Source organism: Papio anubis, chromosome 20 (genome assembly GCF_008728515.1).
Source record: "Papio anubis isolate 15944 chromosome 20, Panubis1.0, whole genome shotgun sequence".
Taxonomy (NCBI): Eukaryota; Metazoa; Chordata; class Mammalia; order Primates; family Cercopithecidae; genus Papio; species Papio anubis.
Window position 1 is genome coordinate 5,833,824 of NC_044995.1, and position 67,901 is coordinate 5,901,724.

At 50.0% G+C, this 67,901-nt stretch overlaps 6 protein-coding genes across 8 annotated transcripts in view; all 6 read right to left on the bottom strand.

The window, feature by feature from the left end:
* Window positions 1-1,094, bottom strand: part of KLK7 (kallikrein related peptidase 7) — a 6,393-nt gene extending 5,299 nt beyond the window's left edge. Inside the window, exons 1-2 of the mRNA XM_031659216.1 lie at window positions 602-1,094; window positions 1-49 (exon numbers count right to left, since the gene is read on the bottom strand). The exon at window positions 1-49 is cut by the window's left edge and continues 82 nt beyond it. The gene's annotated coding sequence lies outside the window, so the exon portion shown is untranslated. The remainder of the gene's footprint in view (window positions 50-601) is intronic.
* A 12,084-nt stretch (window positions 1,095-13,178) lies between these two features.
* KLK8 (kallikrein related peptidase 8) lies at window positions 13,179-19,036 on the bottom strand. Its single transcript, XM_009195075.4, has 6 exons — window positions 18,689-19,036; window positions 18,249-18,326; window positions 17,572-17,731; window positions 17,142-17,404; window positions 14,909-15,042; window positions 13,179-13,384 (listed from the first exon to the last, which is right to left on the bottom strand). Exons 2-6 carry the CDS (start codon window positions 18,316-18,318, stop codon window positions 13,229-13,231), a joined length of 783 nt encoding a protein of 260 aa, XP_009193339.1. The 5' UTR covers window positions 18,319-18,326; window positions 18,689-19,036; the 3' UTR covers window positions 13,179-13,228.
* Window positions 19,037-19,559: 523 nt separating this feature from the next.
* On the bottom strand, window positions 19,560-27,121 carry KLK9 (kallikrein related peptidase 9). Its single transcript, XM_031659217.1, has 5 exons — window positions 27,079-27,121; window positions 26,758-26,914; window positions 23,454-23,719; window positions 20,903-21,039; window positions 19,560-20,468 (listed from the first exon to the last, which is right to left on the bottom strand). Exons 1-5 carry the CDS (start codon window positions 27,119-27,121, stop codon window positions 20,319-20,321), a joined length of 753 nt encoding a protein of 250 aa, XP_031515077.1. The 3' UTR covers window positions 19,560-20,318.
* A 4,762-nt stretch (window positions 27,122-31,883) lies between these two features.
* Window positions 31,884-37,018, bottom strand: KLK10 (kallikrein related peptidase 10). The gene is made up of 5 exons (XM_021931359.2): window positions 36,326-37,018; window positions 34,761-34,941; window positions 33,561-33,835; window positions 33,096-33,229; window positions 31,884-32,515 (listed from the first exon to the last, which is right to left on the bottom strand). Exons 1-5 carry the CDS (start codon window positions 36,411-36,413, stop codon window positions 32,363-32,365), a joined length of 831 nt encoding a protein of 276 aa, XP_021787051.1. The 5' UTR covers window positions 36,414-37,018; the 3' UTR covers window positions 31,884-32,362.
* A 2,709-nt stretch (window positions 37,019-39,727) lies between these two features.
* Window positions 39,728-45,880, bottom strand: KLK11 (kallikrein related peptidase 11). Of its 2 annotated transcripts, XM_003915982.3 has the most exons (6): window positions 44,935-45,880; window positions 43,091-43,165; window positions 42,138-42,294; window positions 41,547-41,812; window positions 40,589-40,725; window positions 39,728-40,194 (listed from the first exon to the last, which is right to left on the bottom strand). In XM_003915982.3, the coding sequence occupies exons 1-6, from the start codon at window positions 44,993-44,995 to the stop codon at window positions 40,042-40,044; spliced, it is 849 nt and encodes a 282-aa protein (XP_003916031.1). In that variant the 5' UTR covers window positions 44,996-45,880; the 3' UTR covers window positions 39,728-40,041. The 2 variants fall into 2 exon arrangements, with proteins under 2 accessions (XP_003916031.1, XP_017807515.1); XM_017952026.2 differs by lacking the exon at window positions 43,091-43,165.
* Window positions 45,881-46,578: 698 nt separating this feature from the next.
* KLK12 (kallikrein related peptidase 12) lies at window positions 46,579-52,306 on the bottom strand. Of its 2 annotated transcripts, XM_031659218.1 has the most exons (4): window positions 51,893-52,306; window positions 49,551-49,810; window positions 48,452-48,585; window positions 46,579-47,119 (listed from the first exon to the last, which is right to left on the bottom strand). In XM_031659218.1, exons 1-4 carry the CDS (start codon window positions 52,225-52,227, stop codon window positions 46,964-46,966), a joined length of 885 nt encoding a protein of 294 aa, XP_031515078.1. In that variant the 5' UTR covers window positions 52,228-52,306; the 3' UTR covers window positions 46,579-46,963. The 2 variants fall into 2 exon arrangements, with proteins under 2 accessions (XP_031515078.1, XP_031515079.1); XM_031659219.1 differs by lacking the exon at window positions 49,551-49,810.
* Window positions 52,307-67,901: the final 15,595 nt, after the last annotated feature.

A 67,901-nucleotide genomic window follows, 5' to 3' on the forward strand; every position in this document is an offset into this window, starting at 1 on the left:
CTGAGCCGTTCAGGGGCTGCAAGGCGAGGAAGGGCCTCTCCTGCTGGAGCTGAGAAGGAGAAGGCAATTCAGGCCCAGCCCCTCCTCCCTCAGACCCAGGGGTCCAGGCCCTAGCCCCTCCTCCCTCAGACCCAGAAATTTCTCTGGCCTCTCCTTCCTCACACTCAGAACTCCGGACCCCTAACCTCCTCCTCCCTCAGACCCAGGGGTCCAGACCCTCATCGCCCTCCTCCCTCAGACCTAGGAGTCCAGGTCCCAGTCCCTCCTCTCAGAACCAGGAGTCCAGACTCTCAGCCTCTCTTCCCTCAGACCCTGGAGTCCAGGCCCCCAGCCCCTCCTCCCTCAGACCCAAAAGTCCTGTTCTTCAGACCCCTAGAGAGCCAGGAATCTAGACTCCGATCTTGCCCCTCCCTATGGAACCCAAACTTCTGGGTCCGTAGTTCCTTTTTCCCTAAAAGGCCCCAAACTGCAGACTTCCAGGCCCTCACTGCTCAGGACCGGGAGTCCAGGCTGCAGGCCCTGCCTCTCGGGAGCAGAGTCAGGCTCGGAGCCAGCATCGCCCCCTCCCCTCAGGTACACCCTTGATGAAGCCTCTTCTCACCTCGAGAGGATCTGATGTGATCCAAGTTCGGACTTGGGCTGGCACACAGCTGGGCTCCAAGATCCCCAGCCGTCTGCTGGGCGGTCCTCTTATACCACCCCCCGCCCCACGCCCGGCCCCAGTGCCCTGGGGTGCAGGCAGAGCTGACTCTGGGACACCCCCGCCTGCTTTTGCGGTTCTGGCTATCTGGAACCCCTGACGCAGCGAGAGCAATTGGCACCACTGCACTCTCTCTCCACCCTCCCTCCGAAGGACGGGCGGTGCCCAGCTCCTGCGCCCCCGCACGTTCCGGTCCCACAGTCCCTCCTGGCGGCTCTCAGGGGAGGCACCCGGTGCGCTGGGTCTGAGGGGCAGGAGCGGGATTCAAGGACCGGCTGAGCTCAGGGAATAGGCTCTGGCTGAGTCCTTCTTTGGGGCCTCTCCTGTCTCAGCGTCCGGAGTGATTGGATTCTTTCTTTCTTTCTCTCTCTTTCTTTCTTTCTTTCTTTCTTTCTTTCTTTCTTTCTTTCTTTCTTTCTTTCTTTCTTTCTTTCTTTCTTTTCTTTCTCTCTCTCTTTCTTTTCCTTCCTTCCTTCCTTCCTTCCTTCCTTCCTTCCTTCCTTCCTTCCTTCCTTCCTTCCTTCTCTTTCTTTTTTTTTGGACGGAGCCTCTATCGCCAGGCTGGAGTGCTGTGGTATGATTTAGGCAACCTCTGTCTCCTGGGTTCAAGCGATTCTTCTGCCTCAGCCTCCCGAGTAGCTGGGATTACAGGCATGCACCACTACTCCCAGATTTTTTGTATTTTTAGTAGAGACAGGGTTTCACCATGTTGGCCAGGATGGTCTCGATCTCCCGACCTCATGATCCGCCCACCTCGGCCCCCCAAAGGGCTGGGATTACAGGCATGAGCCACCGCGCCCAGCTTCTGGGGTTGTTTTCTTGCCCTCACCCCCTCTCAGGGGTGGCCTAGACCCTGCATCCTAATTCTGGCCTGCCTGTGGGAACTTGTCCAAGCTGATCCCAGTCGTGCCTGTAAGCCTGAACCCATTCCCAACTCTAATAGAAAGGTGTAAGTTAAAAACAACGCTTTCCCTAACTCTACCCCACTAATATTTGCCCTATTTAGGATCTATGTTCTCATGGTCATTTTAATCATGTTATACATAGATTTCTTTGTATATTATTTATTTATAACAAAAATGTCTGTACTAAACATTATCTAATAGAACCTTTTCTTAGGGCTTCATTTATGAATTTATTAAGCAAATATTTATTTTTCTTTTTTTTAACTTTTAAGTTCGGGGGTACATGGGCAGGATGTGCCGGTTTGTTGCCTAGGTAAACATGCATCATGGGGGTTTGTTATACAGATTATTTAATCACCTAGGTATTAAGCCTAGTACCCATTAGTTATTTTTTTCTGATCCTCTCCTTCCTCCCACCCTCCACCCTCTCATAGGCCCCAATGTGTATACCCAAAGGAGTATAAATCATCCTGTTTAAAAACACATGCACATGTATGTTCATTGTAGCACTATTCACAATAGCAAAGACATGGAATCAACCTAAATGTTCATCAGTAATAAACTGGATTAAGAAAATGTGGTACATATACACCATGGAATACTATGTAGCCATAAAAAAGAACAAGATCATGTCCTTTGCAGGGACATGGATGGAGCTGGAGGCCATTACCCTTACAATCCAATGCAGGAACAGAAAACCAAATATGGCAACTTGCTACTTACAAGTGGGAGCTAAATGATGAGACTACATGGACACATGGAGGAGAAGAACCTTTCTTCTTTTTATTTATTTATTTATTTTTATTTTTTATTTTTTATTTTTTTTTGAGACGGAGTCTCGCTCTGTCGCCCAGGCTGGAGTGCAGTGGTGCAATCTCGGCTCACTGCAAGCTCTGCCTCCTGGGTTCACGCCATTCTCCTGCCTCAGCCTCCTGAGTAGCTGGGACTACAGGCGCCCGCCACCGCGCCCAGCTAATTTTTTTGTATTTTTAGTAGAAACGGGGTTTCACCGTGGCCTCGATCTCCTGACCTTGTGATCTACCCGCCTCGGCCTCCCAAAGTGCTGGGATTACAGGCGTGAGCCACCGCGCCCGACTCTTTTTTTTTTTTTAAGATGGAATATGGCTCTGTCACCCAGGCTGGAGTGCAATGGCATGATCTTGGCTCACTGCAACCTCCGCTTCCTGGGTTCAAGTGATTCTCCTGCCTCAGTGTCCTGAGTAGCTGGGATTACAGGTGTGCACCACTATGCCCAACTAATTTTTGTATTTTTAGTAGAGATGGGATTTCACCATGTTGGTCAGGCTGCTCTCCAACTCCTAACCTCGGGTGATCCACCGGCCTCGGCCTCCCAAAGTGCTGGGATTACAGGCCTGAGCCACCGCGCCCAGCCGAGGATTTTTGCTAAATGAGTAGATTATAGCTGCTCTTGCCACAGGGGAGGAAAATGGGTAACTATGTGAGATGATGGATATGTTAATTTGTTCATCTATAGTAATCATTGTACTATGTATATACATCACATTCAATCATATTGTACACTTTAAATATACACAATAACATTTATTTTTTAAAAAGAGGAAAACTTTTCCCTCTTAGTATATTTAGATTGCTTTTTCTTCCTTTATAATGGTTATGTAATATTCCATACTATGCTTGTATCATGGTGCATGTCATCTGCCTCAAATTGAAATACACTTGGATAGTTTTAATTATAATAATGCCGAGATGAACTTCTTTGTACATTCATCTTCGTTCATTGTATTCATTCAAACAACATCCATTGAGCATCTACTCTGTGCCAGAAACTATTCAGGCTCTCAGAGACACAGCAGTGATAAAACAGATAAAAAATATTCCTGTCTTCATAGAGGTTCTTGTTTTGTACTGTCAGGTCAGTACAAAAATAAGCATATAAAATGTAGAGTTTGTTAGGTGGTTGTAAGTGCTATGAGGGAAAATCTAAGCAAGGAAGAGGGTTGGGGAGTTACTGACTCCCTCTACCCTCAAGGATTCCTGAGGTTATGATATCAGGAAGGCTGGTTGGAAAGACCCCATGGGAAGGTGATATTTGAGCAAAATTTTGAAGGAGATGGTGGAGGGATCCAGGTGGCTGCTTGAAGGTAGTGAGTTCCAGGCAAAGCGAGCAGGCCAGTGTGTTAGCCAGGGAGCATGTCTGAAGTGCCCCAGCAGACAAACCACTGCGACCAGAACAGAGTGACCAAAGGAGATGGGGGCAGGTGATGAGGCCAGAAATATAACAGGACTCTGATGACATGGGGTCTGAAAGGTCTTTGGCTTTTATTTTGAGTAAGACAGGAACCATTGTTGGACACACTCCTAAAGTTAGAATTGACCTCAACCTCTAAATTAGATCCCCAAAATGGGATTTATTCCTCTACCCCGGACCTAAACCTTATCTCAATCCTGACCCCTAACTCAAATCTTTTTTTTTTTTTTTTTTTTTTTTGTCTTTTGAGATGGAGTTTTGGTCTTATTGCCCAGGCTGGAGTGCAATGGCGCGATCTCGGCTTACTGCAACCTCCGCCTCCCAGGTTCAAGCAATTCTCCTGACTCAGCCTCCCGAGTAGCTAGGATTACAGGCATGTACCACCACACTCGGCTAATTTTTTTTTCTTTTCTTTTAGTAGAGATGGAGTTTCTCCATGTTGGTCAGGCTGGTCTGGAACTCCCGACCTCAGGCGATCCGCCCACCTCGGCCTCCCAAAGTGCTGGGATTATAGGTGTGAGCCACCGCGCCTGGCACCCCAACTCAATTCTACATTTGACCCATAATAGTAGACATTTTTGTTGTGTACCCAAGCATTCACTCCTTCTGTCTTTCTATCAGAGGCTCCATTTTGTTTGGATAATACTTTATCCTCATCAGGACTATAAGCCTCAATGAACCAAGCATCAAAGCCATATTTTGTTTGCTTGATTAGTTTGCAAATGGACATGTGCTGCTCTTCTGGCCAATGAGGAGGAGGGGAAGACCACTGGGGCACTTCTGGGAAAGACTTTCTCATTTTCAAAAAGAGGCACTGAAAGGGGTCTTTTTTCTTCTGCTAGATGGTGTCTTTTCTGGATGCAAATTCTGGACTGTGCCAGCACTCCAGGGACCACAGAGGGAAGTGACCAGAGGACCAAGTCAAAACACTGCAGGTAGCCCACCAGAGAGGTGAGGATCAGCTGGGTCTTTGATGAAGTCACTGAGCTGGTGAATTAACCAACGATGGAGCCTCTTCATGTCAAAACTTTTTCAGATTCCCTTTCTTGGTTAGAGTTGCTTGGTCCTTGTAGCCAAAATCATCTTTATAAGACCTCAATGTTGAATCAGAATCTTGACTCAGATCCCAAATCTGATTCCAAGCCATAAATCCACATCCAATTCTAACTAACTTGATTCCATATCTTGAAGTCACATAAATCAACAAACTCAACCATGCCTCCAGTCTTAGCTCTCTTCCCAGCCCTCATCCCCGTGTCCCATTTCAGCCCATATCCCATCTTGGCCATTGTTAATGTGAAGATGGCCAATTTAATTTTTAGATTAATAGTCTTTTTAAAAAAAATTAGTAATTTTGATCATATACCTGACTACCTCTTATCTAAATTTATTTTTTTCTTAGTTTTTCTTCTATACTGTGCATTTCTTTTTTTTTTTAATGAAAAGTTGTTGATTGTTTGTGCAATATTTTAACACCAATCCTTTATATATTTAACAAATATGTATTGGGTGATAGCTATCTACCAATGAGGATACAATGGCGTACAAATCTAGATAGGGTCTCTTCCCTCAAGGAGTTGATAGTCTCATATAAAAGACAGTCAAATAATTCATAAACAAGTGTAAAATTACAACAACAAGGCATGCTCTGAAAGAAAGGTGCAAGGTATTACGAAGGCACTTCCAGAGAGTTTTGACCCAGGAATTGACTATGAGCTGAGATTTGAAAGAATAGTAAACTAGAAGAAATCTTCTAGTAACTAGAAGTAGACTAGAATAAATTTTCTAGTAACTAGAAATAGTAAACTAGAAGAAAATTTCTCCTGGCAACCAGAAGAAAATGGGAGGAGAATGGGGAGTGTGTTGTGTAGAGAAAACGACATGTGCAAAGGCCCAAGATAGAAGGCATTATGGCTGGAGCTCAGAGGCCAGAGCTTAACTGGGACCACATAATGACAAGCTCTGTATGTCATTGTGAGTCTTGCTTTATCCTATGGATAATGAAGAACCATTTGAACCTTAGTCAGGGAAATAACATAACAAGATTTGTATTTTCAAAACATCAACCTGGCAGCTGTGTGAAATCTGGCTTTAGGTGGGATGTGAAGATACTGGGCAACCATAGGGGGAAGTCATTGTTGTTGTCTAGACGAGGGAAGATGGTGACTTGGATACAGGTGGTTGAAAGGTGGAGACGATGTTAAGTACATGGATTCAAAATGCACTTAGGAGACAGAACCAACAGGCCTTGGTGATAGACAGAACGAGGGTTGTGTTGAGGTAATGGGAGATGTTAAGATTTCAAAGTCTCTTGCTGGATGGACAGTGACGCCATTCATTGAGGAGACATGGGAGATATGGTCAAATGGTTCTGAAATGGTAAGAATAGACCTCAGACCCTGACTTCAAGCAGAACTCTAACTCCAACCTTTACTTTGACACAACTCCGAACACGTATTTTGACATAAGCCCCAGTCTGTTTGTTTGTTTCAATAGCTTTTGGGGTATGAGTGGCTTTTGGTTACATAGATGTATAGCGGTGAAGTCTGAGATTTTAGTGCACCCATCACCCAAGTAGTGTACATTGTACCCAATGTTTATAGTGTTTTATCCCTTATTCTCTTCATACCCTCCCCCTTCTGAGTCTCCAATGTCCATTATATACCACCTGGTATGCCTTTGTGTACCCACTGCTTAGCTCCCACTTATACGTGAGAACGTAAGGCATTTGGTTTTCCATTCCTGAGTTGCTTCACTTAGAATAATGGCCTCCAACTCCATCCAAGTTGCTTCAAAAGACATTATTTGATTCTTTTTATGGTTGAGTAGTATTCCATGGTGCATACACATCACATTTTCTTTATCCACTCATCAGCTGATGGGCACTTAGTTTAGTTCCATATCTTTGCAATTGTGAATTGTGCTGTGATAAACATATATGTGTATGTGTCTTTGATATAGTGAGTTCTTTTCCTTTGGGTAGGTACCCAGTAGTGGGATTTCTGGATTGAATTGTAGATCTACTTTTAGTTCTTTGAGAAATAGCCATACTGTTTTCCATAGAGGTTGTACTACTTTACATTCCCGCCAGCAGTGTAGAAGCGTTCCCTTTTCATCACATCCATGCCAACATCTATTGTTTTTTTGACTTTTTAGTAAGCTCCAGTCTTAACCCAAACCTTAATCTGTACCCAATCCTGAACCTCAAATTCTGCCTTATCCTTGATCAACCCCAATTGGTATCTCAACCAATAACCTAAACCTTGACTGAGTTCTTGACTGCAAATATCAACTCAGGCTAGGATCCAGACCTCAACCAACCTTAACCCTCCTGACCCGAATCCCGAAACTTTAGCCACAAGCCAAATTCAACCTTGACCTGAGCAGTGAATGTCACCATAGCCTGAGTATCAAACCTGCCCCAGGATAATCCAGACACTAGTCTCCATTCCCATCATATTCTAGGAAGCCCACATTCATATCCTCCCCCATGAACCCATCCCCTCACATCCAACACCAGTTCTAACACTCTCACCCCGGTCCCACCCCTCTTCTCATCCTCAACCCAATTGCTACCTAACATCCCATTCTCATTTCCATCCCCAATTCTTTTCCCAATTCTGTTTTTATTTCTCCAGCTCCCCACACAACTTTGACCCTTCATTTTGCAAACACTCTAAAATAAAGTCTGCCAACCTTGCTAACATTGATGCTATAATACCCAACTCAAGCCGAGTCCCAAAATCTTCTGACACATTTACTCTCATCAAATCCAAAATTAGATCCTAGAACTTGGACATCTAGCCCTGCCCATTCCACAGCAGGACTCTGATTGTGAAGGGTGTCAACATTCCTGACCTGGGCTCCCAAATCAAGGAGAAGCAGACTCCAGCCCAGTTGACCTCACAGCTCCATGACTCAGCAATCTGTATCTTTCCTTCCCGACTTCTCAAAGAGAGAAATGGTAGCAAGACTTCTCGTGTATTATCTACGGCCTGCATCTTCATCCTTAGATTCTCTACTGCCTCAGTCCTCTGCCTCCTCAGCACCTGTTAGAAAGAGGAAGGAGCCGGGCTACTCTAGAGCCCTGCTATTCACTCCTAAGTCACCAAAATGTCTATCCTCTGCTTTTCATCATCTATCATTCTGTAAATTATATTCCTAATTATTTAACCTGATTTTGTTGCCAAACACTGGTCATCACAAGCAGAGGAAATGTGTGTGGGGTTCTTTTTTTTTTTTTTTTTTTCCCAGCACCCCGCCCTGACCGGAGAACATAGGAGGTACTTAAATAAATACTAGTCTGCAAACCTCTGGCATCTACAGGTCCACAGACCTTAGATTCAGTCCCGTCTTGATCCCTGAGCCATTCCACCATGCGGTGTGACAGAAAGAACTAGAAAGAACTTGGACCTTCAACCCAAATTTGAATCCTGGTTGCCCACCCTGTGACTTCGGGTAAGTGACTTCATTTTTCTGAGTCTGGCTTTGCCCCTCTCCAAAGTGGAAGAGAGCAAAACCTATTTATCGAGGCAAATGGGAGGATTAAATAAAATTATGAATGGGAGATTGATGGGCACGCAACAGGTACTGAATTGACAAGAGTTCCCTCAGCCCATCACCCACGGAATGAAGAAGCAGCTCCCATTTTTATTTTCCCCCTATATTTAGTGTGGTGTGTCAGGTGCTTCGTAGACCTCATCTGTTTTCCTCACATCGGTCCAGGTGAGGATTGTTATCTCCATTTCACTTTTATTTTTTGCCCCTTGCCCCATCATCCCTATGTTATAGATGAGAAAATGGAGATTTTAAAAAAGGCTAGATCACTTGAGCAAAGTCACAGAGCTAAGGAGTCAGAAGTGTCAGAATTCAGCCAGGCGCGGTGGCTCAAGCCTGTAATCCCAACACTTTGGAAGGCCGAGGTGGGTGGATCACTTGAGATCAGGAGTTCGAGACCAGCCTGGCCAACATGGTGAAATCCTGTCTCTACTAAAAATACAAAAAATTAGCCAGATGTGGTGGCACGTGCCTATACTCCCAGCTACTCAGGAGGCTGAGACAGGAGAATCACTTGAGCCCAGGAAGCAGAGGTTGCAGTAAGCCGAGATTGCACCACTGCACTCCAGCCTGGGTGACAGGGCAAGACTCCATCTCAGGAAAAAAAAAAAAAAAAAGGAAAGTCAGAATTTGAACATTGGGATTCAAAGGCCCGTGGTATCACTACGGCACAAATCCATACTCTGAGAAGGAAATTTCCCTGTTACATCCACATGTACCCTCTGAGTCTCATTTGGTTCAAAACAGACTTGGATCACCCTTGGTCTATTAATGATGCATACCCCCATGTCAGAGAGAGGCCCAAATCCAGGCCCCCTGTGCCCTTTGCATTTAGTCCCAGCACCTGTTGCTAAGTCTCACCCAGACACCCAGCCCTATATCTCTGTCGCCCTCAGACCTATGTCCTGAGCCTTTGTTAAATGACTCATCTTCCAGCTCATGATCACACGTGAGAACTGGCATCTGACAATCTTGCCAGCTGTGCCCTTCCCTGAGGGATTCTGAACACTGTGACCCTCGTACCTCCTGACTCAGCCCATGGGTTCTGATGGCCCATTGTTTCATACTTCGCGGATTCTCTTCCTCCTTTTGTCTTTTCTTTCTTTCTTTCTTTTTTTTTTTTTTGAGACAGAGTCTCACCCTGTCACCCAGGCTGGAGTGCAGGGGTGCGACCTCGGCTCACTGCAACCTCCGCCTCCCGGCAGAACCCCATTTCTTTTGGGGGAGATGCCGCCTTATTTCTTATAGTCGCGGTGAAACTGTCAATTATAGTTCTCCAACTCCACCCACCCACTGAGGTGGAGAAATGACCCAGGCCAAGCCAACAAGATTAGTGTTTCCTCTCTGGCAACAATGACAGATTCAAGGGGTTGGCCCAGTTCAAATTGGACCAATTAGAGTTCCTCCCTGGGATTAATATCAAGATGCCAAGAGAAAGGAGATTTTTGTTTCTGTTAGTAGCTGCTATGTTCCCTCCATGCCCCTCCTTAGTACCTAAGATTGAATAAATCAATCACCAAGTCTTTTCAGGCTTATATTCCATTGGAGACATTAAAGTTCTCCTTGACCAGCCTTGGCAACATGGTAGAGTCCTAGCTCTACCGAAAAAAAAAAAAAAACAACAACAACAATAGCTGGGCGTGGTGGCACATGCCTGTGGTCCCAGCTACTCAGGAGGCTGAGGTGGGAGGATGGCTGAAACCCAGGAGGTAGAAACTGCCTTAAGCATTGTTTGTGCAATGCTCACTGTACTCTAACCTGGGCAACAGAGTAAGACCTTGTCTCAAAATAGAAAAAAATCTCCTGGGCATTGGATGATACTAAGAAAGTATCAACTGTGTAAGGTGTGATAATGTAAGTTGGTTATGTTTAAAACGAGTCTCTTTTGGAACAAGGATTCGCAAATTTTTAAAATAAAGGGCCAGACAGTAAATACTTTAGCCTATGTGGACTAAGAGAGAAAAATGGAAGCTACTATGTAGATATTTAATAGCAAGAGAGAAAAAAATTCACAATTTTTAATTGATGAAATTCAAAATGTAGTAATGATAATTTAGTACAAATTTTTTTGTTACTATTCCTTATCAAGCTCATGCCTGTAATCCCAGCACTTTGGGAGGCCAAGGTGGATGGATCATCTGAGGTCGGGAGTTCAAGATCAGCCTGACCAACTAGAGAAACCCTGTCTCTACTAAAAATACAAAAAATTTTAGCTGGGCGTGATGGTGCATGCTTGTAATCCCAGCTACTCAGGAGGTTGAGGCAGGAGAATCGCTTGAGTCCAGGAGGCAGAGGTTGAGGTGAGCTGAGATCACGCCATTGCACTCTAGCCTGGGCAACAAGAGCAAAACTCCGTCTCAAAAAATAAAAAAAAAGTATTTTTAGAGCAGGGAAATTGGTCCAACAGCTGTAATTTGCCATCCCCTGTGTTAAAAATGCATACTAAAATATTTAAGAATGAGATGATGTGATGACTGAGATTTGCTTCAAAATATTCTGGCATTAGGGAAGTGTGTGGTGGGAGTATAGGTGAAACAAGAATTGGTTTTGCATTAACTTTTTTTTTTCTTTTTTCTTTTTTTTTTTTTTTTTTGTTGAGACAGGGTCTCACTCCATTACCCAAGCTGGAGTGCAGTGGTACAATCATAGCTCATTGCAGTCTCAACCTCTCAGGCTCAAGTGATCCTCCCACCTCAGCCTCCTGAGTAGCTGGGACCACAGATGCATGCCACCATGCACGGCTAATTTTTTAATCTTTTGTGGAGACCAGAGCCTCCCTATGTTGCCCAGGCTGGTCTTGAACTCCTGGGCTCAAGCAATCCTCGTGCCTCGGCCTTTCAAAGTGCTGGGGTTGCAGGAGCCACTGCACCAGACCTTGCATTCATTATCAAAGCTGGATGGTGGTATATGAAGATACATTATGTTATTCTATTTTACATATGTTTGAAATTTTCCACAATAAAAATTATAAAACAATTCTTTGAGTGGAGATGTCCACCCAGAAATGCATCCCTGGCATCAGAAGTTTAATGCCATGCTTGAAAGACTTCCTCAGAATTTCTGGTACGGGGGAACTGTCATAAAGCATCAGGGAGATTGATGAATGCAAGGTATCTCACACACCCAGGCCCCTTGTGGGGCACTGCCTTCTCATAGCACTAAGTGGCCATGTTTCATAGCACATGACTCCAAGTAGCCACTGATTGGCTAAGATTTGGTCACCTGACTGGGATGCGCTCAAATGATTGGCCATTCAGTGACCAATGATATGGCTGAAGAAGAAAAGGTGAGCGAGACGGATCATATTCTCTTTCCTGAGACTATTATCTGAGAGATCCTAGTGAAAGAGGAGGCGGGGTTTGACTCTGGACTAGATTGAAGACTGCTGGAACAGGGAAAAGGCACCAAAAGCACCTCTCCATAAGATGTGCCCACCAGCACCATGACAGTTTACCATTGCCATGACAACACTCAGAATTTACCAGCCCTTTTCTAGAAATTTCTGAATAACCCAACCCTTAAATTGCATGTAATTGAAAATGGGACTAAATATGACTACAGAACTGGCCCTGAGCTGCTACTTTGTGCTCAATGCCTATGGGGTAGCCCTGCTCTGCAAGGAGCAGTGCCTCTGCTACTTTTGGGCGGTGCTCCAGTTTTGGGCTCACCTGACCTGCACCACTAGGAGAGTGACTATTTATATCCTTGTAATAACTACCTCCTTCACACTCATCTTTCCCTAAAACAAGTTATGTTAAGCCTTTGCTTTAATGAAAACTTCCCAAAATGCCCTTTCAATTTGCACACACCACTCATTTCCTTCTACCACAGCAGACACCACCAGATGGCTCTAGGCTGTGAGAAAGAGTTCTATCTGGACTTTTGGGAGCTCTCAAGATTTTTGACCCGAGTGGTGGTTTCATGGTTGTTCATTTGTGAATATTTAAGCTCTTCATATATTTTCTGCACTCTTTTCTATGCATATCTAACAATTTTTTCTCTTTCCTTTTTTGTTATTATTTTTTAAATAAAATAGGGGTGAGGTCTTACATTGTTGCCCAGGCTGGTCTTGAACTCCTGGGCTCAAGTGATCCTCCCACCTCAGCCTGTGAAAGTACTGGGATTACAAGCATGAGCCACCATACCTGGCACTATTATTATTATTATTATTATTATTATTTTGAGACCGAGTCTCGCTCTTGTCACCCAGTCTGGGGTACAATGGCACAATCCCCGGCCCACTGCAACCTCTGCCTCCTGGGTTCAAGCGATTCTTCTGCCTCAGCCTCCTGAGTTAGCTGGGTTTACAGACGCCCACCACCAAACCTGGCTCATTTTTGTATTTTTAGTAGAGACGGGGTTTCGCCATGTTGGCCAGGCTGGTCTCGATCTCCTAACCTCAGGTGATCCACCTGCCTTGGCCTCCCAAAGTGTTGGAATTACAGACTTGAGCCACCGTGCCTGGCCAATTATTTTTTTAAACGTGGAAAATTTTACCTCCAAAGCTTTCGAACACTTTGCTCAGGAAAACTAAACACAAACTCTTTCAAAACTGTCTTTCACATACCAACCCACTGAATGTTTGAAAACCTGTGTGTTTTCTCCCGTGAAATAAAGCTCTTACCCAAGTTCTTCCAGGAAAATGAGGGATCACTTTAGGCAGTGGTGATGGCCAAAGTGACCATGAGAACTTGGTCTCTGCAGATCCCCACCTAGCCTGCCAGCAGGAACAACTCCGGATCCCCATCCAGCCCTCCCCGCAGGGCCAAAACACAGACAGGCGAGGAACCAGAGATGGCTGGTTTTATTAAGGGAGATCTAGTGCTTATCCCAGAATCAGCCCTTGCTGCCTATGGTCTTCTTGATCCAGTCCAGGTAGCGGCAGATGTTGGTATAGACACCAGGTCTGTCGGACCTCCCACAGGGGTCTGAGCCCCAGGATGTGATGCCCTGGAGTGCACCATTACACACCAGGGGACCTCCAGAATCGCCCTAGACAGGGAGAATGAGAACAGGGTTGCATCTGAGATGTCCACAACATCCCTTTTCCTGCTGTGCCAGCATTTTACCAATTCTTTAACATGACTGGTCCCCTGTAGCCAATGGGGGTAAAAGCATTGTCCCCTGAGACCAGTCAGGACAGGGCTTGGGGCTTCCACGTACAGACAGACGTGGTGTCTAAGGGTAGTGGTCAAAACACCGACAGAAGAGGGGAAAGAATGAAATCCCAACCAGGCTTGGTGGCTCACCCCGGCAATGCCAGCATTTTGGGAGGCCGAGGCAGGCGGATCACTTGAAATCAAGAGTTCCAGACCAGCCTGGCCAACACGGTGAAACCCTGTCTCTACTAAAAATACAAAAATCAGCTGGGCGTGGTGGTGCACGCCTGTAATCACAGCTACTCGGGAGGCTGAGGTGGGAGAATTGCTTGAACCCGGGAGGCAGAGGCTGCAGTGAGCCAAGATTGTGCCACTGCACTCCAGCTTGGGGGGACAGAGCGAGACCCTGTTTCAAAAAAAAAAAAAAAAAAAAAAATTCTCGAGGGTCCAATCCAGGGAGAAGACAGTAGGGATTACATGTAGAGGACTGAGCTTAAGTTTCCTCCATTCCTGGTCAATAGTGAAGGCATCATTGATTGCAGTTGCCAAACACAGGAGAAAGGATCAAGATTCTTGTGAACACATACACACACACCCACACACCCCCCCCCCCATATCCCCAAGGGACAATGGCTGAGATCTTTGTGGAAGAGACCACTGTCTCTATAGAACAATCCAGAGAGACTGGCTTTCATGGCAGTATCGCTGATGGAAATGACTCCATTCTTGGCCCATGGGGAAGAAAGCATTGTCTTTAGGGACCAATCATTGGCAAAGGCGGTGGGGCTTCCAGGAAGGGGACAAAGCCAGGGGTAAGTGCTAGGAACAGCGAAGTTGCGGTTAGAAGAGAGAGTTATATCTATAATCAGTCCCAAGAGAAAGGGATGGGAGCTCATTGAGGAGGCACTGAAGTCAATGGCACCATTTCCCCCAGCCAACTGGGAAGACACCATTGTCTCGCAAGGAACCAATCACAGAAGGGAACCAGCCTTGGGATTCTAGCCCGGTCGCAAAGAAAAGTGGCTGATCACCTGGCCAGTGGTAAAGTCGGCATAAATTCTATGATGTAATGCTGGGAACGAGAGCAGGGAACTCGCCTAACATCTAGCCTCAGACTCTCTCCTTCCTGGACATCTACCCCACCCTCTATAGCCCCCAGCTCTGCACCCTGTCCTGTAGGTAAAGGTTCGAAAGAAAACAGAAGCAATTAAATGCTCCTAACCCCTATGCAGTGTGACTTTCAGAGAAAGTTTGGCCTTCTCTGAACCTGGCTCCCACTCCATAGAGATAGGGGCAACCACTCCGGGTGCTAAGTCTTTGGGGTCACTCCCCTTACCACCCCCACCCCCATCCAAGCCTTGAACCTCTAGAGGGCAATGAGGGATGAGTGAGGAGGAAGATCTCCGAAATCGCTCACCTGGCACGTGTCAGCCCCTTTGCTGCTGCCTGCACAGACCATGCCATCTGTAATCTGCCCTGGGTAGGCATCCTCACACTTCTTCTGGGGAAAGATTTTTACTTCTGCACAGTTGAGAGTGTCAGGAAAATTCTCTGAGGGGGAAGAGGTTGTAAGATTCCCTGAGAGAGCAGCCATTTGCCTTCATCCCTGTCTGGATCGAACCCCCTTTCTTTCCAGGATGTAATGGGGGAGTTTTCCAGCTGCCTGGGGGAATTTTCTGACACTCTGCACAGGGGACCTCACTTCTCACCACATGAAACAAAGCTGTACTCGCTGCTATTGGGCTTTCTCCATCTAGAGAGGAGCCCTCGGATCTCACATGTTTTTTCTTGCCCTGAGCCAATTTCAAATCAAGGGGCAGGGGGGTTACTTGGAGGTGCCCCTTTATGACACCTCTGAGCCTCTCTTTCCAGTCTTCCTGCCGTCAGACAGCCAGGTCCTCAATCTGTGCTAAATTCTGCTCCTTCCAAATGTCACCTCCTCCTGGAAGCCTTCCCTGATCACTCGAATTAAAAAATACCATCCCTGCATTACTCCCTATCTTTTTACGCTCCACAATATTTCCTTACAGCACTTAACTCTACCTAATATTTTATTTTATGTGTATTTGCTTATTGTCTGTTTCTCCTACCTAGCTTGCAACTCCATAACGACAAGAACTTTGTAGTTTGCTCATGGCTGTGTATCCAGTGCTTGCAACAGCACCTGGGGCATAATAGGTGCTCAATAAACAAGAGTTGAATTAATGATTGAAAGTGGAATTGATCTTTTTTATTAACCTCTTTTGAGGGATAGACTTCTTCAAAGCCTCTCTGAGGGGGAAAAACTTCCATCTGGCATCTCTACGTGCCAAAAGCAATATGCTCATAATCTCATTTAATCCTCCCAACAGCGCTTTGAAGGAGGGATGCATTCATTCATTTCATTATTTATTGATCCAGCCATCCATTCCACAAATATTTATTGAGCATCTACCATGTAGCAGGCACCATTCTGAGCACTAGAACACAATGAAGAAAACTGATGGAACCTGAACCCTCATGTAGCTAAAAAAAATCTATTGGTTAGTGATTCCCATTTTGCAGATGAGGAAAGTGAGGCTCAGAGATGGAAAGGAATTTGCCCAGGGAGAAGGCGCAGAGCGATAGTTTGAACTGATCTACTTGATTTGCGAGCATGTGTGTTTCTACAGCAGCAAACTGTCTCATCCAAAGCATTCAGAGCAGGAGCGAGGCAGGCAGGGATCTGAATGCCAATTTTGCCACTTTCTGAAGAAGCTCCTTGACTCTCTGAGCTGAGTCCCAATGTTTTCACTGTGAAGGAAGATGAGGGGCTGTCTGGATTCTGGAGTCCCAAAGGGACAGCTTCATTGGAGGTCCAGACTCTGGGGTCCAGAGTCAAGAGGGAGCTAGGACTGCTGGAGCCTGGGAGAAGAAGGGCCTAGACTCCTGGTTCTGAGGGAAGAGGGGACTAGGGCCCAGGTTTCCTGGGTTTAAGAAGGAGAAAAAGGCCGGGGGCAGTGGCTCATGCTTGTAATCCCAGCACTTTGGGAGGCCGAGGCAGACGGATCACTTGAGGTCAGGAGTTTGAGACCAACCTGGTCAACATGGCGAAACCCTATCTCTATAGCAAATACAAAAATTAGCTGGGCTTGGTGGCGGGTGCCTGTAATCCCAGCTACTCAGGAGGCTGAGGCATGAGAATCACTTGAACCTGGGAGGCGGAGATTGTAGTGAGCTGAGATCATGCCACTGCACTCCAGCCTGGGCAATTGAGTGAAACTGTCTCCCCCAGCAAAAAAAAAAAAAAAAAAAAAAAAAGGAGGAGGGTGGGGGGGAAGGTGCTTAGGAGCCTGTTTTCCTGGGCCTCTGAGAAGTCCAAATATCCCAAGTGTGTTAAGATTATATAAAATCCTATACAACCAAAGGTCTCATAGGATAGCGCTCTCTGCCATAAAGGAGACTTTTCTGGCCCTGCTTAACAATCTGCTAGTTGGTTCTCTTTCTCTCACCACTCTTGTTAGCAGTCTGGTCTTCGAGGCTTCTAATATGACTCCTGCTTGTGAATCTCAACATCATGATCACTTTCCCTTCCTTGTCTCCCTCTGGGGGACCAAGCTTTGCCAATAGCTTGGGGTCCACTGAGCAAACCAGATCCTCCTCTCCCTCCCATTAGTGGACAAGCCCACTACCTCGGGGACTGGTGACAGTGCCCCAGCCCGAGATGATGCACGTCTGGCCAGGCTGGGTGCAATGATCTGCCAGGCTGATGGGCTTCACTTTAGGCCCCAGGGATGCCTGGTCACGCAGCTGAAGAAGCATCAGGTCGTGGTTGTGGTCCTCCACATCGCTGCTGTTGTAGCAGGGGTGTGGGATGGACTGAACCACAGGTATTTCTTGCTCTGGGCCATCTTTTTTCTGTAGGCTGTGGTCTCCCAGGCGCACTGTATATTTCCTGTAATGGCGGGAATAGTTTGGGACCCAGGCAGTGGTATTGAACCCGGCCCCCTCCTCCTTCAGACCCAGGAGTCCAGTCCTCAGCTCTCTTCTTCCTGAGTCGAAACCCCAGCCCCCTCTTTCCTTTTAGCCCCAGCCGACCTCAGGCCCCCGTCATCCACTCACGGTTTTTTACAGTGGGCAGCCGTAAGGATCCAGTTGCCACCTATAAGGACACCGCCACAGAGTAGTTGCTTGCCCTGGAACAAGGCTGCCTGCCAAGGCTGCGAATGGGGTCGGCACTCCTGACCCCCCAGCACCTTGTCCTCCTGTGCCCTGGAGTGTCCTGCAGCAGGAGGGAGAGGGTTGGATCGCCACCCTCTGGGGGCAGTGCCAGGGCTGGGAAGGCCACTGTGGGTTCAAATGGACACACAGCAAGTTCTCCGCGTACAACTTAGTGAGGGAGGTCCAGGCATCCACACGCTGCCACACGGGCACACTCATTTCAGTCCGTGTGTCATCATACAAGAGTCACACACCCCAGAATGCCCCCACATGCTTCCACTTGAGTCTACATGCCCCGTGTACTCCCATGTGAATCTATGCCCCCAAGCAAGCAGCCCCCTACAGGCTGTAGGTATTCAGACAATTTACAGCATCACCGAACCTCCTCCTACCTGCTGCTACCTGTTTCTTGCCTCTGTCCACCCTGAGGAAAGCCCACAGAGGCTCCTGCATCATATCATACTCTTCACATTCGTGCACACGCACCCACATAACCACCGCGGCATTCCCTCAGACTCCCCAGCACCACAGCTACCTTCAGACCCCTGTCCTCCGGAGGCCTCCGCAACCCTCCTCACCTGCCCAGGCTTCCCCCAGCAAGAGCAGGAACATCCACGTCTTGGCTGCACGAGGTCGGGGGCGTCCCATGGTGAGGTCTGGTAAATGGAGAGGGCGGGGCCGGTAGACAGGAAGGAGGAGCCTGAAATCCCAGTTCTGGATTTGGGGACGGGGAAGGGAGCCGAGAATATCTGGAGCGGTTCTGGGCTTCTCTGGAGGAAGGGGGAGGCTGGGGGACTGGATTCCCACATTCCAAGGGAGGAGGGAGTCCTGGATGTCTGGGTCTGAGGGAACAGGGAGCTGGGAGCTGGGAGACTCCTAAATTCGGGAGAGGAGGAAGCCGGGGTCCAGACTGCTGGGTCTCGAGAGAGAAGGGCATCTGAGGCTGGGGTCCTGGAATCTGGAGAAGGAGGGTCCGGGGCCTGATGTCGGTGTCTGAGTACCTCTCTCTGCACCTCACCTTCCAGAATCCAGGGGCGGGGTCACCTACTGATTCGGACCCAGTGGAGGAGGCCCCAGTACTTCAGTTCTCGCTGCCTGGTACACGATTCTGGAGGCTTTTAGCTCGATTTTGGAGACTTTTAACTGGGAATCTCCGCCTCCTGCTCCTCCTCCTCCTGCACTAGAGCCTGGGGAGCTTCTGGGAACTGGAACACTGGGTGTGAGTGAGAAGGGGCGGAGGGGGCTGAATGTGAAATCTTGAGGGAGGAGGGGCTGGAATCTCAGACTTCTGAGGCTAGGGAGAGGAAGGACTCGGTGCTGAGACTCTAGGATCTGACACGTAAAGGGCTGGGGGCCAAGACTTTAGTTCTGAGAGGGGAGGAGGCTGGGGACCTGGATTCCTGGGTCTGAGGGAGAGGCTGGGGACTTGGACTCCTAAATCTAAGGGAGGAGGGGCTGGGACCTGGGCTTTTAGGTCTGAGCGAGGAGGGGCTGGAGGCCCAGACTCCTGGGTCTGAGGGAGGAGGGGGCTGCTAGGGGCTGAGACTCCTGGGTCTGAGGGAGGAGGGGGCTGCTAGGGGCCAGGACTCCTGGGTCTGAGGGAGGAGGGGCTGGGGGCCTGGATTCCTGGGTGTGAGGGAGGAGGGAGCTGGGGGCTAAATTCTAAGTACTTTTAAAAGGAGCAGCTTGGAACCTTATCTTTTGTGGGAGGAGGGGCTGCTGCCAGTAACCCGGAACCGAAGAAAGGCAGGTCTTCCTGGGTCGGAAACCAGAGGGTGGATCAGGCCCCGCCCGCTGCCCCCTGAGAGGTCCGGGATCTGGGAAGGCAGGTTTGGGAGGCACTGTGACCTGGTTTCCCCTTCCCCTGGAGGCGGCAAGACCAACCCAAGCAGAACCCAGGAGTCTTGCTGCAATAGGGCTGATGGAGAGAGACTTTAGGCAGGACTTACTAGGGGTTTAAGGGGGAGTTGCAAGGCGGTACCGGTGCCCTCATCTGCCCTTCATCGCCCACCCGTTTGCCCTCCACTCGTCTCACAGCTCAGGCAGAAAGAAGGTGCGGTTTCCCGCGTTTACTGTAAAATCATCCATTGGCTGTAAAGGTATCCAGACCCTCCCTCAATTTCCCCCCAAGTCCCCGCCAGGATTCAAACCCAGGACACGCCCAGGACGGGGCCACAAGGGGCTGAGCTTGACACTGCCCGAGCTCCACGTGGGCGGAGCTACTGCGCCCCTGACGTCACGAAGGAGTGAGCTCTGGTGAAGGAGGCGGGGCCACAAGGGGTGGAGTCCCGAGGGGAAGTCCCATTGGGCAAAGTTCCGAAGGGCGGAGCTATTCTGTGTAAGTGGTTCCTTGGGGCGGAGCCACAGGCTGTGCTGTTCCAAGAGGGAGGCGATGGCTGTCGGTGACGTCATAGAGACGGGCTCTGAAGGGCGTGTCCCTGCTCGGTTCCGAGGGGGCGCGACTGTGTGTTGCTGGACCTCGTGAGGGGGCGGAGCCTCAGGGGCGGAGTCTCAGTGTCCAGAGGGGAGTCTCAGGGCAGATGGCAGTCAAGGGCAGGAACCATTGAGCCTGGAACCCTGCGGGAACCCCCTACCCCGTGCCCTTCGGCCTCTCTTGGTTTTCCAAGGTGCCCCTGTGGCTCGCAGGCTCAGCTCTCCATGATTTCTTGGATCCAGTCAAGGTAGTGGCATACGCTGGTGTAGACAGCTGGGCGCCGGGGTCTGGAGCAGGGCTCAGCACCCCCAGACACCACACCTGCCAAGGTTCCATTGCAAACCAGGGGGCCCCCAGAGTCACCCTGTACGTGAGAGAAGGGCAGAGGAACTGTTAGGCCACTCTGCTCATGACAATTACACAGGCCACTTCCTCCTTCCCAGAAAGGCCCCAGCCCCTTCTTCCTGCAACATCTGAGAGTCCCCCATCTCCAGCCTCTCCTCCCTCAGACCCAGGAGTAAAAGCTCAGAGCCCCCACCTGCCCGCAGGACCTAACCTCCTCCTCCGCCAGGACTCAGACTCTGGACGCCCAGCCAACTCCTGCAGATCCAGAAGTCTGGAGCTCCAGACCTCTTCTCTTTTACACTAAGGAGTCCAGGCCCTGGTCCCGTCCTCTCCACCAGGTATCCCAGTCTCCTTCTCATTTTGACCGAGGAAGGCTGGGGGCCGACCCCTCTGCTCCCCTAAATCCTAGAAAGCTTGGCAGGACAGCCTCATTTCCCCAGAATAAGGTCTCACCTGGCAGGAGCCTCGGCCCCCCTCCCACAGGCCCGCACAGAGCATGCTGTCCGAGATGTGGCCGGGGTATGCCCAGTGGCAGAGTTTGTTCTCCAGGATGCTGATGTTGGCACACTGCAATGTGACCGGAAACAGCGCTGTCAGGGAAGAGAGCTGTCAAGGATCCGCAACTGTCTCCAACACACTGAGCACCCCACCGCCCTGAGTCCTCCCTGCAGCTTTTCCAAAGGACCCATGGAGCCACATTTAGGACTCTCAAAGACAGAGACAACAGACGGTGACAAAGAGACAGTCATAGCATGCAAGAGAAACAAATGGAGACAAGGAGGAAGAGGGCCAAGAAGAGAGAGAGGCTGGCCGGGCACAGTGGCTCACACCTGTAATCCCAACATTTTGGAGGCCGAGGCCAGCGGATCGCTTGAGGTCAGGAGTTTGGGACCAGCCCAGCCAACATAGTGAAACCCTGTCTCTACTAAATATACAAAAATTAGCCTGGCATGATGGCAGGCGCCTGTGATCCCAGCTACTCGGGAGGCTGAGGCACGAGAATCACTTGAACCTGGGAGGTGGAGGTTGCAGTGAGCCGAGACTGGTCACTGCACTCCAGCCTGGGAGACAGAAAGAGACTCCATCTCAAAAAAAAAAAAAAAAAAAAAGAAAGAAAGAAAAAGAAGAAGAAAGGAAGAGAAACAGAAAGATACATGGAGAGAGCCAAGAGACAAGAGGAGATGCATATATAACTCCCCAGCACTTTGGGAGGCTGAGGCGGGCGGATCGCACGGTCAAGAGATTGAGACCATCCTGGCCAACATGGTGAAACCCCATCTCTACTAAAAATACAAAAAATTAGCTGGGTGTGCTGTTGCGCACCTTTAGTCCCAGCTACCCTGGAGGCTGAGGTAGGAGGATTGCTTAAAACCCAGGAGGTGGAGGTTGCAGTGAGCCAAGATCACACCACTGCACTCCAGCCTGGGCAACAAGAGTGAGACTCTGTCTCTTAAAAAAAAAAAAAAAAAAAAAAGAGGAAGAAATAGAGAAAGACCCAGAGACCTCAAGGGGTGGAAGGAAGGCAGTGAGATAAAGGGAAAAAGATTCACAGGAAGATGGTCACTGATGGAGACAGAGACATAGAAATACCAGATACAGTGTAGTCAGTATAGATGTGGATATGGATATATAATACATATGTGCATCTATATAAGACATGAGTGCAGACTCAGATGCATCAAGGGACATGATAAACCGAATTGGTAAACGGAAGTTGGGGATGGCGGCTGTGCAGGGAGACAGGAGCCATTAGGGTCCATTAGAGTGGATCAGAGAACTTGTCTTGGCTGAAGGGGGCAGCCTCCATTGACTCAGCCCAGTGCTTGCTATTTTGGGAATGTGAGTTCTTCAAACTTTTTCAAGTGAATCCAGAAAGTGGCTTTTGTATAAAACCTTCCAAGTTTTAGATATTGGCAGCAACAAATTCAGCAACAAATTTAGATATTGGCAGCAACTGTTTTTGCAATCCACTGACCCAATTTGGCTAACGGGTCAGTGATCCGTGACTCTGAGAGACATGGCTTTATTCCCATTCTAAGATGAATGTATTTTCACATTTAAACATCTCTGGGCCAGGCGCAGTGGCTCACACCTGTAATCCCAGCACTTTGGGAGGCCAGGAGTTTGAGACCAGCCTGGACAACATAGCAAGACCTCATCTTTGCTAAAAATAAAAAAATGACCCGGGTGTGGGGTGTGGTGGCGTATGTCTGTAATCCCAACTACTTGGGAGGTTGAAGAGAGAGGATCACTTGAGCCCAGGAGTTCAAAGCTGCAGTGAGCCGTGATCACACCACTGCACTCCAGCCTGAGCAACAAAGCGAGACCCTGTCTCAAAAACAAACAAACAAGTGAACAAACAAACAAAAACTCTGAAATTAGAATGTGTCTTCCAGAAAATGATGTTATATAATCAATAGGATCTTTCCTCCTCCTCCTCCTTCTCCTCCTCCTCTTCTTCTCCTCCTCCTCCTTCTCCCCTTTCTCTTTCTTCGCAGTTCATAAAATGATGGCACATCTTAAAAATTCTAGCATCGGCGAGGCGTGGTGGCTCATGCCTGTAATCCCAGCACTTTGGGAGGCAGAGGGGGGTGGATCATGAGGTCAGGAGATCGAGACCGTCCTGGCTAACACGGTGAAACCCCATCTCTACTAAAGATACAAAAAATTAGTGGGCGTGGTGGCAGGTGCTTGTAATCCCAGCTACTCAGGAGGCTGAGGCAGGAGAATGGCGTGAACCTGGGCAGCGGAGCTTGCAGTGAGCTGAGATCGCACCACTGCACTCCAGCCTAGGCGACAGAGCGAGACTCCATCTCAAAAAAAAAAAAAAAAAAAAAATTATAGCATCTTAGATTTGATTAAATATATCGATTGGCAGATAGATAGACTGACAGAGAGAGGAGAGAGAAAGGAAGAAGATAGAGATGAAAAGGCAGAGACAGAGAGGTGAGGGAGCCAGATCCCAGGCAAGAGGTTTCAGAGAGAGGTTTGGGCCAGGTCATACCCTTGGGACTGGACACGGCCCCCCAGCCTGATATGAGACATTGCGTGCCTGGGGAGACACAGGTCTGGCTGAGGTTGAGGGGCTGCACAGCAGGACTCAGACGTGCCTGCCTGGGCAGGCGGATCAGCATGATGTCATCATTGTGGTCATTGGCACTGAGGTCCTTGTTGAAGCCAGGGTGGGGGAAGAAGTCTGTGGCCCGGAACAGCTGCTCTGGACCCTCCCATTTCCAGAGGTGGTGCTCTCCAAGGCGGACCCACAGATACCTGCTGGGACAGGCCTCAGAGGTCAAGCCGGGTGAAGGTAAAGGTCCTTTCAGTCCCAGCCCTCTTTTCCTGTCCATCAGGGTGCTGTGTGACCCTACGGAAGCCACACACCCTCTCTGGGTCCTCGTCATCTATGTCTAGCCCAGGGTACTGTTATTTTAAGCAAGGCACACACCTCCTCTGTGTCCCTGGTCCTCACTCTGATGTTTTGTGTGCCCCCACCTTTGTAGCTGTCCCCACAGAGCACCCCCTCCTAGTTCCAGGCTGAGTGAGCCACCTTCCTCCCTCCTCACCTGGAGCCTTGGTGGTGACTTGGGTCCCCAGGAACGGTGTGGGCACAGGGGGCCCCACCTACCACATAACAACAGCCCCACCCCTGCCCCCACAGGTCTGGTGGCTTCTGTGGGAGTGGCTCTGTATGTCTGAGTGGTGTGTGTGTATATGTGTGCATATGTGTGAAAGGGGATGGGATATGGAAAATCCCCGACTTGGGGGTCATCTCTGGCCTTAGCTTTTCCTGTCTATCATATCCTTCACCCTTCAATGCATGTCTTCCTGGTGTCTAACCTTAAGCCCTTACCACAGTTCCAGCCCACTTGTTCCCCTTGTGGCCCATGCCCTAGACAGCTGGGATCCTTTTGGGGTCGACAAGTCTATTCCCCAGCCTCTAACCTCTGACATTAGGCAGCAGGCTAATGACTGCAAATTCATGGTTGGGGAACCAGAGATATGTGTCTCTGTCTCTCTCTGTCATTCTTGCTGTCTTGGTTCTGGATCTGGGAAAATAGTCCTCAACCCTATATCCCCTCATCCCCCTACCCTTCCCCTGCCTCTGACTCTCTTCCACCTTCATATCTCTGCATGTCTCCTGTTTGGAGACAATGGAACAATGTTCGGCTGAAACCTGAACATTGTTGTCCCAGCCTGATGTACGGGCCTAAGTTAAAAGAGGGCCCATCATGGAGCAATGCATGATGGGAAATTCCCACACAGCATCTCTTACCAGCATCAGTGCTTTATTCCCAGAGGGAAGAAAATGGGAACCGTATGGATGGTCACTTTTTAGAGGCAATGGAGAGAGGATTCCTGCGTCAGGTAGCTTCCAGGATTCTATTAGAATGCCTAGAATCTAAGATTCTCGAATTCTCAGATTCTGACACCCTATTATCCATGATTCTACAATCTTGAGGCTCAAGGTTTAGAGTTTTATGAATCCAAGATCCTAATATTCCAGATTCCCCTGGATCAAAAAACTCCAGGATTCTAACATTATCTGAATTAAATCTAAGACTTGAACCTAGAATTTTAATATTCTGGGACAAAAAGACTAGAATTTTGGCCAGGCGTGGTGGCTCATGCCTGTAATCCCAGCACTTTGGGAGGCCAAGGCGGGCAGATCACAAGGTCAGGAGTTCGAGACCAGCCTGACCAATAGGGTGAAACCCCCGTCTCTACTAAAAATACAAAAAAAAAAAAAAAAAAAAAAAAATTAGCCTGGTGTGGTGGTGCATGCCTGTAATCCCAGCTACTCAGGAGGCTGAGGCAGGAGAATTGCTCGAACCCAGGAGGCGGAGGTTGCGGTGAGCTGAGATCGTGCCACTGCACTGCAGCCTGGGCAACAGAGGAAGACTCCGTCTCAAAAAAAGATGACTAGAATTTCATAATTCTGTAAATCTATAACCTTAGAAATTTAAGAGTCTGGGATTCAAATAGTTTAAGACTCCAGAATTCTCTGAAAGTCAATATTCTAGGATACTGTGTATCAAAGATTCTAGTACTGTGAGTTTCAATATTCAGTGAATCTAGAAAGCTCTAAATTTAAGATTGTAGGCCGGGCGCGGTGGCTCAAGCCTGTAATCCCAGCACTTTGGGAGGCCGAGACGGGCGGATCCGAGGTCAGGAGATGAGACCATGCTGGCGTGGCTCTGGTGAAACCCGTTTCTACTAAAAAATACAAAAAATTAGCCCGAGGCTGAGGTGGGGCGCCCTGTAGTCCCAGTTACTCCCGGGAGGCTGAGGCAGGAGAATGGCGTGAACCCAGGGCTGAGCTGCGTGAGCTGAGATCCGGCCACTGCACTCCAGCCACAGGCACAGAGTGAGACTCCATCTCAAAATAAAAATAAAAATAAATAAATAAGGCCGAGGCGGTGGCTCAAGCCTGTAATCCCAGCACTGGGAGGCAGAGGCAGGCCCGGATCTGGAATCAGGAGAATCGAGACCATCCTGTAGCTAACATGGTGAGACCCGTCTCTCTACTAAAAATAAAAAACTAGCGGTGAGGGTGGTGAGCCTGTAGTGCTTCCGGGGAGGCTGGTGGGCAGCTTAGGCTGAGACTCCGTCTCAGAAAAAAAAACAAAAAAAAACAAAAAATAAATAAATAAATAAATAAATTTAAGATTGTAGGATCACACTAGCCATTATGGCTATTGAACACTTGAAATGTGGCTAGTCTGTTTTGTAACAGGCTATATGTGTAAAATACAGAACAGAGTTCAAAGGCTTAGTACCAAAACAAAAGTAAACTGTATCATTCATACTTATTTAAACATTGATTACATGTCAAAATAAGTTTTTGAGTGTGTCAAGTTAAATCTATCAGAATTAATTTTACTCATTCCTTATTTTTTAAATGTGTCCACCAGAAATTTAAACTTACACACGTGACTGGCATCATAATTCCTTGGGGCAGTGCTGACCCAGACTGCTAAGATTCTAATAGTCTGCGAATCTATGATTCTAGAATTTGTGGAGGCTATTGCAGAATTTCATAAATTCAAGATTTTAGGATTCTACGATTCTGGATTTCTCTGGGTCAGTCTAGGATTCAAAGAGCCTAAGTTTTGAATCTTACACTCCTCAAACGAGATATTGTCGGACTCTAGAATTTTAGGATTTGGGAGGCTACCCTTCCTAATTCTAAGAGTTGAACTTTTGGTATCAGAAGTGGAGGCTCTACAGTTCCGGCCTATAGCACCCCTCACTATCTCCTGACCCCCAGCCCCCGCCCCTCCCCAGCGTGGCCAACCCGGGTCACTCACGGCTTGCGGCAGTGGGCAGCTGTGAGCAGCCAGCGGTCACTGATGAGGGTCGCCCCACAGAAGAGCCGGGTGAGGTGGAAGAGGCCAGCCTGCCAAGGCTGGGAGTTGGGGCGACATTCCTCAGCCCCGATGGCGCGGGTGTCTGCCCAGCCATGCCCTGGGGTGGGGACGACGGACAAAGGGGTCAGCGAGGAGCAGACTGGGAGGGCAGGGAGAGGATGCTGAGAAGCCTAGGGGGCAGGAGGCAGAAGCCTGGGACGGGAGGGAAGAGCAAGATGACTTTAGTACAGCCGTGAAGGGGCAGCCAGCCCGAAGCCTCACCTGCCAGCAGAGAGAGCAGAGCACACAGGAGTCCCAGCTTCATGACCCCTGGGCACCTGGATCCTAGAACGTGCACCCGGCGCCCAGTGCTGCTTTATGGTAAGCCATGCCATCTCCTTCCTCCTTCATGGGGCCGCCCCTGTGATTAATCGGGATTGGGAAATGTCCCTGGGGGAGGGGGAAGCCCTGGGGCTGTGACAGGGGCCTTGGGAGAGGAGGTAAGTGCAGGGGGACCCCCTTTTGGGATGAACTGGTGGCTTGCTGGGCCAGAGCTTGACTGAATGGAGGAGGAGTGCTGGGGGTGTGGAGAGGTTGTGGGCACCTCCTCTGGGGTCTTCAGAGTGGGAACCCTCATTCCTCATCACCTTAGGCTACAAGATACAGAATCTTTTGTGTCCTGGAAAAGTAGGAAGATCCTTGAGGCCTAAGGTCCTGGGGTGCAGCAGGTTTATTTTGGACAAAGCAGTGGTGTGCAGAGACCAACCTCCCAGAGCGGGCTGGAGGGATGTGCAGGAGGACCACCAGAAAGCAGGCTAGGGGTGGGAGACAGAGTCAGGACTCAGACACAAGAGCAGAAGATACAAAGAGAGGGAGGTACAGGCACAGAAGGACCCCAGGTGAGAGGAGGAGCGGGAGGAGGAGAGAGAACACGAGAAAGATTGAGGGAAACCCAGGTGGAGAGAGGCAGAGACCACAGGCAGCTGCACAGGTTTACACACCTCGTAGAACCTTCCCTGCCCTGGGGATTTGGGCCTCTTCCCACAAGGACAAGGCCCTCTCCTAGAATGTTGAGAAATCTGGTTCCATCTGGATTAACCCACTCTTGTCATAACCTGCCCCCTTCCCCACAGCTCCACCACCCAAGGACCCAGCTGCCCAACCCTCCAGGAAGCAAGTGCCTTGTGCTCTCTCTTAGTACATCCTGATCTTTGCCAAATCCTGAGAACATTTGCTATGCATCTTTTTCATCCATCTCCCTGTCCCCCACCCCATTGTCCTTTCCATCACCTCATCCTCCCTGCCTCTCTCCTCATCATTCCTTCTCACCAGGCGGACAACTTCTGGAGGGCTGGGCTCAGGTCTGAGTCATCTCTGTGTCCCAGCATCACCCAGTTCCAGGCGGAACAGGACTTACAGAAGTCCTCAGGAGATGTTCATTGAATGAGTGAATGTCTTTCTCCATATCCTTCTTTTCCTAGTGAACTCCTACTCACCCTTCAACACCCAACCTCAATGCTCCCTCCTCCAGGAAATCTCTGGTTTCCTCAGGCAGAGTCCATCTTTGCCTCCCCTGGGCACTTACAATCCCTTCCACTTTCTCCTGCCCACAGGCCTGGTTACGAAGCTGGGTCTGGGCTCCCCTTGAATGTTCTCTCACTATGTTGTCATGGTTTGGAGCACGGACTCTGGAACTGAACCACATGTGTCCACATCTCAATGATTAGGTGTGATTAGTGATGAGGTGTGTGACTTTGGGCAAGTCACCAGACCTCTCTGTTTGCTCCATTTGTTTTTTTTGTTTTGTTTTGTTTTGTTTTTGTTTTTTTGTTTTTTGTTTTCCAAAATAGGGTATTGCTCTGTCACCCAGGCTGGAGTACAGTGGCACGATCTCAGCTCATTGCAACCTCTGCCTCCTTGGTTCAAGCAATTCTCCTGCCTCAACCTTCCAAGCAGCTGGGACTACAGGCGTGTGCCACGATGCCCAGCTAATTTCTGTATTTTTAGTAGAGCTAGGGTTTCACCATGTTGGCCAGGCTGGTCTCGAACTCTTGACTTTGTGATCCGCCCACCTCAGCCTCCCAAAGTGCTGGGATTACAGGAGTGAGCCACCGCGCCCGGCCTGCTCCATCTGTTAAGTAGCAGTAATAATGAGGGTGGTTGTGGGGATTAAGCACATTTACACACATGGAGCACAACGGTGTCTGACACATGGTAAGCCTTCAATGTCTATCCATCCCCTGCAGAAACCTGTGGTGCCTTTATCATAGCGCATTTCACCCTTGTCTGCAGTTGTCCCACTCCCTTTCCAGACAGGGAAGCCCTTGAGATTGGGGACTGGGTATCCAGTATGTGCTAAGTGCCACCTTAACTGCTATTAAGAGCATTTTAGACCAGGTGCGGTGGCTCATGCCGGGCGCAGTGGCTCACACCCGTAATCTCAGCACTTTGGTGGGGCCGAGGCGGGTGGATCACTTGAAGTCGGGAGTTCAAGACCAGCCTGGCCAGTATGGTGAAACCCCGTCTCCATTAAAAACACAAAAATTAGCCAGGTATGGTGGCAGGTGCCTGTTATCCCAGCTACTCAGGAGGCTGAGGCAGGAGAATTGCTTGAACTTGGGAGGCGGAGGTTGCAGTGAGCCTAGATTGTGCCATTGCACTCCAGCCTGGGCAACAGAGCGAGACTCTCAAAAAAATAAAAATAAAAATAAAAATAAAAAATAAAAAAAGAAAAGAAAAGAAAGAAAGAAAGAAAGGAACATTTTAATAGCTACCTTTACCAACTGTGTTATCAGTGCCTGGTGTTAGGTAAACTTTGCATGTATATTACCTCATTTAATTATTATTATTATTATTATTATTATTTTTGACACAGGGTCTCTGTTGCCAAGGCTGGAGTGCAGTGGCATGATCATAGTTCACTGCAGCCTCAATCTCCTGGACTCAAGTAATCCTCCTGCCTCAGCCTCCTGAGTAGCTAGGACTACAAGGTGTGCACCACCATGCAGGGCTAATTTTTTTTTTTTTTTTTTTTTAGTAGAGACGAGGTTTCACTATGTTGCTCAGGCTGATCTTAAACTCATGAGCTCAAGCATTCCACCTGCCTCAGCCTCCTAAAGTTCTGGGATTACAGGTGTGAGCCACTGCACCCAGCCTATCTCATTTAACTCTCATGAGAGTCTAATTAAGCAGGTGTCTCCATTTCACAGAGTGAAAACTGAGGAAGACAGAGCATTCAAGTAATTTGCTCAAAGTCATACAGCAAAGTGATTGAAATGCATTTCCTTCTCTACCTGGTGAACTCCTACTTATCCTTTAAACCCCTACACAAATGTCCCCTCATTGAGAAGCCTTTCCTGACTCCTTCAGGCACAGCCTGTGGACTTGATGTGGTGCACCCCATACCCCCTTCTGTTACAGCACTGATCTATTTGTGTTGTGTTCACATAGCAATGGGGGTGACTTCTGTGCGCCGGGCACAATGCAGGTGCTTAGAAAATCACAGTGAACAAATATCTGAATCACTGCCCTCACAGAATTTGTGGGGAAGGGTGACATAGACCATTATCAAGTAAACATAAATGAGATAATTTCAGGTATAATAGGTGCTATAAAAAAATAAACGGAGCATCAGGACTGGGTGAGCAAAAGTGGACTCCTCTAGCCTGGGCAATTCAGGAAGGCCTCCTGGAGGAGGTGACTTTTGAGTGACACCCGAATGACAGGAATGTAAGGCTGGCCTGTCTCCCCGAGCTAACTAGCAACTCCTTGAGGGTAGTGCCTGGTCTGATTCATCTTTGAGGCCTGGCATAAGACGTGGCTCGATAAACATTGTGGAGTGACTAAAGGGATGGGTGAGTTGCCTTTAAAAATGAATCGAGTTTTCAAGTTTGCACTGACCTCGCTTCTGATCCTTGGATGACAAACCCAGCTGATATGACTGACTGACATTTCCTGGGTGTGCTAATGGGGGCAGAATGGGAAAGAGGCCACGGAAGGGAGCTATGTACCAGACTCTGTGCTCAGACTTTGTACATCAACCTCCTGTGGGCTTTGCAGCGGGAGGGACCTTGTGATCACCCCTACGTATGTCCGCAGCACCCAGCACTGGGCCTGGCACATACTAGATGCTCCATAAATTGGTGACTGAAAGGACAAACAAACCAGTGCTTAATGGGAAATTTCTATTGTGCCTATATTCAGCTAGCTTATGTTACTGCTTCAAAGTTCAGGATAAGCTGAGACACTCAAACTTCTTTTTTTGAGAAAAAAAGAGTTTCGCTCTTTCATCCAGGCTGGAGTGCAATGGTGCAATCTCGGCCCCCTGCAACCTCCGCCCCCCAGGTTCAAGTGATTCTCCTGCCTCAGCCTCTCAAATAGATGGGATTATATGCCTGGCTAATTTTTATATTTTCTGTACAGATGGGATTTTGCTATTTTGGCCAGGCTGGTCTTGAACTCCTGACCTCAGACGATCCACTTTTCTAGGCCTCCCAAAGTGCTAGAATTACAGGCGTGAGCCACCGCACCCGGTAGACACTCAAACTTCTATTAGCTTTACCTGGACTCTGTGTATTAACTCCCCTCCCCGCCCCCAGTTTCAGAGACAGTCAAAAAATTCCTCCTCCCAAGTTTTCAGGACGAAAATCTCACAGCCAATTAATAACAGACAAACCAAAGATTTTTCCCCTAAATGTCAGAGGGAGGTTTCTTGGCACAAACTTGGCAGTTGAGGTGGCAGGAGTTCTCCAATCTTCACTACCCCCTCAGTCCTCTGGTCTTAGAAGCTAGGATGGAAGCAAGGTGAGGTCCCTTGAGTTCCAGCGGCCCCATGAAGGCAGAGAAGGTGCTATATGACTCACGGCCAGCCTAGTTCCTACCAAGACAGGAGGAACTGGTGTTGGGTGGAACCAGAAGTGGGAAACAGTGGGAGATGAGAAGGAAGTGGTTAAAAGGTGGTTCCTGGGACTTGGAACTAGGGTGGGGAAAATGATTCTTCCATCATCCCTAAGGGATGGGGATGCAGGGTTGGGATTGCGGGCTACCCCGTGCACTTCTTCCCTGGAAATGCTCTCACTGGGATGTGGTCAGATCATGACAACAGGTAACCTTTAGTCAGAGCTCCCCATCCACTGTGTTAAGCCTTACATGACAATCACCATGAAGATTTACATACACATGTTATATCATAGTCTCCTCACAACATGGCTAAGAGGTAGGCACGTCATTGTTCCTATTTTGCAGATGAGGAAATCAAGGTTCAGAGAGGGCACTTGGCTTGCCCAAAGTCACACAGCAGGGAGTGGCAGAGAAAGTCAGGTTGGGTGACCCCAATAACTGCTCTCAGAGACTGGGCAATGACTGGCTTCATTGCTTCTCTGGAATAATGTTTCTCTGCATTTCAGCTTCAGTGCAGTCAGAGAATGGGGATGGGTGGGGGAATGAGGCGAGAGGAGAGATGTTTAGAGGTGTGGAGGGCGGCAGAGGTTTGAGCAGTGCAGACAAGGGGAGAGTTCAGCCGACCGGGGAGGAAGAGGATGGACGACGGAGCCTCTGGGCATCTGGATCAGTTGGAGCGTATGACTTTATTGATCCAGGACATATATTTGCAGATCTGGGTGTAGACAGCTGGATGCTGGGCAGAGCCGCAGGGGTAAACACCCCATGAGAGGATGCCTTGGAGGGTCTCATCACAGACCAGGGGGCCTCCTGAGTCACTCTGGGGGTGGCAGGAAGGAGAGATCAAATAAATGTGCCAACATGAGAACTGTCACTTTGGGATCTGGGGCAAAAGTGATCCCAGAAGGATCACTGGTGAACTCCTACTTATCCTTTAAACCCCTACACAAATGTCCCCTCATTGAGAAGCCTTTCCTGACTCCTTCAGGCACAGCCTGTGGACTTGAAGGTGGGGAAGGAAGCGGTTGGGTTGGGATAAAGACAAAGTTGGGATGGGGTTGGAATTAGGTATGAGGCTGGAGGGTGAGAATGGAGGTTGACTTCAGGTTATGGGGGGTTGACTGGGGGATGGGAATGAAGACGCAGTAAGACTGGGGTTAGGATTGTAGTTCATGGAAGGTGAGGGGATGGAGACGGGCTTGGAAATGGGGATGGGGTGGGGTTAGGATGGAAATGGGATCCAGGTTAGGGATGAGGAGGGGGTTAGGACTGGGAAGGAGTTGGGGTCAAGGATGGGTTTGGGAATGGAGTTGGGGAGCGGGGACAGGATCTGCTCTTTTCCCATAACCTCCCTGTCCTCCCCTACGAGGAGTCAGAGACTCTCCTTGTTCAGACTCTACCTGGCAAGGGTCCTGGCCCCGGTCCAGTCCGGCACATATCATATTGTTGGTGACCACGCCAGGGTAGAAGACCTCACACTCTTTAGGGCTCAGGATAGTGACGCTGGAGCAGGTCAGGCCCTTGTTGTACTTCACTAAAGGGAGAATATGCCAGTAATCCCTGGGTCCAGCCCCCAATCCTTGGGGAGCCAGGAATCCAGATACAAGACTGTTTCTATCCCAGGCCCCAGCTCCTCCTCCTTCAGACTCAAGAATCCTGGCCCCAGCCCCTCCCCACTTAGACCCAGGAGTCCAGGTCCCCAGCCCCTCCTTCCTTCAGACCCATAGACCCAGGCATCCAGGACCCCAGTCCCTCCTCCCTCAGACACAGGAGTCCAGTCCCCAGCCCGTCCTTCCTCAGACCCAGGGGTTCAGGCCCCCAGCCCCCTCCTCCTGAGATTCCAGCCTCAGGGCCCCAGCTCTTGCCTCTCCGGGCGGCTGTGGTGCCCCAGCCAGCGACCTGGCACTGGTCTCCAGGCTGGGCACAGTGGTAGGGAAGCTGCAGGGCCCGGACGCGGGGCCCCGGCACTACGGGCCTGGCCAGCTTCAGCAACATGAGGTCGTGCTCATCTGTTCGCCTTGGCAGGATGGGGCCTGAGCCCTGGTGGTACTTGGGATGGACAACAGAGCGAGTGGTCCGGCGGAGTTGCTCGCCCTGAAGAAGCAGCAGGTGGTCATCCCCAACTCGAGCCCACAGTGGCCTGGGGGAGGAAGAGGCATGTGAAGGCAAACCTGTCACAGGGACTGGGAAAGCGGGCGTGGGCAGTGGGGTGAGGGCAGATACTGGGGCCCAGAGATAGGAGGGGTCTGAGGGAAGAGGGTCTTGGGGGAGAATCGGACCTCAGTGGACATGGGGAGGAGAAATCATGTACTTGAGCTTCAAGTATCTGCAGGAATTGAGGGGGCTGGGGGCCTGGACACCTAGGTAAGCCTTCCACATTTTCTTTTATTTGTTGAGACAGAGTTTTGCTCTTGTCACCCAGGCTAGAATGCAATGGCTTGATCTCCGCTCACTGCAACCTCCACCTCTCAGGTTCAAGCGATTCTCCTGCCTCAGCCTCCTGAGTATCTGGGATTACAGGCGCCCGCCACCACGCCCAGCTATTTTTTGTTTGTTTGTGTTCTGTATTTTTCGTTGAGACGGGGTTTCACCATGTTGGCCAGGCTGGTCTTGAACTCCTGACCTCAGGTGATCCATCTGCCTTGGCCTCCCAAAGTGCTGGGATTACAGGCGTGAGTCACAGAGCCCGGACCTACTCCACATTTTCTCTGTGATAATACCCAGCCCTTCCTCCTTCAGTGGGGACTCACGAAGTGAACCTTTTCCTTTAGTTCTAAATTCCTGACCACACCGGACCCTGGCTTCTGTCTGTTGCGGGCAACCACTTCCTCCTAAAGCTCAAGGAGAATCAGCGGGACAAGAGTGACGGGCCCAGAAATGAGGAGAAGGACCACACCGCCCCCTGGCGGCCACAGCTCAAGCCCTGTCTCTCCTCCTGCTGGAAAGACACCAGGGACCGCACCTCCAGCTGTGGGAGTTCCGAGTGCCCCGGCCCTGCCCGCTCCTCCCTGGAGGCCGCCTCCACAGCCCCCCCGTGGCGTCCTCGGGGATGGATCTCCTCCTACTTGTTCCCGCAGTGCGCGGCCGTCAGCACCCAACTCTGGTCCACCAGGACACCCGCGCAGTGGAATGAGAGGCCGTTGAAGAGGGAGACCTGCCAGGGCTGCGAGCCTCGCGCGCACGGGGCGCCGTAGGCTGCGGGGTCCAAGCGCGTGTCGTTTTGGGGAAGCAGCACCGCCTCCGCGGCTGGAGAAAGAAAGGAGATGGGATCAGAGCACGGAGGGCAAGGGCTGGGTTTGGGGTCGGAGCTGGGCTGTGGGACTGGACTGCGTTCGGGGACGGGGGACGCAGCCAGAACGGGAGGGTGGTAGGGAAATATTGGGGGTTTCGCGTGCACCGAAGGGAATGGGAGGAGAAGAAGTGCGTGAAAGTGGAAGGAAGCTGGGATAGGGTAGCGTGGAGTAGGGTGGGTCTGGAGGGCAGGGAATGAACGCAGCGTGCCTAGAGAGCTGGCTAGAACGCCGCAGGTTCTAGATAGAGGGGCGGGGATTGAACGCGGCGGGGAGGTAAGGGAGAGGGGATAGAACTCGGGGAGCAGGGAGGAGAAGGGGTGGGAATAACAAAACGGGATTGAAAACCGGGAGAGGGGCGGGGCGCAGTGGTTTACGCCTATAACACCAGCACTTTGGGAAGTCGAGGCAGTTGGACCGCTTGAGCCCGGGAGTTCAAGACCAGCCTGGGCAACACAGTGAGACCCAGTCTCTACACACACACACACACAGTCGCGGACGCATGCGCCTGTAGTCGCAGCTACCTGGAAGGCTGAGGTGGGAGAATCGCTTGAGCCCAGGAGGTGGAGGTTGCAATGAGCCGAGATTGGGCCACTGCACTCCAATCTGGGCGACAGAGTGAGAACCTGTCTCAAAAAAAAAAAAAAAAAAAAGCCGGGTGTGGTGGTGCATGCCTGTGGTACCAGCTACTTGGGAGGCTGAACATGCTTGAGCCCAGGAGGTCGAGGCTGCAGTGAACTCTGGTTGGGCCACTGTACTGCAGCCGTGGAAACAGAGCACGGCCCTGTCTCAAAAAAAAAAAAAAAAAAAAAAAGAGAGAGAGAGAGAAAGAAAAAAGAAAGAAGAAAGAAAGAAAAAGAAGAGAAAGTAAAACAAGAAAGAAGAAAAGGAAGGGAAGAACGAACGAAAGAGAAGAGATAGAAAGAAAGAAAGAAAGAGAGAGAAAGAAAGCAAAGAAAAGAAAAAAGAAAGAAGGAAAAAAGGGAGGGGAGAGGGCAAAAAAGCGGTAAGGCAAGACTCAGGATAAAACACGGTGGTGCAAAATGGGGCGGGGCCGGGATGGGGCGGTGTAAGAGGAGGAGAAAGAACTCGGCGAAAAGTCCACGGAAGAGCGAGGATCCGGGTGGCAGAAATTGGACGGGGCCTGAGTGGGGCGGGACTGCCAGGGGCCAAGCCAGAAGGGCCCAGCTGACTTGGGGGCGGGCCCTGTTCTGGAGCGCTGGGTGGGTGCTGCGGTCCCGGGGGAGGAGAGGTGCGCGGGGCTTGGCGACAGGAGCACACTCTCCTCCCGCCCGCGCCTCCCACCCGCGCCTCTCGCGGCCCTCTGTCCCCCGCCTCACCCCAGAGTTGCGCCATCAGCAGCGGCAGCAGCTTCGCCAGAGCCCGGGCGCCAGAGGCGGCGGAGAGGTGGAGGTGCGGGGGTCTCATGGCCAGGATCTGCTAGGGTGTGTGTAGGTGGGGAGGGAGCGGGTTAAAATAGATGCTCCGTTAGAGACCCCCACCTCGCCGTGCTCGTTCGCCCAGCCTGGGCACCCCAGCCCGCGAGCACCCTTTTGACCTGCAGCCGATAACCCCAGGGGCGGACAGATGGGAGATTCGGGCTGGAACAGCGGTAATGAGCGCAATTACCCTAATGACGCCCCTCGCAGCATCTCCCCGTCCTCCCTGTGCCAGAGGGGAGCGCTCTCCGCGCCCGGGTTGCAGCCACGCCGCGCCCGGGGTTTCCCCCTCCTTCTCGCGAGGGGTGGGGATCCGAGGCTCGTAGCCAGTGGGAGCCTCTTTCTCAACCTTACGGCGGGGGGACTTCCGCGTCCCGCAGGTGGAGAAACCGAGGCTCCAAGCAGGCTACTGCCTGTGGCCCGGGGGTCCCCACCCATCCTCTCGCAATCCACCCCAACCCAGGTGAGGTGCAACTAGCTTTACCTGGGAGTCGCCGATAGGAAGGAGGGAGGGGACCCAGACGTGCCTCTGCCCTGCCTGTGGTCCGCCGCTGGTATCCTCTGCCCAGGGACCCCTGGCCGGACCTTCCCTTTTAACCCTGAGGAGTCCGGAAGCTTCTCCGCCCTCCCCTACCCCCACCCCCGGGCTCCCTCCCTCCCTTTCCCTCTGTCTAATTATACCGTGGGTGAGGCTGGCACTCCTGGGTCCCAGATTCCTGCTCTGGGAGGGGCCCTGGAATACAGGCTTCTCCCAGTGCCCAAAACACCCCCTTTTCATCTCTTTTGGAACTGGCTTCCGTGGGGATTCCCCGGATCCAGGTTCCAAGAAGGCTTCCCAGGTGCAGGGAGAGGGTTCATGTCCCCAGGAAGGCTGGGGGTGGTGGGATGAGACGCCACTGAGAAAGAGGAAATCAACGGGAAGTGCATACCTAGAGTGACAATGTGAGAAGCCAGAATGTGGAAGAGGAAGGAGGAAGGCCCAGAGATAAAGCAGGTTGAGTAGGAGGGACAGAGGCTGGCTTGGAAAGGGAGATTGTAACAAACCAAGGCTAAAGGAGCCAGAGAGGGAGAGAGAGAGGGGGAGGGAGGGAGGCGCCCAGGCTAAGAAAAACAGAAACAAGGAAAGAGGGAAACCCACGCCCGCCCTGTGGCTGTGAGCTCTGTGTGTGTCCCAGTGACTAGCCCGTGTGCGGCCATCTCACATCCTCCCTGCCATCTGTGTGCCACCAGGTGCCACACAGGCCCCTGAATCACAGGAGGTCAAAGCTGCGAGGGGCATCAGCATCACCTCAGCCAACTCTCTCATCTCAGGTGAGGAGTGAGAGGCTCAGAGAGGGCAGACTCACACGAGGTCACACAGCAAGTCCACTTAACAACCAGAAGGCCCTGGTTCCACTCTGGGCTCCTACTGCTCATGCCAGCCACCTCTCCTGTGAGTGAGCCAACCGTCCCAAAAGATCCTGAGGTGGCCAGGCGCGGTGGCTCATGCCTATAATCCCAGTGCTTTGGGAGGCCGAGGCGGGCCGATCATGAGGTCAGGAGTTCAAGACCAGCCTGGCCAACATAGTGAAACCCCATCTCTACTAAAAATACACAAAAATTAGCTGGGGATGTTGGTGCGGGCCTGCAGTCCCAGCTTCTAGGGAGGCTGAGGCAGGAGCATCGCTTGAACCTGGAAGGCAGAAGTTGTAGTGAGCCGAGATCGCGCCACTGCACTCCAAACTGCATGACACAGCAGGACTGCGTCTCAAAGAAAAAAAACAAAAAAAACAAAAAAAGATCGTGAGCTCTGGATTCTCTCTGTGGGACATCCTCTTCAGAGGCCATCTAACTCAGTGTTGCCCAGCTGAACTTTCTGCAGTGATGTTATATATGCACTAGTTAATCCAGACACCACCAGCCATGTGTGGAAATATCAGCCTTGGAGATACCACAAATGAGACAGAGGAGTTAACATTTCTGGCTTTATGTAATTTTAATTGGAAGAGCCATGTGCGGTTAGTGGCTACCAGATTGGCCAGCAGAGGTCTCCACTACCTAATTACCTATCATGGAAGTTGGAGAAAAACAATGATAAACTCCTTTGGTTAGGTCTTAGTATGTGCAAGCTGACTGACTTCTTTACTTACTGTGTTATACTTTTGCATGCACAGTTATATAGGAAAGGAAACAAACAGAGCCTTACTCCAGGCACATCACTTGGTAGTTAAGAGATCACCTCAGGTCGGGCGCGGTGGCTCACGCCTGTAATCCCAGCACTTTGGGAGGCCGAGATGGGTGGACCACGAGGTCAGGAGATCGAGACCATCCTGGCTAACACGGTGAAACCCTGTCTCTACTAAAAATACAAAAACTTAGCCGGGCGTGGTGGCGGGCGCCTGTAGTCCCAGCTACTCGGGAGGCTGAGGCAGGAGAATGGCGTGAACCCGGGAGGCAGAGATTGCAGTAAGTCGAGATGGCGCCACTGCACTCCAGCCTGAGCGACGACAGAGCGAGACTCCATCTCAAAAAAAAAAAAAGAAAAGAAAAGAGATCACCTTGCTTTCTTCATCTATAAAATAGGTATGAAAACAGTACTGATCTCATAGGGTTTTGTGAGGATTAAGTTAGTTGATACATTTAAAAGTGCTTGGAGGCCAGGCACAGCGACTCATGCCTGTAATCCCAGCACTTTCGGAGGCTGAGGAGGACAGATTCCTTGAGCCCGGGAGTTCGAGACTAGCCGGGGCAGCATACTGAGACCTCTGTCTATGAAAAATAAAAAAATTAGCTGGACTTCATGGCATGTGCCTGTAGTCCCAGCTACTCTGGAGACTGAGGCTGGACAATCACTTCAGCCCAGGAAACTGAGATTGCCATGAGCTGTGATTGTTACGGCACTCCAGCCTGGGCAACAGAGCAAGACTGTCTCATAAATAGATTAATTAATTTAATTTAATTAATAAAAGCTGGGCGGGCGCGGTGGCTCACGTCTGTAATCCCAGGAGTTTGGGAGGCCAAGGCGGGCAGATCACCTGAGGTCAGGAGTTCGAGACCAGCCTGGCCAACATGGCGAAGCCCCATCTCTACTTAAAAATACAAAACTTAGCCGGATGTGGTGGTAGGCACCTGTAATCCCAGCTACTCAGAAGGCTGAGGCAGGAGAATTGCTTGAACCCAGGAGGTGGAGGTTGCAGTGAGCAGAGATAGCGCCACCATACTCCAACCTGGGTGACAGAGCGAGACTCTGTCTTAAGATAAAATAAAATAAAATAAAATAAAGCCAGTGGATCAGGGTCTACCACATAGTAAGCACTCCGTAGATTCACTCATTTAGCAAATGTTTATTGAAACCTTGATATATGGCCAGGAGCTGTCTTTGGGGTTGGGGATACAACACAGAACAAACCAGATGTTATCATTCCCAGAGTCACAATAGTTCAAGGCAGAATTTGAATCCAGGTCTCACTGATTTCAAACCCCAGGTTGATTATTAAGTGACAGTATCTCCTGTAGTCCAGGAGGCCCAAAGAATGTTCGTAGAGGGTCTTGGCTTAGGGTTTCTTATTAACAGAGTGAACGGGAACCAATCACCAAGTGGAAATGGAGGGTATTGGGCTGTGGTGTGTGGGTCCAGTCTAATTGTTCTTCATCGTCTCCTGGATCCAGTCCACGTATTTGCAGACTTTCGTGTAGACACCAGGCTTTCGGGTGATCGCACACGGATCCTGGCCCCAGGAAATAATGCCTTGAAGAGAGTGGTTACAGACCAGAGGGCCCCCGGAGTCACCCTGGGCACGGGGAGAGAGAACATTGGTGAGAGAAAGCGTTGAGCACGGTGTTCGCCAGGGACGAGGTGGGGACGGTGCTTAGGAGTGGGGCCGAGACTGAGGATGGGGAGGTACCGGGAATGGTGATAGGTTTGGCGATAAGGCTGGGATTATGGGTGGGATAAAGAATGGGGTTAGGCTCAAAAACGAGTTTGGGGAAAGCTGGAGCTGGAAACGGGGATGGAGCTGAAGTTTGTGCTGAGATCAGAAATGGGAACAGGGGAAGAGATGGATTGGGAGTTGCAGAGGGAGGCGGGTTGAGGTTGGGGATGAAATTGTGGATGTCGGTAAGGATGTCATTGAAGCTGGGGATGGGATGGGGGTGTGGTTGGAGACCCAGGCCCTGCCCGCTGACCTGGCAGGAGTCCTTGCCCCCTTCCTGAACGCTGGCGCACACCATGGTGTCTGTGATGTTGCTGGGGTAGGCGTTCTCACACTTCTGGTGCTCAATGATGGTGATGTTGGCGCATCGCAAGCTGTGAGGCAGGCGTACTGTGGAAACAGCAGGAGGGGCTGTGGGAATGAGCCCCCTGCCACCGCCCCTAATGCAGTGCTTGCTGTGACCCAGCCCCTGGGTGAATCCCTGTCCTTAGACCCAGCCAACTCACCTCTCTTCTTGTAACAATAGCAACAGCAGTGCTATCCAGCATTTTTTTTTTTTTTTTTTTTAAACAGAGTCTTGCTCTGTCTCCCAGGCTGGAGTGCAGTGGCGTGATCTTGGCTCACTGCAACCTCCGTCTCCCGGGTTTAAGCGATTCTCCTGCCTCAGCCTCCTGATTAGCTGGGGTTACAGGCGCACACAACCACACCCAGCTAATTTTCGTATTTTTAGTAGAGACGGGATTTCACCACGTTGGCCAGGCTGGTATCAAAGTCCCGACCTCAGGTGATCTGCCCACCTGGGCCTCCCAAAGTGCTGGGATTACAGGCGTCAGCCATTGTGCCCAACCTGCTATCCAATAAATGATTTATGCCAGTTGCTTGATATACATTATCTCTAATCCAGTCCTGACAGGTGGGTATAATTATTCTCATTTTATAGAGAAGAAAATCAAGATTCAGAGAGGTGAAGCCGCTTGCCTAAGGTCCTGCAACCAGGAGATTATGGACATATGATTGCATATCCCGTCTGTCTGATTCCAAGGCCCCAACTTCGGTACCCACCCTCCCCTGTCCTGACGTTTTCCACTCATCCTCTCAACTTATACCACCTTCGTCACTGCGAACCGCATCTCTGATCCCCCGAACCCTTCCACAATCATGACCACACCCTCCCCACCACCCCTTGCCGGGTTCCCCTCTGGAGCTCCTACACTGGGGGCTGGACGTGCTGCCCCAGCCGGAAATGAGGCAGCTGGTGCCAGCGGTGACGCAGCGTGAGGAGAGGGTGAGGGGTTGCACAGCCCAGGTGATGAAGGCTGGCGACGCCATCTTCACCAGCATGATGTCATTGCGGTGGTCTTTGTTGGGGAGGCTGTTGTTGAAGCCGGGGTGGGGGAAGGACTCAGTGGCTGTCCGGGTCTGCTCACAGCCATCCTGCTTCTGGAGGTTGTGCTCCCCCAGGTGAACTATGTAGCGGCTGAGGTGGGAGAGACAGTAGTTGGAGGAGGAAAGGTCGGGGGAGACATGGTTGGGAGAGGTGAGTGACACCTTTGAGGGTGAAGAAACATCACTCCGCTTCCAACCTCTTCCACGTCTCCCACCGAAGCCCCCTTCCCAGCCATAGCCCCATCCCAACCCCATTCATCCCCCCACCTTCAATCCCAACGCAAGCCCGTCAACCTTGCTGACACTACCCGTCCCCATTTCTAATCCCCTTTCCCGCATCCCTATCCCCGAGCTTCTCTCCATCCATCTCCCCATTCCCAGCCCCCTCCCGGCCCCGCCCCAGCCCCCGCACCCACGGCTTGCGGCAGTGGGCTGCTGTCAGGAGCCAGCTGGGGGCAATGAGGGTCGCCCCACAGAGCAACCGCGTCTTCTCAAACAGGGCTGCCTGCCAGGGCTGGGAGTGAGGCTTGCACTCGAACCCCTTGATGATCCTGGTCTCTCCCCCTACGAGCCCTGGAGGGAGTGAGAGCAAAAGGAGGGGCTCAGGAAGGAGAGGTGGTAGACCAGGAGGGCTCCCAGAAATGGGGGTGGGGAGGAGAGAAAGAGGGTGGGTGGTCTGAGCCCTGGTCTGGTGTCCCTCTGGGTTGCGCTGGATGCTGGGACCAGGCATTAAAGGATGAAAATACTTCCATAGGGTCGGGTGCAAACGCCTGTAATCCCAGCACCTTGGGAGGCTAAGGTGGGAGGATTGCTTGAGCCCAGGAGTTGAAGACCAACCTAGGCAAACATAGTGAGAACCCCCCGCCTCCATCTCTACAAAAAATCAAACAATTAGCCTGGCTTGGTGGCAGGTGCCTGTGGTCCCAGCTACCGGGGAGGCTGAGATGGCTTAAGGATCACTTAAGCCCGGGAAGTCAAGACTGCAGTGAGCCATGATGGCACCACGGCACTCCAGCCTGGACAATAGAGCGAGACCTTGTCTCTGGGAAAAAAAAAAAAAGGAAATACTTCCATACTGGTTGGTTGGTAGCCCCTGTCCTGTGCGCTTTGACTGACCGCTCCCCCAACTCCAGCTTCCCTGGCCCCTTTCCGGGACCCTTTAGGACCCCCTTGACCTCTCCTCCTTTGGCATTTAAAGGGATTATCTGGAAAGGCATCCAGGCCCTCGTGACGGCTGCTCCCAGGTCGGATGCCTTATGGATTGTTCTATAATTTGGAATCAGCCCTGTCACTGTTCGGACACAGAGGGTTAGGGGATCCCAGAGATGCGAGAGGGAGGCTCCTGCCCTGCCCCCATCCCCTGCCGTACCTGTCGCCAGAGCAAGCATGATTAACTGCAGAATCCTCATGGCCTGGAGGGGGGAGGGGCGGGCCCCAGGTTCCTCTGGGAACAAGGAGGGACATGGGGCCGCATCACTTTACAGGGAAGTCGGGGGCTGGATCATGCCCTCTCCTCTCTCCCTCACCTGCTCCTGCTCCCCACTTGAGAGAAACAAGGTTGGGGAAATCCCCTGTTTCTCACAGCACTCGGATCTCCAAACACTTAAAATATATCTTAGGTGTCGAGGGTGGCCTTGGAGAGGGCCTGGTCACAGCTAGAAGCTTCCGAGATACCAAGAACCATGTGGAAGTTGTTGGGAGGGGCTCTGACCGGCAAGTCATGGGCCGGCCCGGTTCAAGTCAGCCATGGGACCTCCTCGGCACATGTCAGAGAATGTTTTCCTTCTTGCCTTGAGAGCTGGCCAGGCCCCAGCAGCTTGGAATGGAAGGACAAGGGGAACCAGACCCCGTTCTGTAGCCACCCCTTTTTCATTGTCTTCACAGCAGAGCGATATGGAGCCTTTGAGGTCTGCTGGGGGGGAGTGGGGGCTCAGCCCCAGAAAATGTCTGGGCCCCCCATCACCCAGCTCGCTGAACCCCTGCCTGCCAAACCCCTGCCCTTTTGAAGGACAGCCAAGCAGAGTTGGGCGGGGCTGGTCAAGGGGAGGGCCAGTGCCCTCAGCTGCCCTGGCCAGCGGGGGTGGGAGCAGAGGGCCGGCTCAGCAGCTGAAGCCATGGAGATCAGAGGTAACTGAGGCTGGGGACAGCCATTGGAGGTGAGAGGTGCAGAGAGAGGCCACGAACCCCCACCCAAGCAGAGAAGGACAGAGCAGAGGGAGAAATGGGTGCCCGAGCGGGACAGGTGTCCTTGGGGAGGGCTAACACCTGGACGTGGACAGGGAGGGATGGCTTCCCTTTCCTCCTGGACTCACGGGCTCTGGGGCTGGGGCTCTGGGGGCCCAGTGGCGGCGGAGGCAGCAGCGGCGGCTACAGCAGGTAGGCTGGGTTGGAGCGCCAGGTGCCAGGCACCAGGCAGGCAGGCAGGCAGGGGGACGGCCCCGGGCGGGTCCAGGATGACTGGCCTCCAAGCCCTGCCTTAATGCCCCAGGGCGGGGTGTGGGGGGGGCCCTCCCCGTAGACCTCCGAGGCACTGGCTGCCTGCCTCTCCAAGAGGCCTCTTCTCCCTGCGTCTCAGTCTCCCTCTGTCTGTCTGTCTGTCTGTCTGTCTGCAGCCTTCCTTTCCCTCCCGAGTCTCTGAGTCTGTGTCTTGCTGTGTCATTCTCTGTCACTCAATAATTCTGACTTTGTGTGATTTTTCTCTTTCTGTCCCTACGTGTCTGTCTGCCTTTGTCTGTCCTCATCCCCGTCTCCATCTCCAGTCTTCTCTCTCCATCTGGCTCTGTGTGACCCTTTCTCTAATTCCTTCTATCTTTGTGTCTCAGTCTCTTTTTCTACCTCAGTCAGTCTCTCTGACTGCATCTCTGGCAATTTGTCTTGAAATCCCTCTCCTTCCGTCTAACCTCTGTCTCTCTTTTTCCTCCTGTCCCAGTCACTCCCTTTCCACAGCCCCAGCCCAGGTGGGCCCCTGGCCTCCCCTAGGCCGCTCCCTTCTCCTTTGCAAGGAGGGGGGTGCTGGGGTGTCACAGAGGTGGGGCAGGACCGGAGGGTGGGGGAGGCAGGTCAGGGCCTGTGGAAGCTGAGTCCAGGAAAGGGAACAGAGCCCTCGGCTGCGCTCCACCCCAGGGCTCCTCTGGGGCCTTGCTTCTGTGCTGACCCTTCCCCTGCCCGCTTCTCCCTGCCTCCCAGGCAGCCCGACTCCAGCTGTTCACTTACTGGCTGCTGCGAGACCTCTGCCCGATGACTTCCAGTCCTGCAGCCGCCTCAACCTCTGCATCTGCAGAACCCGAGCGCGGACTCCTGCTTCGCCCAGCTTGTTTTCAGCTAGGTGCCTTCCCTTGGCTTTCCTCCCCTCTCTCCCCTAACCAGATGTGGAGCAAGGCAGGGGAGGGCCTAGGTTCTGACAAGAGCCAGCCCTGGCCTCAAACCTAGGTGCTTCCTCTTCCTACCACTATGACTACCCTTATGACGTGGGGACAAGGGACTCCACCCCTGCGAGGCTCAGTTTCTTCATCTGAGAGATGGGGGTGACAGACCTGCTTGCAGGGAAGGTTGGGATCAGGCCTCCAGGAGGGTCCATTTGGAAAGAGCAGACTGCAGGGGGGCTCAGCAAATGTGCCTCCACTGTTATGATCACCCCACACTCCCTCCCTCCTCCAATTCCCCTTCAGTGCACTTGGAGAGATGGTCTCCCCTCACCTCCCGAGTCCCAGTGGAGACAGAATCCAAGGGGTGGGCAGGAGAATTTTAAGACATAGGCCGAGCCCTCCTGCTTTCCAAGGCTGCACTCCACCCTCCATCATTGCATACATATGAGAACAAAGCCACGTCCCACATTAAAGAAACAATGTATGCTTGATTACAAGAAAGTAAACTGCAGTTGAGTAGTGGAAAGAATGTTATGCTTTATGGACATTGGATTAAATGGTCATAAATGTTGACTTTGCAGCTTTTGTCTCGTATTTTGGAGCTAACAATTTTCTTTTTTCTTCTCGGGTCTTTTGTGGACTCTTGAAAAGCTTATAAGCTCTGGGCACTGTTTCTATTGTGCTGGATGAAGAAACATGGCTCTTATTTATATTGTTGGATTTTTGCTTTTGAGACAAGGTCTCTCACTTTATTGCCCAGCCTGGAGTGTAGTGGTGTGATCTCGGCTCATTGCAGCTTCCACCTCTCCGGCTCGGGTGATCTGCCCACCTCAGCTTCCCAAGTAGCCAGGACTACAGGTTCGCGCCACCACACCCAGCTAATTTTTTGTATTTTTGTAGTGACGAGGTTTCACCATGTTGCCAGGCTGATCTCGAACTCCTCAGCTCAAGCCATCCTCCCATCTCGGCCTCCCAAAGTGCTGGGATTACAGGCGTGGGCCACTGTACCCAGCCTGTATTATTATAGGTAACTTTTTCTATTCCATTTCTGAGTAACTACTCAGGGAAGACCCTCATCCTATTTGAGCTTTGTTTTTTGGGTTTTGTTTGTTTGTTTGTTTTTCTTTCTTTCTTTCTTTTTGAGATGAAGTCTTATTCTGTCACCCAGGCTGGAGTGCAATGGTTTGATCTCGGCTCACTGCAGCCTCTGCCTCATGGGTTCATGCAATTCTCTTGTCTCAGCCTCCCAAGTAGCTGGGATTATAGGCATGCACCACCATGCCCGGCTACTTTTTGTATTTTTAGTTGAGATGGGGTTTCATCATGTTGACCAGGCTGGTCTTGAACTCCTGACCTCAGGTGGTCCACCCGCCTCAGCCTCCCAAAGTGCTGGGATTACAAGTGTGTGCCACCATGCCCAGCTAAATTTTTTTTTTTTTTTTTTTTTGGTAGTTTTGAAGAGACGGGGTTTCACCATGTTGGCCAGGCTGGTCTCGAACTCCTGACCTCAAGTCATCCACCCGCCTCAGCCTCCCAAAGTGCTGGGATTACAGGTGTGAGCCACTGCGCCCGGCCTTATTTGAGCTCTGTTTCTACTTGTATGAGCTAGGGAAACTGTTGAGTCCTTCTTCCAGTCTCAACCAGCATGGGGACTTCAAATAGACAGACATGGCCCCTCCTTCATTTGTATTTATTCCAGACCATTGCACAATTCTCTCCGTCCTGCTCATGGGTCTTAGAAGGGCTGGCAGGAGTTAAAAGTTCCAAAAAGTTCCCAGGCCAACAAGAATGGAGCCAGGAAAAGCGATGGAGGAGGTATTGGTGCTCTGAGGGTCAGAGTGGTACCCAAGCTAAGGGATGGAGGTGGAGGAAACAGGTTAGTTGTTCCTCATGATCATCCGGATCCAGTCCACATACTTGCAAACATAGGTGTAGACTCCAGGGATGCCATCTTGTCCACAAGGCCCCACAGACCCCCAGGACACCAGACCTTGAAGGACTCCCCCACACACCAGGGGGCCCCCAGAATCACCCTGGAAAGGAAGAGAAGTACTGTCTGAACAAGAGAGACATCTTATTTCTGTTTTCCTCTCCAACCCTCCAACCCAGTCCTGGGCCTTGGTGAGGGCTCCAAGTCTGGTCAAAAGAGGAAAGAGTATAATCACTTTCCCAGAGGACAATGGCAATGGCTAACCAAAAGAGAAGAGCCACTGTCTCTAGCGGCCAATCCCAGGGAAGAAGGGTGGAACTCCATAAAGGACAGAGGTTCTCTCAAGGACAATGGCTGGGGCCCTGAACAACAAGGAGAGAGAGCACAGTCATCAATGACCAATCCCAGGGGAGGCTGTCAAGACAACATAACGAGTAGAACATTCTCTCAAGGACAATGGCTGGGGCCCTGACCAATGAGGAGAGAGAACACTATTACCAATGACCAATCCCAGGGGAGGAGGGCTGGACTCCATAAAGGGTAGAGGTTCTCTCAAGGACAATGGCTGGGGTTCTGACCAATGAGGGGAGAGAGTGCCATCACCAATGACCAATCCCAGGGAAGGTGGGCAGGACTCCATCAGGAGCACAGAGTTCTCTCAAGGACAATGGCTGGGGCCCTGACCAATGAGGGGAGAGGCCACCATCCTCAAATCTCTCTCGGTCTGGGACAGCACCAACTGGAGGATGGTGTGGGAAAGACTTAGAGCCCCAGAAACAGCTGATTCCCTGTCTGGGCTCCCAGTTCTCTCTGTCTGTTTTGCTGCCTCTCCCTCTGCCCCCTACCCCATCTTTCCTTCTCTGTTCCCTTCCTCCCTCTTCTCTCCCTGTCCCTCCCCCTCCTCCATTCCCTGGTCCTTCCTCTTACTCCCTGTCTCTCTCCCTCCCTTATCCTGGGCCTCTCCTCCATTATTATCATTATTACTATTATTATTATTATTATCATCATTATTATTATTATTTTGTTTAGAGACAGAGTCTGGCTCTGTCGCCCAGGCTGGAGTGCAGTGGCGCGATCTCAGTTCACTGCAACCTCTGCCTCCCGGGATCAAGCGATTTTCCTGCCTCAGCCTTCCGAGTAGCTGGGACCACAGGCTTGCACCACCACTCCCAGCTAATTTTGGTATTTTTAGTAGATTCAGGGTTTCACCATGTTGGCCAGGCTTGTCTTGAACTCCTGACCTCAAGTGATCTGCCCGCCTTGGCCTCCCAAAGTGCTGAGATTACAGGTGTGAGCCACGGCGCCCAGCCTCTCCCTTCCTTTTTGACCCCATCTCTCTCCAGCATCCCCTTTCCCTGATTCATCCTCCATCAGTTCCTCTCCTGCTTCCAGCCTCTCCCCTTCCCTTTCTGTCCTGGTGACCACACATGCTCACCTGGCAGGCATCCTGCCCCGGGATGCCGCCTGCACACACCATGTTGCTCGTGATTCTCCCGGGATACACCTCACGGCAGGTGGCATGGGAGACGATGGAGAGGTTGAGGCACTGGAGCAGATCCGGGAATGGGTCTGGAGAGGGAACATGCGTGCTGCAGGGTCCCCTAAATCTCCCCACTTTGAGGTTACATCCCTCTTCCCTCGATGTAGCCCATCTGAGTCAATATCCCAGCCCCTCACCAACCTGTACTACAATCCTGAAACCTCCAAGTTACATATTTATGACTTAATTTCATATGAATCATGACCCCAGATGATTGGCAGTCTCTTTGGTCTTTGACATTTGACTTTGAGTGGCATAACTCAAGACCTTTCTTGTCTCTCCAGCCTCAGAGACAACGAATCCAGACCTGACCCTCTTCAGTGCCTACTACTGTGATCTTTGACCTTCTATCTTATTACCTTATGATCCCAGCTTGATCTCATATCTTGTCTCCTGACCCCATGTCCCTGTCTTTATCTTAACCTGCAACCTCAGCTCCCCATCTTCCAAACCTCACTGCTTCCAACGCCAGTGACCCCTGATCCTAGTTTATTTGGCCCCAGCCTCCACGACCTCAAACCTCAGACCTCACACCCCAAACGCTATGACCTCCAATCTCAGATATGTGATTTCAGATAGAATCCCAATGTCCATCCTCAGATTCTAACCAGATTGTACAACCTCTGGATCCCATGACCTTAATTCTACAGTGACCTCTAACCCCAGACCCATGACCCACAAGGCCCATATCCTATTTACATATATATATATAAAATATGCCTTTTGCTCCAGTGTGATGACCCCTGACACACTCTGACCTCTGACCATGTCTCTGACCTCTGATCCCTGACTTCATACCCAGTCCCTTAACCCCTTTGACTCCCAAGACCCCAATCCACCATAATCTCTGACCCCAAACTATGATCCTGATGTCCCATCCCACACCCTGACCCTTTACCCATCCTTCCTCTAAGGTGTCATGATGTGACCTCTCACCCTGCATCCCAGACTTGTACCCATCCTGACCCCTGACCCCTGGCCCCAGGCCCCTTACTCCATGGCTGGTTGGTGATGCCCCAGCCTGAGACGTGGCACTCGGTGCCAGCAGTTGCACAGTCATTGGGCAGGGGCAGGGGTCGAACGCTGCTGGTGATGCGGACGGGCAGGCGCAGCCGCAGAAGCCGGAGGTCGTGCTCATGGCTCGTCGAGGCTCCCAGGTAGCCGGGGTGGGTCACGGAGAAGCCACTGTGCCGGATCTGCTCTGTCCAGTCGAGCTGGCTGAGGCTGTGTTCCCCCAGGCGCACCCAGTACCTGCTGCCGGTGGCGACAGCTGAGCGGGTGGCAGACAGGCAGTCCCCCACCTTGCACCCCTCCACAGACACTCCCAGGCTCTGCTGCCACTCCCCGCTGCTCTGCCTCTCACTGTCTGTCTTCTCACCCGCGCCTCTCATTCTCCAAGTCTCTCTTGCAGGCTCTTATTCCCGACCTCCATCACTCTCTTTCCATCTTGGGTGTTCACTGTTTCTCCTCCCATGTCCCTGCATCTGTGTCTCTCTCTCCGTTTTTTTTTTTTTTTCAAGACGGAGTCTCGCTCTGTCACCTAGGCTGGAGTGCAGTGGCACCATCTTGGCTCACTGCAACCTCCGCCTCCTGGGTTCAAACAATTTCCCTGCCTCAGATTCCTGAGTAGCTGGGATTACAGGTGCCCGCCACCATGCCCGGCTAATTTTTGTATTTTTAGTAGAGATGAGGTTTCACCATGTGGGTCAGGCTGGTCTCAAACTCCTGACCTCAAGTGATCTGCCCACCTCAGCCTCCCAAAGTGCTGGGATTATAGGTGTGAGCCACTGCGCCGGGCCTCTCTTTCTGATTATCTCAGCCAATGAAGCCCACGAAGACAGGGACATCAGTGGGCCTTGTTCACCGCCTTATTCCCACCGCCTGGCACGGAGCATGTGCTGTCCACGCTGCTGACTGAATGAACTAGTGGGTTGATGAATGGCCTCTCTGCATCCTGCTTCTGGCCCTGTCTCTCTCCTGAGTCTCTGTGTCTTTGCATCTGAGCTCCCCTTTCACAAAAAAGTTCCAGGCCAGGAGCAGTGGCTCACGCCTGTAATCCCAGCATTTAGGGAGGTCAAGGCAGGAAGATCGCTTGAGCTGAGGAGTTTGAGACCAGCCTGGATAACATAGCGAAACCCTGTCTCTACAAAAAAATTTAAAAATTAGCCGGATGTGGTGGCACAGGCCTGTGGTCTCAGCTCCTTGGGAGGCTGAGGTGTGAGGATCACTTGAGCCCAGGAGGTTGAGGCTGTAGTGAGCCAAGATAGCATCACTGCACTCCAGCCTGGGTGACAGAAAGAGCAAGACTCTGTCTCCAAAAAAATAAAAAAGAAAAGAAGAAGAAAGAAGGAAGGAAAGAAGGAAGGAAAAGAGAGAGAGAGAGAGAAAGAAAAGAAGGAAAGAAGCTGTTACAGAGAGAAGAAGGAAGGAAGGGAAGGAAGGAAGGAAGGAAGGAAGGAAGGAGGGAGGGAGGGGAGAGGAGGAGGGAGGGAGGGGAGGGAGGGAGGGAGGGAAGGGAAGGAAGGGAAGGAAGGAAGGAAGGAAGGAAGGAAGGAAGGAAGAAGGAATAAAAGGAAGAAATGGAAGGAAGGAAGGAAGGAAGGGAAGGGAGGGAAGGCTAAAATAAGGAAGGATTCCAGAGCATCAGTCCACTGAGGCCCAGAGAGGTGCCAGGCATAGTCTCTGAGGTTGCACAAAGAGTTTGGGTCATGTTGGCCGGACGCAGTGGCTCACACCTCTAATCCCAGCACTTTCGGCCATGAGCGCGGCATCGCTGAAAATATGGGTCAGCAATCGCCCAACGCAAACCCTTCCGTTCAGCAACATGCACGGAATGATGGCGGGTGCCTGTAATCCCAGCTACTCAGGAGGCTGAGGCAGGAGAATCACTTGAACCCAGGAGGCAGAGACAGCAGTGAGCTGTGATCACACCATTGCACAGCAGCCTGGGTGACAGAGCGAGACTCTGTCTCAAAAACAAAAAAAAGAGTTTGGGTCAGACCTGGGCCCCGGGCCCAGACTGGGTCAGAGAATGGCTGGGGGGAGTGGCAGATGTCATATAGGAAAGAAAGGGTACATGCAGGAATGGGAGAGGCAGGAGGGCAGGTTCCAGGACGCTCCTCGGCCCTCCACACACACCACACCTCACCCTGCCCAGCACCACCCCAGGCCCACTGCTAAAGAAGTTCCACTCCTGGTCTAAACTCAGATTCTCTTGTTGCAGGACCAGCTTCTTCCCAGTGGGCACCGGCCTCCCTTGTGATCCTACCCCCAGCACTTGCCTTCCCGTAGTCCTCCCTTCGCCCACCCCAGGAAGGGACTCAGCCTGGGGCTTACCTGCCGCTGCAGTGAGCCGCTGTGAGGACCCACCTGCTGTCAATAAGGACACCCCCGCAGCGCAGGCTGCTGCCCTCAAATAACCCCACCTGCCACGGCTGTGAGTTACGTCCACACTCGGTGCCATTGAAAATCTTCGGTGTGGCTGCCTGGCTGAGCCCTGGGGACAGACAGGGGCCTGGGTCAGAGAGAGGAATAAAAGATACAGAGATGGAGACACACACATACACAGAGAGAGAAACAGGAGAGAGAGAGAGAGAGAGAGAGAGAGAGACCCAGTGATAGAAAAAGACCATAAACACCAAAGAGACCCAGGGAGAAAGATGCTTACACATAGGAGGGAAATGGAGAGGCAGAGATTCAGAGAGGGACGGAAGGGAAGAGGGATCACAGGATAGGGGAGACCGAGGTGAGCAGTGCCCTGAGAGCTGCAGCTAAATGGAGGCAGAGAGAAAGCCCCTCTCCTCCTCACCACCAGGCTGGGGGCCAGAGCTGAGATGGGGAGGGGGTGGGACCTCCTCATGGGGGATGGAGGGACCCAGTCCCGGTCCTGCCCTCTCCCTGCCCCAGGAGAACTCACCAAGAACACACAGGAGCAAAAACATGCTGGGCCCCATGGCGGGTCACCTCCAAAGTCTGGGGGGAAAAGGGGAATCTCAGAGGTCACCCTTTCCCCGTGCCCTCCACCTCTGCCCTCTCTGCTTCTCTTTGAAGGTCACCAAGGGGATGACCTGCTTGTCCTCTCTCTACCTGTCCTCCTGCGTGTCACTCCCTCATTGGCAGTCGCCTACCTCCTTCTCACCTTGTCTCTTTGTCTGCCAGATCCTCTACGTGGCTGTCACTGTTCGACCTGTCCACGTCGCTGCTATCTGTCCGTCCACCTACCTGCCTGTCATCTCATCTGCTGGCCACTCCGCCAGCCAACTCTACCACTCCGCACCTGGCTCCTCAGTCACCTGTCATGTTGCTCAACCGGTCCCTTTCCTTCCATCTGTCGCTCCAGACAGACCACTGACAAAGCTCTTAACTCTCTTTGTCTTGGCCCATCCAATTTCCGGGTTGAGGGAAGGGGACCAGGAAGACAGAGGTGGGGCGTCCTCTAATTCTGCAGAAACTCTTCTCAGCTAATCACACTTAATTGAGCTTTACAGCTAAATGGAGTGGGGAAGGAGGAAAGGACCCAGAGTGGGAAGACCCGGCCCCACTCCCTCTCTCCTCTGCAAGTCAGCCAGCAGCCCCGGGACTGATGACTCAAGGTGACGATGGAGCTGGGTTCTAATCCTGACTCCAGTGACAAAGGAGGGTGGGGAGACCTTGGACACCTGGGGCCCATCCCAATGCAGTGCAGGGGAGGGGCAGGGGGAAGGAGAGGCTGTGAAAGCAGGAGAGTGGACGGGAGGGGCAGGAAGCCCGAGCTAGAAAGAGTCCCAGAAAGAGAAGAAGAGATGAAGGAACAGACTTCTGAATAGGTGATCAGGCAGGTGCAGAAGAGAGTTTCTGAACTGAGTTCATATATATACATATGAAGTTGATCAATCTAATTCCGTAAAGTTTTTCTTTGCATAAGAACTTCTATTGCTTAAATAAAATCCACAGAGAAAATAAAGACACAGGGAAGGAGAAATAGTAGAAAGAGAGAGAGAGAGAAAATGAATCATAGGACAAGGGAACTTTGTGCTGTTTTTTGTTTTTTTGTTTTGAGATGGAGTCTTGCTCTGTCACCCAGGCTGGAGTGCAGGGCTGCGATCTCCGCTCACTGCAACCTCCACTTCCTGGGTTCAAGCTATTCTTGTGCCTCAGCCTCCCGAGTACCTGGGATTACAGGCACACGCCACCATGTCCAGCTAATTTTTGTATTTTTAGTAGAGACGGGGTTTCACCATGTGGGCCAGGCTCTTCTTGAACTCCTGGTCTCAAGCAACCTCCCTGCCTTGGCCTCCCAAAGTGCTGGGATTACAGGTGTAAGCCACCATTCCTGGCCTCTGTGCTGGTTTATCTGAGTTTTTGCTTCTTCTAGGAGGAATGGAGGAGAGAAAGAAGGAGAGAGAGAGAGGACAGAGAGAGAAAATGAGAACAAAAAGGGAATTAGACTCAGAGGAAGGGGGATTAAGAAACAAACCAAGAGAAAAATGTGTCAAGGCCAGGCGCAGTGGCTCATGCTTGTAATCCCCGCACTTTGGGAGGCCGAGATGGGCAGGTCACTTGAGGCCAGGAGTTCAAGACCAGCCTGGCCAATATGGTGAAACCCTGTCTCTACTAAAAATATGAAAACTAGCTGGGTGTTGTGGCGCACGCCTGTGGTCCCAGCTGCTCAGGAGGCTGAGGCAGGAGAATCCCTTGAACTCGGGAGGCAGAGGTTGCAGTGAGCCAAGACTGCGCCACTGCACTCCAGCCTGGGTGGCAGAGAGAGACTCCATCTCAAAAAAAAAAAAAAAAGAAAAAGAAAAAAGAAAAACAGTCAGAGTGCACAAACAAAAAAACCCAGGACAAAACAGAGCAGAGCAAGCCCCCACCCTACGACTGTCTTTTAGTCCTTCACTTTCTCTCTGGGTCTCCAGTCTCCGTCCATGTCTTATTTTCAGAATCACAGAATCTTAGCTTTTGATTTGCTCTTAGAAACAACCTAACTGCTGTAACACATCATTGGTCAGCGCGATTGGCGTTGATAACCCTGGTCCCCACAAAGCCTCCTGCTGGCTTTTAAGAGCTTTCCTTCTTTGGGCAGAGAGGATAAAAAAGCACCATAACTGTCCTTTCTCTGGAAAGGACACACTTCACACGCACTCACAGCACAAAAACGCCACTTCTTCCTTTTTCTGGTATCAAGTTCTACAATAAACCTCAACTAAATAAGCAAACAAACAAAAGCAAAAATACCAACGACCTAATTCAACCTCTCTCTTTTTTTGTGTGGATTTTTAAGAGAATCAGGTTTACTGACGTGGAATTTATCTCCAATCAAATTGAATACAAAAAATAAGGAGGGGTCCCCGATTTTAAGGAGCATTCATGCAAATTAAAAATTACCATGTATATAGTTAGTAACAACGTATTGCGTACTTGAAAATTACTGACAGAGTAGGGTTTAAGTGTTCTCACTACAAGTAAATATAAGTATGGGGCCAGGCATGGTGGCTCATGGCTATAATGCTAGCACTTTGGGAGGCTGAAGTGGGAGGATGGCTTGAGGCCGGGAGTTAGAGGTCAGCCTGGGTAACATAGTGAGACCCTATTTCTACAAACAAAAACTGAAAAAATGAACCAGGCATGGTGACACGTGTCTGTAGTCCCAGCTATGTGGGAGGCTGAGGTGGCAGGATCACTTGAACCCAGGAGTTTGAGGCTGCAGTGAGTTATGATTGCACCACTGCACTCCAGCCTGGGTAACAGAGTGGGACCCTGTCTCAAAAAAGAAAGATTGAATGTAAGCATATGAGACAATGCATATATGAATGAGCTTCATTTAACCATTCCATCATGTTCTATATTTCAAATTTTTGTGTTGTGCACCATAAGTATATACAATTTTAGTGTTGATTTAAAAACAAATATGTCATTTTTACCTGAAAAATTTTACCCTTCAGGTTCAGTTGAGTCTCAAAAGATGAAGTCAGTCACTCAAAGTGTCAGAACTGGAGGCTGAACCACTCCAGAGCCTGTATTCTTTATCATTATCCAAATATATCAATGAACAAATAAATGACTAACTGGATTAGTAAGTATGGACACGAGTAGATGAATCATATATTTAAATTTAAATCATATGTTTATTTTTAAATTGACACATCAAAACTGTATATATTTTGGATGCACATCACAAAATTTTGAAATCTCTAACATGATGGAGTGGCTAAATCACATTGATTCATACACGCATTGTCTCATTGGGTCAGTGTTTCTACGGGTTTAAAAGAAAGAGAATAGCTTTTGGAATCATACAGACTTAAGTTGAAACCCAAACTTATCTCCCATGATTCTCTGGAAGATACGGGCCCCTCTCTTTTCCTAACCTCGCTTTTTTACTCATCTGGAAAATGGGGCCAGGAGGAGGCAAAATGCACATTGCTTCCTCTTGGGAGCATTAAACAAGGCAATCAAAGATGGATAGGAATATTAAGTAGACAAGTATCGACATCATCGAAATGGCTCTTATCAGTTTATTTCTGTATAAAGAAGGAATTTGCAAAGCTGACTTAGATGATAGAATCTTTTTTTGTAGAGACAGGGTCTCACTCTGTCGCTCAGGCTGGAGTGCAGTGGCGCAATCACAGCTCACTGCAGCCTCCACCTCCCGGGCTCAAGTGATCCTCCCACCTCAGCCTCCTGAGTAGCTGGGACTACAGGCATGCACTACCATGCCTGGCTAATTTTTTAATGTGTAGAGACGAGGTCTCACCATGTTTCCCAGGCTGGTCTCAAACTCCTGGTCTCAAGAGATCCTCCTGCCTCAGCCTCCCAAAGTGCTGAAATTACAGGAGTGAGTCACTGTGGTGTGAAGGAATAACAGTGACACCTTGTCCTTTGTTCTGTCTTCATCTGTCTACCTTTCTCTCTCTCTCTCTCTCTCTCTCTCTCTCTCAGTGTCTCTGTCTGTCTCATGTATTCATTCATTTACTCATTCTTGTTTGGATGCCCAGAGACCTCCTTGTTTTCCAATCTAGCGGTCACCCCTTACTGACTCCTGAGATGGCGTCTCACTATGTTGCATAGGCTGGACTGCAGTATGCAATCACAGCTTATTGCAACCCTGAACTCCTGGTCTCAAGTCATCCTCTTGCCTTGACCTCCCAAAGTGTTGAGGTTACAGGCTTGAGCCACCATGCCCGGCCTGTGGACATGTGCAACAAGCCATTAAGATGCTCTGTGAGGCCTGTAGCCTGGATCCAGTGAAGGAGGTGAAAATTCCATCGAATGTCTTGTTCAAGAGCTCAGCATTGAGCTTCCTAAGAGGTAAAATGAGTGCCTTGGTCACTATCAATAATGTTTGGAACTCCACAGGGAAAAAGGAGGCCTTGCATTATGTGTTTGGTATGTGCAGAGACATGCGTGAACTTGATTAATATCTGGAGTATCTGTGAGGCAAGAGATTCCCAGAGCTCTTTACCCCAAAGGGGGCTACCACAAATGAGGAATTGTTAGTGCTGCCATTGGGCAGAACCACATGGCCAGATCATTGACAATGGCTCAAGAATCTTTAGAAATGTGTACAGGTGGCCGATTGTTGACCTGCGCATCTGGTGCTAAGACGACTGCCTGAAGCTCAGCTAAATTTGCTGACCCATTCTTGGTCAGGGACACCCTAAGTAAGGGATGAGAGGCAGCTACTCTCCAGAAAGCTCCCTCCTGTGTGATGGGGGCACCGTCACCCATAAAGTGTATGAACTCCCTTTGCTATTCACTCAGTTACTTCCACGGGGCTCCCTAGGTAGCTAAGGGGGCCTAGAAAGAGGTGCTCTCCTCCAGCACTGCAGAATCTGGCAAGAAACTGGGGATGGGGAGGCCGCCCTCTGCTGCAGGCAGGATATACTGGGAGGCTCAGGCTGGCTGCCTCCTGTGTTAAGAAGGCTTCACAGCCATGCTGATCATGTAGGGTGCTGCTTCCAGGACCCAAGGCATAACGGGCAGCTGGGTACACAGGGACACAGGCTCAGGCTCTCCTATGTTTCCAGGAAAACCCAATATGGGACCAGCAATTGCCTTTCTAATGACATATAGTGTAGGTCCAAGAGGGGCAGTCTCTTGCATCAGAAACTCATGGACGCTGGGCACAGATTACACAGTGGTTCACACCTGTAATCCCAGCACTTTGGGAAGCCGAGGTGGGTGGATCACCTGAGGTCAGGAGTTTGAGACCAGCCTGGCCAATATGGCAAAACCCTGACTCTACTAAAAATACAAAAATTAGCTGGGCATGGTGGTGTGTACCTGTAGTCCCAGCTGCTAGGGAGGCTGAGGCAGGAGAATTGCTTGAACCCGGGGGCAGAGTTTGCAATGAGCCGAGGTCACACCACTGCACTCCAGCCTGGGAGACAGAGTGAGACTCTGTCTCAAAAAAAAAAAAAGAAAAAGGAAACTCATGGAAATCTATGATGGTTGTGGGTAATCCAGAGACTCCGGGAAGCATGTGAGGGGTTGCCAAAGCCTCTACAGTAAAGGAGTCCATAGGAGGTTGGGAGGTGAAGCCCAGATGGGGGAGCCTGTTGTGTTGCAATTTGAGCAGATTCTAGAGCTTTTGGGTGAAGAGGGGCCCATTCAAACCGGGTTGATTTGAAAGTAGCAACATAAATGGGCTTAAGGAAAATTTGCTGGCCAAGCATGGTGGCTCACACCTGTACTCTCAACACTGGGACGCTGAGGCTGGAGGATCGCTTGAGCCCAGGATATTAAGACCAGCGTAGGCTGGGTGCGGTGGCTCACACCGCTGGGAGGCCGAGGCGGGCAGATCATGAGGTCAGGAGATAGAGACCATCCTGGCTAACATGGTGAAATCTTGTCTCTACTAAAAATACCAAAAAAAAAAAAAAAAAGAAAAAAAATCAGCTGGGCATGGTGGCGGGCACCTGTAGTCCCATCTACTTGGGAGGCTGAGGCAGGAGAATGGTGTGAATCCAGAAGGCGGAGCTTGCAGTGAGCCAAGATCGTGCCACTGCACTCCGGCCTGGGCACTCCAGCCTGCACTCTGTCTCAAAAAAAAAAAAAAAAAGACCAGCGTGGGCAACATAGTGAGACCCCATCTCTACAAAAAGTAAAAAAAGTTAGCCTGGCGGAATGCCACACCTGCGGTCCCAGCTATTTGGGAGGCTGAGGTGGGAGGATCACTTGAGCCCAGGAGGTCGAGGCTGCAGTGAACCATTATCACACCACTGCACTCTAGCCTGGGTCACAGGCTAGAATGTGCCAGTGGCTGATTCTATGGAAAGTCATCCTGGGTGTGGGGGCTTTAATGGGTATGTGATGTTTTGTTTTGTTTTTGACACAGGGTCTTGCTTTGTCGCTCAGGCTGGAGTGCAGTAGTGCAATTATAGCTCACTGCAGCCTTGATCTGAGCTCAAGCAACCCTCTTGCCTCAGCCTCTCGAGTAGTCAGGACCACAGATGCACACTACTATGCCCAGCTAATTATTTCTATTTTTATTTTTAGTAGAGAGGAAGTCTCACTATGTTGTCCAGGCTGGTCTTGAGCTCTTGAGTTCAAGCGATCCTTGATCCTCCCACCTTGGCCTCCTAGAGTGCTAGGATTACATATGTGAGCCACCTCACTGGGCTGGTACATGATGTTCTGAAATACATATACATTGTGAAATGACTAAGTTGAGCTAATTAACATATGCATCCCTCACATTCTTATTTTGTGTGCAATGTGGTGAGAACACTTAAAATCTACTCTCTTAGCAATTTTTGAGTCCTGTAGTCCCTGCTTATCCAGGGAAAATATGTTCCAAGATCATGGAGAATACCTATCATAAAATTTAATTTATAAATTAGGCGTAGTAAGAGATGAACCACAATCATGAATAATAATACAATAAAACAATTACAACCATGCACTGTAATAAAATTATACGTATGTGGTCTCCCTCTCTCAAAATATCTTATTGTACTGTATCGTACCCACCTATTGTGGGACTGCGGTTGACCGCAGGTACCTGCACTGCAGAAAGGGAAACCTCAAATAAGGAGGGACTGCTGTCTATGGTACATTGTTATTAACTAGAGTTACCATGTTGTATTAATACAGTGAATCTCTTAAACTTATTCCTCCTGCACTACAGGTGCACACCACCATGTCTGGCTAATTTTTCAAATTTTTAGTAGAGATGAGGGTCTCACTATGTTACCCAGACTGGTCTCAAACTCCTGGGCTTAACCAGTCCTCCCACTTTGGCCTCCTAAAGTGCTAGGATGATAGGTGTGAGACACTGCGCCTGACCATCAAGTTCTTACAAAGTTAAACGTATGCTGGCCAGGCACAGTGGCTCATGCCTGTCATCCCAGCACTTTGGGAGGCCAAGGCAGATGGATCACCTGAGGTCAGGAGTTCAAGTCCAGCCTGGGCAACATGGTAAAACGCTGTCTCTACTAAAAATACAAAAATTTATCTGGGCATAGTGGCATGAGCCTGTAATCCCAGCTACTCAGGAAGCTGAGGCAGGAGAATTACTTGAACCTGGGAGGCAGAGGTTGCAGTGAGCCGAGATCGCACCACTTCACTCCAGCCTGGGCAACAGGAGCGAAACTCCGTCTCAAAAAAAAAGAAAAAAAAAGTTAACCATATGCTTATCTTACAATTCAGAAATTCTGCTTCAAGGTGTCTTCCCAAGAGAAAGGAAAACATATGTCCACACGATGATTTGTTCATGAATATTCATAGCAGCCTTATTTGTAATTGCTGGAAACTGAAAGCAACCCAAATATACAACTGGTGAATGGATAAACAAGTTGTGGTATTCCATACTATGGAATACTCCTCAGCAATAGAAAGGAATGAACTTAGGACTGGGCGCAGTGGCTCACACCTATAATCCTGGCACTTTGGGAGGCCGAGGTGGGCGGATCACCTAAGGTCGGGAGTTCGAGACCAGCCTGACCAACATGGAGAAACCCTGTCTCTACTACAAATACAAAATTAGCCAGGCGTGATGGTGCATGCCTGTAGTCCCAGCTACTCGGGAGGCTGAGGCAGGAGAACCGCTTGAATCCAGGAGGTGGAGGTTGCGGTGAGCCGAGTTCGCGCCTTGGCACTCCAGCCTGGGCAATAAGAGTGAAAGTCCATCTCAAAAAAAAAGAAAAGAAAAGAAAAGAAAGGAATGAACATAAACTTTTCGTAGAAATGGCGGTCTCATGATGTTGTCCAGGCTGCCAAGCAGTTAATCTAAACTTGACTTAACCCCTGGAGCCTTTAAACCCAATAAAGCCACCATTGCCATGGGGAAGGCCCCTAACCATGATAATACTGACTTGAGGCTCTCTGGAGGAAAAAAAAAAAATCAAGTATAAATATAAACAGGGCAAAGAGGACCTAATCTCACTCCAAAATATATCCAGTAAGTATTAAAAAAAAAAAAAAGATTAAAAAATTTCAGCATTGTATGGGTATACCACAACTTGTTTATCCATTCACCGGTTGTTGTATATTTAGATTGCTTCCAGTTTCTGGCAATTACAAATAAGGCTGCTATGAACATTCATGTACAAATCATCATGTGGACATGTTTTCCTTTCTCTTGGGAAGACAGCTCAGAGTGGGATTGCTGGATTGTATGATAAGCATACGTTTAACTTTATAAGAAGTTGATAATACTGATTTGAGGTTCTCTGGAGGAGAAAAAAATAGAGTATAAATATAAACAGGTAGAGAGGACCCACTCCCACCCCAAAATATATTCAGTAAGCCTCAAAAAAAAAAAAAAAAGATAAAAATATTTCAGCATAGTACAGAACACCACAACTTGTTTATGCATTCACTGGTTGTATATGTGGATTGCTTCCAGTTTCTGGCAATTACAAATAAGGCTGCTATGAACATTCATGTACAAATCATCATGTGGACATGCTTTTCTTTCTCTTAGGAAGCCATCTTGGAGTGGGATTGCTGGATTGTACGATAAGCATACGTTTAACTTTATAAGAAGTTGCTGGCTGGGCACAGTGGCTCTCACACCTATCATCCTGGCACTTTAGGAGGCCAAGGTGGGAGGATCGCTTGAGCCCAGGAGTGTGAGACCACTCTGGGCAGCATAGTGAGACCCCATCTCCACAAAAAATTTGAAAAATCAGCCAGTCATGGTGGTGTGCACCTGTAGTTCCAGCTACTCAGGAAGCTGAGGTAGGAGGATCACTTGAGCCCAGGAGATTGAGGCTGCAGTGAGACGTGACTGAGCCATTGCACTCCAGCTTAGAGGGAGATCCTGTATCAAAAAACTACCCCCAAACAAAAAAACCGGCTGGTCCCAGAGTGCTCCCTGGAACAGGGAGCTAATGCCTGCTTGAGACCAAGCAACAGTCAGAGAATGATATCCTTCCTCTGAGAGCTGCTGGTGTCATTAGGATGCATGACTCAATTCAAGACACAGAGAGAGGTCTGGGCCCAGATGCAGCATGCAGGGCCTCTGGAAACAGGGTTGCAGCTTCTTACTCCAGTTCCTAAACACCAGCTTTTGAAACTTCTGAGTCAGGCCAGTTAAATTATAGCAGAGGGTTCAGTAGGTCTCAGCAAATGTAGCATCCAGCTCAAAGAGCATGCCCCCCAGCTGGCAGCAGTGCAGTGAGCAGCAAGGCAAGAGAAGAAAGGCCCTGGTGCTGGTGCTGGTGCTGGTGCTGGTGGTGGTCATCACCTAGATCCCTGCTCACAGCACCGACTGTGCAGCCGCCCCACAGAGGCAGAACAGGGCCCTTCGGTGAGTGTGTGGCATCATCGGTCTTGACATCCTAACCAAATTTCGGATGGGGAGATTCATCCCATTTTTGCAGATGGTCACAGCATCAGCCTTCAAGGTTCAACTCCAAAGTCCCCTCCTCCAGAAAGCCTGACCTGGGTTTCTTGCCTCCTCATTGCTCCTACAACCCATCTGCTTCTCTCTTTTTATCACTTAACTTCTTAGAATGGAAACTTGGGCTTGCTCGTGGAAAAGCCAGACTGTAAAATATTTTAGAGAGGTTTATTCTGAGCCAATAGGAGTGGTCATGGTCTGAGGAACACAGTCTCAAGAGGTCCTGAGCAAGTGCACACTGAGGAGTTGGATGACAGTTTGGTTGTATGCATTTTAGAGGCAGGAGTTACTGGCAAAATCATAGATCAATACATGGAAGGCATACATTGGTTTGTCCTGAAAAGGCAGGAGATCTTGAAACATGGACTTACAGGTTATAGGTGGGTTCAGAGATTCTTTTTTTTTTTTTCTTTCTTTCTTTTTTTAGATGGAGTCTCACTCTGTTGCCCAAGCTGGAGTGCAGTGGCGTGATCTCAGCTCACTGCAACCTCTGCCTCCTGGGTTCAAGTGATTCTCCTGCCTCAGCCTCCGAGTAGCTGAGACTACAGGCCCCCACCACCATGCCCAGCTAATTTTTGTATTTTTAGTAGAGACAGGGTTTTACCATGTTGGCCAGGATGGTCTCGAATTCCTGACCTTGTGATCCACCCACCTCAGCCTCCCAAAGTGCTGGGATTACAGGTGTGAGCCGCTGCGCCCAGCCTCAGACATTCTTCAATTTGCAGTTGATTAAGGGAGTAAAGCTGTGTCTAAAAATTCGGAGGCAGCAGAAAGGAGTGTTTTTAGTTAACGTAAGGAAATCTGTTAACTAAACCACCAGGTCAGAGCGACCTGCACGGTGCATGGCCTCAGGTCCTGTGTATAACTTGGTATCTTGAGGTCACAAAGAGTTTATTTCCTCAGCTATAATCTCAATTTTAACATTAATGCTGGTCAGTTGTGCCTAAACCCCAAAAGGCAGAGGGTACAATGAGGCTTGTCTGACCTCCCTTTCCATCATGGCCGGGAATTAAGTCTTAAAGTTTTTTCTGGGGTCCCGTTGGCCAAGAGGGGGTCCTTTCAGTTGGTGAGGGGCTTAGAATATTTATTTATTTATTTATTGAGACAAGGTCTTGCTCTGTCTCCCAGACTGGAGTGCAATGGCGTGAACACAGCTTACTGCAGCCTCAACTTCCCAGGCTTGAGCGATACTCCTGCCTCAGCCTCCCGAGTCGCTGGGACTAAAAGCACTCGCCATCACACCCAGAAAATTTTTTTTATTTTTTGTAGAGACAGGGTCTTGCTATGTTGCCCAGGCTGGTCTCAAACACCTGGGCTCAAGCGATCCACTCACCTCAGCCTCCCAAAGTGCTGTGATTACAGGTGTGAGCAACGGTGCCTGGCCCATTATCTCATTGAATTGTCTTCACAATCCTGCTAAATAATTTTCATGCTCTCTGCTCCAGAATGAGGAAACCAAAGCCTCTCAAATCACAAGGGACCGCCCTCAAGATCCTCTAACCAGCCAGGGAAGAGCTGGAACTTGAGCTCAGGCCGCATGATTCTCCTCCGCGGAAGGGGAAAGACAGCTCAACTCAGCGGCTTTCAACCTGCTCCAGCATGAGGCCTCCATTTTCCCTTTGGAAATTATTGCCCAGGGTGGTCCCAAACTCCTGAGCTCAAGTGATTCTCCTTGTCTCAGCCTCCCAAACAAAGTGCTGGGATTACAGGGGTGAGGCACCATGTCTGGCCTAGGTTTTTATGTTTAGTTTACAGTTGTTAACACAAACTAAATATGGCCTGAGAAGGACTCCGTACTTCTCTATTTAAGTCCTTGTGGATGAACTGTAACCTAGCTTAATAGGCAGGCAGAATCGAAAACCTAACTTAGTAGTATGCACCTGTCACATCGGCTAAGTCTTGGCCAACCCAGCGGCCGTACCTCAACCATTCATACACGGCTGAGTGTTCAAACTGTGTTCAAATAAGATATATGCCGAGGCCGGGCGCAGTGGCTCAGGCCTGTAATCCCAGCACTTGGGAAGGCCCAGGTGAGCGGATCATCTGAGGTTGGGAGTAAGAGAGGAGTCTGACTAACATGGAGAAACCCCGAACCCCGTCTCTACTAAAAATACAAAATTAGCTGGGCGTGGTGGCACATGCCTGTAATCCCAGCTGCTTGGGAGACTGAGGCAGGAGAATTGCTTGAACCCGGGAGGCGGAGGTTGCAGTGAGCTGAGATCGCGCCATTGTACTCCAGCCTGGGCAACAAGAGCGAAACTCCATCTCAAATAATAATAATAATAATAATAATAAAAATAAAACAAGTAAGACATACGCTGAGCTGTAACCAATCCAGCCATTCTGTACCTCACTACCAATTTCTGTACATCATTTCTCTCTCTCTCTTTTTCTTTTTTTTGGTCTACATATCTTCCACCGCGTGGCTGAGCTGGAGTCTCTGTGAATCTGCCGTGATTCTGGGGCCTGCTCCATTCGGGAAATGTGCGTTGCTCAATTAAACTCCTTTACATTTAATTCGGCAGAAGTTTTGCTTTTACCACAGGCTTATATTCCCCCCTGCCCTCAATAGCCTGGAAAGTTCCACGGGGACCCATGTACAAAGCCTCACCCTAGGGCAATGGCTGAGCTTGGCCTGACCCTCTAGGCTAACAAAGTGAAGTCCGTGGGGCCATCGAAGATGGGGTTCCATTAACCAGGATAGGGTGAAATCACCAGCGATTTTCCTTAGTGTAGGTCCATTCTTCTGTAAGACGGAGAAGATGACATTCCACCCAGCTGAGGGCTTGGGAGAATGGAATAAAAGGACTTCCAGTGCTGTGCCAACCTGGACAAACGCCAGAAAGCCTGGTTCGTCTTTTGACAAAATCCCCCTTGATTCCCCACTTTGCTTTTCTCCCCCTTTCTGTCCTCTCTTTCTTTTTCTTTCTTTCTCTCTCTCTGTCTCTCCACCCCCTCCCCCCCATCTTTCTCTCTCTCTCTTCCTTGCTTTTTTTTTTTGAGACGGAGTCTCACTCTGTAGCCTCATCTGGAGTGTGGCGGTGCAGTCTCAGCTCACTGCAAGCTTCGCTTCTGGGGCTCAAGCAATTCTCCTGTCTCACCTCCCAAGTAGCTGGGACTAGAGGCATATGCCACCACACTCGGTTAATTTTTTGTATTTTTAGTAGAGACCGGGTTTCACCATGTTGCCCTAGGTGGTCTCGAACTCCTGAGCTCAGGCAGTCCAACGGCCTTGGCCTCCCAAAGTGCTGGGATTACAGGCGCGAGCCACCATTCCGGGCTTCTCCCCCTTTTTCAAGCCTTCTCCATTTCCTGGCTCCACCAGTTCTCTCCAAATTCTTTCCAGTGCAGGCTTCCATTGTTATTAAAATTCCCCTGGGCAAAAAACAGGAAGAGGAGGGCAGGTGGCTGAGAAATCCCAGAAGAGGGAGGAGGGAGGGAACGCTGAGTAGCTCACCACCTGGCCAGCCTTCCTGAGTCGAGGTGTTGTTGATAGTCAGAATCTCCAGCCCAGCTATGTCATTATTTTCTGTTCCATAGGAAGGATTTGGGTGGCTGCCTCCTACTCTCCAAAATCCACAGCTGTCACTCAAGGTAGCTCCCCTGGCACTGGGACCTTGGAGACAGCCTCGTAATTACACTAATAATAAGAGCAACAACAATAATGAAAATAATGACAGCTACCACTTATTGAGTTCTCACTCTGTTCGTGGTGTTCTGAGCTTTTCACAGGAGCTCAATTAATCCTCCCAAAAGCATTCTACAGTCAGTGCTGTTCTTTTTTATTTTAAAAAGTTTATGGATACATATGGGTGGAAAGGTCCTCCAGTGGAAAGAGTTGAATTAGTTGGTGACACATTTTCATTCGTGATTTAGAGAGGATCCCTCTTTTGTTTTCCTTATTTATTTTGTTCCCTTTTATTTCCTTTCACTTCTGCTATTGTCTTTATCATTGTGTACCTTTTGCCATTATCTTTGTTAATGTGTATCCTTTGCTATTGTTTTTATTATTGTGCATCCTTTGTAATTATTTTTACTATCTTGTCTCCTTTGCTATTATCCTTATTATCCTGTCTTTTGCTGTTGTATTTATTATTGCATAGCCTTTTATTAAGTTGAAATTCACAAATCATAAAATTAGCCATTTAAAGTGGACAGTTCAGTGGTGTTTAGTACAATCACAACGTTGTAGATCTTTTTATTAGTATATGTCCTTACAAATTGTGTGTTGCCACCAGTAGTGTGGTTCCAGTTCAAGTTGGCCCATATCTTTGTCAACACTTACTATTGTCTGTCTTTTAAATTTTCACTATTGTAGTTGGTAGCACTATACCTTTAAGATTTGATTCCTATTGCTGTCTCTAGTTTGTTGCTTTTAACTGCTGCAAAGTCCTCCATGAGGGATCCACCATATTCTATCATCCACTCCCCCATTAATAGGTAACCAGGTTTCTTCTAATTTCCACCACAGCAAAAATCTCTGTGACAGAGAGCTTATATCTGCCCCTTTGTGATGTGCATAATTATTACCTTTGTGTAGCCACCCAGAAGTGGAACTACTGGGTCTTAGGATGTACATATACTTAATTCAACCAAGCAATGCCATATTAGTTTCTGAAATAACCACACCAATGTACATTCACACCAGCTGTCCACAAGCATTCCTGTGTTTCCACATCTCTGCTAATACTTCGGATTACTTAACTTTGAAATTTTCTTAAATCCATCCAACAAATGTAAAGCAATTTGTTATTTGTATTTGTGTTTCTTGGATACCTAATGAGTCTGAGCATATTTTGTATGAGTTTTTTGGGTTTCCTTCTTTATAAATCTGTTCATACCCTTTGCTTATTATTCTCATTTATTTTTGCAGGACTTCCTTGCATATTTGGGTCAATATGTCAACCTTAAGTCAATAGTACAGACAGCAAATGTCACCTTCTCAAGCTGTTACATGTTGATTTACCTTGTCCATTGTGTCTTTTGATGAACAGAAATCTTTAACTTTGTGTAATGAAATTAAACATTATTTTGCCTTTAGATTTGTCTTTCTGAAGTTTTAAAAAATCCTTCCTCAGGCCAGGCACAGTGGCTCACATCTGCAGTCTCAGCACTTTGGGAGGCTGAGGTGGGCAGATCGCTTGAGCCCAGGAGTTTGAGACCAGACTGGGCAACATGGCGAGACTCTGTCTCTACAAAAAATACAAAAATTAGGTGGGCGTGGTGGCATGCACCTGTAGTCCCAGCTACTTGGCAGGCTGAGAGATGGGAGGATTGCTTGAGCCCAGGAAGTTGAGGCTGCAGTGAGCTGTGATTGCATCACTGTACTCCAGCCTGGGCGACAGAGTGAGACCCTGTCTCAAAAAAAAAAGAAGAAGAAGACAAACAGGAGGAGGAGGAGGAAGAGGAGGAGGAGGAGGAGGAGGAAGAAAAGTCCTTCCTCATCCCCAAATCACAAAAATGTCATCTGCCATTATCTTTTTTTTTTTTTTTTTTTTTTTTTGATAGAGTCTCGCTCTG

Bases quoted from the DNA above. Each gene is read 5' to 3' on its own strand.
- KLK12 (XM_031659218.1), bottom strand. From the start codon at position 52,227: ATGTGTAAGCATCTTTCTCCCTGGGTCTCTTTGGTGTTTATGGTCTTT. The intron at 48,586-49,550 runs GTAAGGGGCCTG...TTCCCTCTCCAG, and splicing joins CATCACCAACCAGCCATGGA to ACCCATTCCCGGATCTGCTC. The intron at 47,120-48,451 runs GTGAGCATGTGT...CTTCCTTTCCAG, and splicing joins CGGGGCAGGATGCCTGCCAG to GGTGATTCTGGGGGCCCCCT.
- KLK8 (XM_009195075.4), bottom strand. From the start codon at position 18,318: ATGGGACGCCCCCGACCTCGTGCAGCCAAGACGTGGATGTTCCTGCTC. The intron at 15,043-17,141 runs GTAGTGGGCTTG...CTTCCCCCTCAG, and splicing joins CACTGTCACCAGTCCCCGAG to AGAATTTTCCTGACACTCTC. The intron at 13,385-14,908 runs GTGAGCGATTTC...CTCCCTGTCTAG, and splicing joins AAGGGGCTGACACGTGCCAG to GGCGATTCTGGAGGTCCCCT.
- KLK9 (XM_031659217.1), bottom strand. From the start codon at position 27,121: ATGAAGCTGGGACTCCTGTGTGCTCTGCTCTCTCTGCTGGCAG. The intron at 21,040-23,453 runs GTATGACCTGGC...CTTCCCTGACAG, and splicing joins GGCCGTGTCCAGTCCCAAGG to CGCTGTTTCCGGTCACATTG. The intron at 20,469-20,902 runs GTGAGACCTTAT...TCTCACGTACAG, and splicing joins GGGGCCGAGGCTCCTGCCAG to GGTGACTCTGGGGGCCCCCT.
- KLK10 (XM_021931359.2), bottom strand. From the start codon at position 36,413: ATGAGACCCCCGCACCTCCACCTCTCCGCCGCCTCTGGCGCCCGGGCT. The intron at 33,836-34,760 runs GTAGGAGGAGAT...TTCCTCCCCCAG, and splicing joins GCCGCGCACTGCGGGAACAA to GCCACTGTGGGCTCGAGTTG. The intron at 32,516-33,095 runs GTAGAGTCTGAA...TGCCACCCCCAG, and splicing joins GGGGCCAGGACCCTTGCCAG to AGTGACTCAGGAGGCCCCCT.
- KLK11 (XM_003915982.3), bottom strand. From the start codon at position 44,995: ATGCAGAGGTTGAGGCGGCTGCAGGACTGGAAGTCATCGGGCAGAGGT. The intron at 42,295-43,090 runs GTACGGCAGGGG...CACTCCCTCCAG, and splicing joins CATGCTTGCTCTGGCGACAG to GGCTCGTAGGGGGAGAGACC. The intron at 41,813-42,137 runs GTGGGTGCGGGG...CTCCCACCTCAG, and splicing joins GCAGCCCACTGCCGCAAGCC to CCGCTACATAGTTCACCTGG.